Raw genomic sequence first — 64,546 nt, 5'->3', positions numbered from 1 at the left:
TTCCTGTAAAGGAATCTCTCAGGTTTTGACCTGCCATTTGAGTTCTGTTATACTCACAGACACCATTCAAACAGTTTTAGAAAATTTAGGGTGTTTTCTATCCATATGTAATAAGTATATGCATATTCTAGTTACTGAGTAGGAGTGGTAACCAGATTAAATCGGGTATGTTTTTTATCCAGCCGTGTCAATGCTGCCCCCTAGCCCTAACAGGCTAGAGAGGTTAAGCATCTCCAATCCAAAATGTATTCTAGAATCGGCTTCCTATTTTTCATCAAAGCATCCTTCACTCATGCTGCCAAACACACCATCATAAAACTGACTAGCCTACCGATCCTTGACTTCGGCGATGTCATTTACAAAATAGCCTCCAACACTCTACTCCGCAAATTGGATGTAGTCTATCACTGTGCCATCTGTTTTGTCACCAAACCCTAATATACTACCCACTACTGCGACCTGTATGCTCTTGTTGGCTGGCCCTCGCTACATATTCGTCGCCAAACCCACTGGCTCCAGGTCATCTATAAGTCTTTGCTAGGTAAAGCCCCGCCTTATCTCAGCTCACTGGTCACCATAGCAGCACCCACCCGTAGGACACGCTCCAGCAGGTATATTTCACTGGTCACCCCCAAAGCCAATTCCTTCTTTGGCCGCCTTTCCTTCCAGTTCTCTGCTGCCAATGACTGTAACGAATTGCAAAAATCACTGAAGCTGGAGTCTTACATCTCCCTCACTAACTTTAAGCATCGGAGCAGCTTACTGATCATTGCACCTGTACACAGCCCATCTGTAAATAGCCAACCCAACTACCTCATCCCCATATTGTTATTTATTTTTTTGCTCCTTTGAACCCCAGCATCTCTACTTGAACATTCATCTTCTACACATCTATCACTTCAGTGTTTAATTGCTAAATTGTAATTATTTCTCCACTATGGCCTATTATTTGCCTTACTTCCCTAATCTTACTACATTTGCACACACTGTAGATATACTTTTCTATTGTGTTATTGATTGTACGTTTGCTTATTCCATGTGTAACTCTGCGTTGTTGTTTATGTCGCACTGCTTTGCTTTATCTTGGCCAGGTCGCAGATGTAAATGAGAACTTGTTCTCAACTGGACTACCTGGTTAACCTCTATGGGCTAGGCGGGACGAATTCGTCCCACCTACGTAACAGCCACTTGAAGCCTGTGGCGCGATTTTCAAAACCTTAAAAATCGAGTACCAAGCCAGAAATAAACAGACACCCATTTTTCAAGCTAGCATATAATGTCACATAAACCCAGAAGACAGCTAAATGCAGTACTAACCTTTGATGATCTTCATCAGATGACAACCCTAGGACATTATGTTATACAATACATGCATGTTTTGTTCAATCAAGTTCATATTTATATCAAAAACCAGCTTTTTACATTAGCATGTGACGTTCAGAACTTGCATACCCCCCACAAACTTCCGGAGGAATTCGCTAACATTTTACTAAATTACTCACGATAAACGTTCACAAAAAGCATAACAATTATTTTAAGAATTATAGATACAGACCTCCTCTATGCACTCGATATGTCCGATTTTAAAATAGCTTTTTGGTGAAAGCACATTTTGCAATATTCTAAGTACATAGCCCAGGCATCACGGGCTAGCTATTTAGACACCCGGCAAGTTTAGCACTCACCATAATCATATTTACTATTATAAAAGTTTGATTACCTTTTGTTGTCTTCGTCAGAATGCACTCCCAGGACTGCTACTTCAATAACAAATGTTGGTTTGGTCCAAAATAATCCATCGTTATATCCGAATAGCGGCGTTTTGTTCGTGCGTCCCAGACACTATCTGAAATGGTAAATCAGGGTCGCGCGCATGGCGCAATTCGTGACAAAAAAAATCTAAATATTCCATTACCGTACTTCGAGGCATGTCAACCGCTGTTTAAAATCAATTTTTATGCCATTTTTCTCGTAAAAAAGCGATAATATTCCGACCGGGAATGTCCATTTAGCTAAACTGAGGAAAGTAAACAAAGCTTTCGGTCGACGCGGGCACGCGCCTGAGTCTCACAGTACTGTAACCAGCCACTACCCAAACGCGCTACTTTGTTTCAGCCAGAGCCTGCAAAGCCACGATTCAGCTTTTTGCCGCCTTCTGAGACCCTATGGCAGCCGTAGGAAGTGTCACGGGACAGCTAAGATCCTCACTCTTCAATAAACAGAGACAAGAAAAACGACACCTTGTCAGACAGGCCACTTCCTGCCTGAAACCTTGTCAGGTTTTTGCCTGCCAAATGAGTTCTGTTATACTCACAGACACCATTCAAACAGTTTTAGAAACTTTAGGGTGTTTTCTATCCATATGTAATAAGTATATGCATATTCTAGTTACTGGGTAGGAGTGGTAACCAGATTAAATCGGGTACGTTTTTTATCCAGCCGTGTCAATACTGCCCCCTATCCTAAACAGGTTAATTAAATAACCTGGTGAAAAATTTATAAATTAATACAAATTACACATTTTGTTGTGTTACAGCCTGCATTTAAAATGGATTGAATTGTGATTTTTGCCACTGGCCTACACACAATACCCCATAATGTCAAAGTGGACTTTTGTTTTTAGACATTTTTACAAATGAATGACAAGCTGAAATGTCTTGAGTCAATAACTATTCAACCTCTTTTGTTATGGCAAGCCTAAATAAGTTCAGGACTTCAAATGTACTTAACAAGTCACATAATAAGTTGCATGGACTCACTGTGTGCAACAATAGTGTTTAACATGATTTTTGAATGACTACCTCACAGAGTTGTGGACTCGAGTCACATGAATGAACCCCAATGACTCGGTGGCGCGTGATGTGTACAAGGAAAGCAGGTACGAGGTCCGCAAATCCATTAGGGACGCAAAAAGACAATACAGACTCAAACTTGAATTGATGTTTGACAACTCAGACATGCATGTGATAACGACTACAGACTATCACAGACAACAAAGGAAAATCCAGCTGTGCGGTGCCCACCGAAGCCTCCCTCCCACACAAGCGTAACACATTCTATGCTTGCGTCAAGGCAGAAAATACTGAGCCATCCTGGAACACTGTCGCTGCTCTGGATGACCAGGTGCTTTTGCTCTCTGAGGCTGACATGAGAAATCTCAAGAGTGAATACTCCCAAAGCCGCTGTCCCAGATTACATCCCTGGCGCGTGCTCAGAGTGTGTTGACCAGCTGGCGGGCATCTTCTCAGACATCTTCAACCTGTCCCTCTCCCAGGCTGTAGCCCCCACCTGCTTTAAGGAGACCACCATCGTTCCAGTACCCAAGAAAAACAAGGTGACATGCCCAAATGACTATCGCCACGTCGCACTCAACTCAATCATCACGAAGTGCTTCGAGAAGCTGGTTTTAGCTCACATCAAGGCCAGCATGCCAGGCACACTGGGCCCATTCAAATTTCCCTAAAGCTCCAACAGATCCATGGAAGATGCCATTTCCATTGCTATTCACACGACCGTAACACATCTGGACAAGAGGAACACCTATGTGAGAATGTTGTTAACTGGCTACAGTTCAGCGTTCAACACTATTATTCCCTCCAAAATCGACACTAAGCTCAGAGCCCTGGGTCTGCACACCAACCTCTGCAACTGGATCCTGGACTTCCTGACGGGCAGACCACATGCTGTGAGAATTGGCAACAATTCCTCATCCACACTGACTCTTAACACAGGGCCCCCCTTGGGGTGTTTCCTCAGTCCTCTGCTGTACTCCCTGTTCACCCACGACTGCGTGTCAGTTTCTGTGTTATTTGATTGTTGTTTCCTTAGGTTACCACTTCGAACTGCAGGCATCAACGTTTCCCACCGAGGGTTCCAGAGTGGCATACGCTATCTCCTTGCTCTCAGGACAGTCTCTGGCCTGGGCCACGGTCATATGGGAGCAGCAATCAGAACGGACTCAGTGAGGTTCTCAAGGATGAACTGGCTTCCCCTGACACTCTGGATGAGTTTATCGTTCTGGCCATCCGGATTGACAACCGGCTTCGGGAACGCTGTCGCGAGAGGACGGAGGGGTTCTGAGTTATTTCCAGTGTTTTGCGTTCCGCTGAGGGAGTCGACTCTTTGTTTGTTCCACTGCCTTAAGCTGTGTCTGCTTGTCCTGTACCCCGTCAGAATTCTCCTTCAGAGGAGCCGATGCAATTGGGACGCACAAGACTTTCCGCTCTGGAGAGAAGGTGCAGGATTAACAAGCAACGTTGTCTTTACTGTGGACAGTCTGGACATTTCCGTGCCTCCTGTCCTGAGCTGATCAGAAACAGGATGACTCGTCAGTAGACGGGAGAATACTTGCGAGTCAGATACAGTCTCCAGCTGCCGACACGGTACGCACCTTGCTTCTGGCCAACCTGCAGTGGGACAATGGGCAGATGAACATTCCTGCTTTCATAGAATCTGGGGCTACCGGCTGTTTTCTGGATCGTTTTCTGGATACATTAGCTCGGCAACAGGGGCTGCCTCTCACTAAGCTGAACAATCCGTTGTCGGTCACTGTGCTGGATGGTCAACCCCTAAGGTCTGGGAAGGTGAAGCAACTCACCATGCCTATTCAGCTACAAGTTCTGGATTATCATGTGGAGTTTATCCAGTTATATTTGGTCTCCTGAGCTTCCCCTGGTTCTTGGACATCCGTGACTTTCTATGCATAATCCTGAAATTGACTGGCCCTCGGGAAGAGTTCTGGGATGGAATCCTTCATGCCAGTCCACCCACCAGCAACTCTCTCCACACCATTCCGGCCCTGCTTGTCTGGAGGCTTCCGATTCTCCTGTTCCCCCGGCTGGGGGTGACAAGCCTGATCTTTCCCACATACCTTGGGAGTACTGGGATCTGGGTCAGGTCTTTAGCAAAGAAGGGCCAGCGAACTGCCTCCTTAGAGATCCTACGATTGTTCCATCAACATCCTGCCCGGCACCACCTCTCAGAGAGGAGGGCTGTATTTTCTCTCAGGTCCAGAGACTGCAGCCATGAACAGTTACAGTTGAAGTCAGAAGTTTACATACACTTAGGTTGGAGTCATTAAAACTTGTTTTTCAACCACTCCACAAATTTCTTGTTAACAAACTATAGTTTTGGCAAGTTGGTTAGGACATCTACTTTGTGCATGACACAAGTAATTTTCCCAACAATTGTTTACAGACAGATTATTTCACTTAAAATTCACTGTATCACAATTCCAGTGGGTCAGAAGTTGACTGTGCCTTTAAATAGCTTGGAAAATTCCAGAAAATTATGTCATGGCTTTAGAAGCTTCTAATAGGTTAATTGACATCATTTGAGTCAATTGGAGGTGTACGTGTGGATGCATTTCAAGGTCTACCTTCAAACCCAGTGCCTCTTTGCTTGACATCACGGGAAAATCAAAAGAAATCAGCCAAGATCTCAGAAAAAAATGGTAGACCTCCACACGTCTGGTTCATCCTTGGGAGCAATTTCCATACGCCTGAAGGTACCATGTTTATCTGTACAAACAATAGTATGCAAGTATAAACACCATGGGACCACGCAGCCGTCCTACCGCTCAGGAAGGAGACGCGTTCTGTCTCCTAGAGATGAACGTACTTTGGTGCGAAATGTGCAAATCAATCCCAGAACAACAGCAAAGGACCTTGTGAAGATGCTGGAGGAAACAGGTACAAAAGTATCTATATCGACAGTAAAACGAGTCCTATATTGACTTAACCTGAAATGCCGCTCAGCAAGGAAGAAGACACTGCTCCAAAACCACCATAAAAAAAGCCAGACTATTGTTTGCAACTGCACATGGGGACAAAGATCGTACTTTTTGGAGAAATGTCCTCTGGTCTGATGAAACAAAAATAGAACTGTTTGGCCATAATGACCATCGCTATGTTTGGAGGAAAAAGAGGGAGGCTTGCAAGCCAAAGAACACCATCCCAACCATGAAGCACAGGGGTGGCAGCATCTTGTTGTGGGGGTGCATTGCTGCAGGAGAGACTGGTGCACTTCACAAAATAAATGGCATCATGAGGCAGGAAAATATGTGGATATATTGAAGCAACATCTCAAGACATCAGTCAGGAAGTTAAAGCTTGGTCGCAAATGGGTCTTCCAAATGGACAATGACCCCAGGCATACTTCCAAAGTTGTGGAAAACAAAGACAAGGTATTGGAGTGGACATCACAAAGCCCTGACCTCAATCCTATAGAACATTTGAGAGCAGAACTGAAAAAGTGTGTGCGAGCAAGGAGGCCTACAAACCTGACTCAGTTACACCAGCTCTGTCAGGATGAATGGGCCAAAATTCACCCAACTTATTGTGGGAAGCTTGTGGAGGGCTACCCGAAACATTAGACCCAAGTTAAACAATTTAAAGGCAATGCTAACAAATAGTAATTGAGTGTATTTAAACTTCTGACCCACTGGAAATGTGATAAACGAAATAAAAGCTGAAATAAAAAATTCTCTACTATTATTCTGACATTTCACATTCTTAAAATAAAGTGGTGATCCTAACTGACCTAAAACAGGGAATTTTTACTAGGATTAAATGTCAGGAATTTTGAAAACTGAGTTTAAATGTATTTGGCTAAGTTGTATGTAAACTTCCAACTTCAACTGATTATTCGGTCGTCCACTTAAACCGCAGGAGCAGGTTTTTTCTTTGTTGGAAAGAGGCATGGGGGATTACATCCCTGTATCGATTACCTGGGTTTAAATAACATTACCATCAAGAACCATTACCGTCTTCCTCTTATGTTGTCAGCCTTTGAGAGACTCCAGGGAGCTACGGTTTTCTCAAAATTGGATTTACGGAACGTGTACAATCTGGTGCACATCAGACAGGGAGACAAGTGGAAGATAGCATTCAACACGCCAAATGGACATTATGAGTACCGTGTCGACTTACAACCGCTCCAGCCGTTTTCCAGGCCCTTGTTAATGATGTGCTGCGTGACTTCCTTAACCAGTTCGTGTTTGTGTACCTTGATGACATCCTCATCTTCTCCAGGTCCATGGTTGAACACATCCAACATGTTCGCCAGGTTCTACAAAGACTCCTCTCTCACCAATTGTTCGTGAAGGCCGAAAAGTGTGAGTTTCACGTTCCACATATCTCCTTCCTTGGGTACATCGTGTCTCAGGGCTGTGTATGGATGGACTCCTAAAAGGTAGAAGTGGTGGTCAACTGGCCGCAACCCAGCACAATCAAGCAAGTCCAGCGTTTTAGGGTTTTTGCTCATTTCTACCGGAGATTTGTGAGAGACTTTACTTTGGTGGCTGCGTCATTGACAGCGCTCACCAAGGGCAACGCTGGGCATGTAAGCTGGACCCCTGCTGCTGAGAAGGCGTTCCAGAACCTGAAACGTTGGTTTTCTTCTGCACCCATTCTAGTTCATGCGGGTCCTTCTCTTCCCTGTGTGTTAGAGGTGGATGCCTCTGCCGTTGGCGTGGTTGCAGTTCTGTCTCAGTGCTCGGCTAAAGACCAAAAGCTTCATTCCTGTGCCTTCTTCTCCAGGCGTCTCACTCCAGCAGAGAGGAACTATTATGTCAGCAATCGGGAGCTGTTTGCAATCAAAATGGCTTTGGAGGAGTGGCGGCACTGGTTGGAGGGTTTGGAACATCCATTCATGGTTTGGACTGACCACAAGAACCTGGCCTACATCCAGGAGGCTAAATGCCTCAGACCCCGACAGGCTCGTTGGGCTCTTTTCTTCACTTGGTTCAGATTCACATTATCTTAATGTCCAGGGTCTAAGAACGTGAAGCCGGATGCCCTTTCTCGCCAGTTCTCCAGCTCCAGTGAGGATTGGCAGCTTGGATCCATCATCCCCAGGTCGCTCATCCTAGCACCAGTGTCCTTGGGTATAGAGACTGTAGTCTAGCACCAGTGTCCCGGGGTATAGAGACTGTAGTGAGGGAGGCGCAGGGTAGGGAGGCAGTTCCTGACGGCTGTCCATCTAACAAACTTTTCTTCCTCTTGAGGCACAGTCCAAGGTACTTCAGTGGGCTAACTCTGTTTCTGAGTTTCTGAGGAGGAGGTTTTGGTGGACCTCTGAGGAGGCGGAAACCCGGACCTTTGTGGCTGCCTGCCCGACATGCATCCGGAACAAGACTTCTCGTCAGCAGCCTCTGGGGCTTCTTCATCTGCTGACAACACCTCCTCAACCCTTCATCACAGGTTTTCCATCCTCAGAGGGCCACACTGTCATCCTGGTCATTGTGGACCACTTTTCCAAGGGGGCACATTTCATTCCACTGCCTAAGCTTCCATCTGCCCATGAGACTGATCAGCTACTTATTCAGCATGTTTTCCGCCTTCACATACTTCCTCTGGACATCGTCTCCGACCGGGGCCCCCAGTTTGCCTCCAGATTCTGTAAGGCGTTCTGTACTCTTCTGTACCCTCAGTCCAACGGTCAAACGGAGTGGGTGAACCAGGATCTGGAGACCGCCTTACGGTGCAGTGTGTCTGCCAACCCTGCCACTTGGAGTCAGCATATTCCCTGGGTGGAGTATGCACACAACACTCTCCAGTGTTCCTCCACCGGCCTGTCACCATTCCAGGTTTTGTTACGGATACCAGCCTTCTCCGTTTCCAGATCAGGAGAATAAGTGCCGGTTCCATCCGCTCAACGTCTCATCTCTCGTTGCCGCCGGACCTGGTAGTGGCTAACCATATGATGGATTGCGGTCTCTCCTTTTCCATAAGAAACAAACATGTAAATATGTAATTCATTTGGGTGAACTATGCTATCCCTTTAAAATAGGACCATAGAAAATTCTGCCTCGAGGTAGCTCTCCAAGAGGGTTGGCTACCACTGATCTATGTTTACAAATACTGGGTGTTTCTACAAATTACTCCACATTTATGATAAGTCTAATGAATATCAATCTTCAGGTGGTTGAGACTGATTTGTAAAACATTTCCATCATCTTACTCTAGGCACTGGGCTATATTATATTGTCATATGCTGTCAAAAGGATGCATTCTGTGACTAATTAATTTGTTGACAATTATGTGTACAAAACAGAGCTACAAGTTGCCTAACTACTCTTTTGACAGTTGAGTTCATCAACTTAGTTCAGAAGATAACAAACATGCCTGTCCAGTCTGCCAGTGGCTGTCTGCTTGACTCTATTCATGAGGGGTCTTTCACTACATTTATAAACTGCGTGGTTTGAGCCCTGAATGCTGATTGGCTGACAGCCGTGGAATATCAGACCATATACCATGGGTATGACAAAACATGTATTTTTACTGCTCTGATTATATTGGTAACCAGTTTATAATAGCAATAAGGCACCTTGGAGGTTTGTGGTATATGGCCAATATACCACGGCTAAGGGCTGTGTCCAGGCATAGCCTGTGTCATGCCTAAGAACAGCCCTTAGCCGTGGTATATTGGCCATATACCACACCCCCTCATGCCTTATTACTTAAACGCGCACCTACTAAACCAAATCACAAGCTTCAATCTGCCGCTTTTCACAGTGCAGTGGCAGGAAAATGAATAAGAAAATAGAAGCAGTACTTTTTTCAATGCCTGAGAAATAAGAGGTGTGGTGCGTGAAGAGGGTCAAATGAGTGAGAGTTGGCAGCACTGAATCAATATTTCAGTTGTATGAAGGCTTAAAAATCCTTCTTAAGCCTATCTCCTCCCCATTATCTAAATTGATTGAAGTGGAAGTAAATGACATCAATAAGGGATCATTGCATTCATCTGGATTCACCTGGTTAGTCTGCCATGGAAAGAGCAGGTGTTCCTAATGTTTTGTACACTGTGTAGTAGACGATCCATGATTCAGAACGTGAGTGGATTACCGTGAAAACAACAGGCGAGCGAACATCTTGGAAGCAGTCTTATTACCTCAGTGAACTGAACACACGAATCTTCTGGAAATTACCCATCGTCGTGACGTAAACGCACGCAGTGCATTGTGGGATTCAAAATGGAGTTTGTTATCAAGATGTCAGCTGAAACGTCCCGTCTCGGACTTATTTAACGCATTTTATTTAAATGTCAAGTTGCTGTTTTTCGCACACGTACCAAACAATGCACTGTATGGGATTGGTTTGTTTCGCTAGGGCCGCGGTTGGTCCAAACTCTTTACTTCGACTCTACTCACGCAATTTCAATGCTAGAAAATGTTCCGATCGCCGGTACCAGTGGACAGGTGCTTGGTGCCCAGCAGGATGGACCAACATCAATAATTACAGTCAGGAAGCACGTAAGAATGTATTGGGACAGTATGTTTGCTATCATCTTCCACACAGGACCTTACTGAAAGTTCAAGGGCACGATACAAGATCGTTTCTTCAAGGTATTGTAACCAATGACATGGAGCTCTTTGCAAAAGAGGAACAGAACGTTTTGTATGCGCACATGCTGAACGTTCAAGGAAGAACACTGTATGACATTATCATATACAGGTAATGCCTTATTGTAACAGCTACATCTTGTTTACAGTCAGGCTAGCCATAACCTCCATTGTGGGCGTGGCTTGCTTATCTAACTACTAAGTTTCACATGGAAGTTACTGTGCAGCAGTTAAGACTGTTTCAATTAGTTACTAGAAACCCAGGCATGGTATACATTTGAAGCACTCCCACATGATGGCTGACATGTTCTTTCTTTTATTGTTATTTAGGTTGAAAGAAGCAGAAGCGGGTTGTGGTGTTCTGGTCGAGTGTGACACCACCATAAAGGACGTCATTTTGAAACATTTGAAGGTGTACAAAATCCGCCGGCAGGTGAAGATCAGCACCTGTCCAGAGCTTTCTCTATGGGCTGTGTTGCCTCAGGGAACAGCCCCAGGCCACGAGAGGCCTAAGCCAGATCTCACTGCCCCAGAAAAAGCTCTGATGTGGGAGGAAGATCCGAGAACTGAAGCCATGGGCTGGAGGTTGGTGGTGGACAACAAAGTCGATCCTCTGGAAATGATTCCATGGTGTCAGCAAGGCGACTCAGAAGAGTACCACAGGCACCGCTATGCAATAGGTAGGATCAGCCAACTAGAGGTTTAAGTGGTGGAAGTGGTTTGCTTGCCTCATCTAATACTATGTGGTGTAGCCAACTCTATGGTTGTATATTGTCAACTACTGGGTTGTTTGTCATGCCATATACAATAGAACAGTTGGTTGCAGCATACGGTATGGGGTGGCAGGTAGCCTAGTGGTTAGAGCGTTGGACTAGTAACCGAAAGGTTGCAAGATCAACTCCCAGAGCTGACAAAGAAAACATCTGTCGTTCTGCCGCTGAACAAGGCAGTTAACCCACTGTTCCTAGGCCGTCATTGAAAATAAGAATTTGTTCTTAACTGACTTGCCTAGTTAAATAAAGGTAAAAAAATAAATAAATGGCTAGCAGGGCTGTTGGATTGAAATGATTCCTGTAATCACCCTATATTTCTCTTAGGACTTCCTGAGGGGGTGAAGGACCTTCCTCCCGGGGTGGCTCTTCCTCTGGAGTCCAACCTGGTCTACATGCAGGGCATCAGCTTCAGTAAGGGCTGTTACATTGGCCAGGAGTTGACCGCCAGGACTCATCACACCGGGGTGGTGCGCAAGCGTCTGATGCCTGTACGCATGTCAGCACCAGCCGAAGGCCTGGAGGAAGGAGTATCGCTACAGACCCAGTCTGGCAAGCCAGCCGGGAAGCACAGAGCTGGGGTTGGAGAGCTGGGCCTGAGCCTGATCCGCCTGGCTCACGCTAAAGAGCCACTGACACTCAAGGCGTCAGAGGACACCACAGTGACTCTAGAGGCCTCCGTGCCAGACTGGTGGCCCAAAGACACTAAAGCAAAATGAGGATAGAGGTATTTATTGACCCCCAACAATATGAAACATACATATGTTCAAAAGAGCCATAGAATTTCAACATGGATAGGGTCCATAGTTACATCTTCTCATTCCAAATCTATCGAATACAGTATTTCACTGGTACCACTAGCAACCATGTCTGACATAGCTTTACTTTGTTTGCAGTATTGAAATTGCTTTAGACTTCCTGAAATTATAATTTGCGTATCTTCCTTGACACTATGCTGTTTGTCAGTTGTGCACCACCATTTACTATCTATTGTCAGAAATATTACTATGCATCTCTGGTGTAATAAACATACAAGGACACAAACTATGGATGTTTCTCATTTTCTCAACATCTTTCACACAAAACATCCATAAACGTATGTATTTCAAGACATCAGGCAAGTCATTTGGGCTACCTATCTCTGAAACCAAAGCCTTATCAACCAAATGTATTGATAAAGATGCTCAGAAAGGGATACAGTGGCCTACTCCTGGTAAAGGGAGTGCTGCCCCCTAGTGGAGTGTATGGTTTCTTTAATCTGCAGCAGTAAACTTTCAGGTTTCTTATTTTTTTATTTCACCTTTATTTAACCAGGTAGGCTAGTTGAGAACAAGTTCTCATTTACAACTGCGACCTGGCCAAGATAAAGCAAAGCAGTTCGACACATACAACAACAGAGTTACACATCGAATTAACAAACATACAGTCAATAATACAGTAGAAAAGTCTATATACAGTGTGTGTGCAAATGAGGTAGGATAAGGGAGGTAAGGCAATAAATAGGCCATGGTGGCAAAGTAATTACAATATAGCAATTAAACACTGGAATGGTAGATGTGCAGAAGATGAATGTGCAAGTAGAGATACTGGGGTGCAAAGGAGCAAGATAAATAAATACAGTATCGGGATGGGCTAATTACAGATGGGCTATGTACAGGTGCAGTGATCTGTGAGCTGCTCTGACAGCTGGTGCTTAAAGCTAGTGAGGGAGATATGAGTCTCCAGCTTCAGTGATTTTTGCAGTTCGTTCCACTCATTGGCAGCAGAGAACTGGAAGGAAAGGCGGCCAAAGGAAGAATTGGCTTTGGGGGTGACCAGTGAGATATACCTGCTGGAGCGCGTGCTACGGGTGGGTGTTGTGTGAGCTCAGAGTTGAATGGTCCAGTTTCTTAAAGTCTTTGCAGAGCATGCATTCTAGAATGTGAGCCACCCTCTGCAGGTCACAGGCAGCGTGGTGAGGTCCTAACGTGGTCAGGGTATCTGAAAGATGCAGGGGGTAATTTGAGGTGGCGTTTCCAGAGCAAGAGCTCAAGAAAGACATGCGGTTGTCAGTGATGATCTTTAGGAAAGAGGCAAACTCCCTGTAGTCAATCCCAGAGCAAGACTTCATGATGACCTGGAAAACAAAAACACTTTAGTTACTACAGACCACACAGCTTTTTAAAAATAAATCTGCTTTTGACATACAGTATCTCCAAGTGTTCCTCCACTCCTCTATCTCCCTCTGGACAGCAGACAGCTCGTTCTGAAGAAACTGCCACATAATGTACACATTGCAGCCATTCAATCAGTTATGGTTGATAGAGATGGTGTCTTCCTGCAGGATTATGAGACAAAAATGGGGTTATTACAGTTCAAAATTAGCCAGATGAGCTTATATGTGCTTAACTGGCAATGATTTGTAAATAAGCTCTTGCACCACATCCAAACAGCAGCACTTAGCAAATTATAAACCTGATGGTGCCAACCACAGAGCACAAGAATGATCTCCCCCGCTTCCTGAATGATCTCTAGTGGCTGGCAGGCCTCAGAGTGTGGGAACTGCCCCTTGTCTTGAAGCATGGGGGTAGTGATGTCATAAGCAAGGTTGCCATGGCTGTCTCGTAGAAACTCTTGGCCGGGGAATATAGGAGACATTTTTTCCTGCCACAGATATTCACTGACCAGCTGTAGGAGCGAAATGCATCAGTGTGGAATGGCATCCTATAGTGATGAGAGAAACAAGCACATGATGTTAAGGGAGAGTGAGATAAGAGGATATCCATATTAGGGTCTATAATGAAATATGTTTTGTTATACCATGAGTCTTTGGGTCCCATGTAGACGAAGCGGTAGTCGTCCACCTCCAAGGTATTCCAATACTCATTCAGCCAGTCAGAAGAAAAGAAGACTGGGGTGGTGTAAACATGTTCAGGAAAATCCCTGTGGCAGACAGGAGGATACAGTTGAGCAATGTCTAAATCAAATCAAATTTCACATCAAATCAAATTTTATTGGTCACATACACATGGTTAGCAGATGTTAATGCGAGTGTAGCGAAATGCTTGTGCTTCTAGTTCTGACCATGCAGTCATATCTAACAAGTAATCTAACAGTTTCACAACAACGACCTTATACACACAAGTGTAAAGGAATGAATAAGAATATGTACATATAAATATATGGATGAGCGATGGTCGAACGGCATAGGCAAGATGCAGTAGATGGTATAGAGTACAGTATATACATATGAGATGAGTAATGTAGGGTATGTAAACATTATATAAAGTGGCATTGTTTAAAGTGGCTAGTGATACATTTATTACATCCAATTTTTTCTAGTGGCTAGAGATTTGAGTCAGTATATTGGCAGCAGCCACTCAATGTTAGTGATGGCTGTTTAACAGTCTGACGGCCTTGAGATAGAAGCTGTTTTTCTAGTCTCTCGGTCCCAGCTTTGATGCACCTGTACTGACATCGCCTTCTGGATGATAGCGGGGTGAACAGGCAGTGGCTCGGGTGGTTGTTGTCCTTGATGATCTTTTTGGCCTTCCTGTGACATCGGGTGGTGTAGGTGCCCCCAGTGATGCGTTGTGCAGACCTCACTACCCTCTGGAGAGCCTTGCAGTTGTGGGTGGAGCAGTAGCCGTACCAGGCGGTGATACAGCCCGACAGAATGCTCTCGATTGTGCGTCTGTAAAAGTTTGTGATTGTTTTTGCTGACAAGCCAAATTTCTTCAGCCTCCTGAGGTTGAAGAGGAGCTGTTGCGCCTTCTTCACCAAGCTGTCTGTGTGGGTGGCCCATTTCAGTTTGTCCATAATGTGTATGCCGAGGAACTTAAAACTTTCCACCTTCTCCACTACTGTCCTGTCGATGTGGATGGGGGGATGCTCCTTCTGCTGTTTCCTGAAGTCCACGATCCTCTCCTTGGTTTTGTTGACGTTGAGTGTGAGGTTATTTTCCTGACACCACACACCGAGGGCCCACACCTCCTCCCTGTAGGCCATCTCATCGTTGTTGGTAATCAAGCCTACCACTGTAGTGCCATCTGCAAACTTGATGATTGAGTTGGAGGCGTGCATGGCCACGCAGTCGTGGGTGAACAGGGAGTACAGGAGAGGGCTGAGAACGCACCCTTGTGGGGCCCCAGTGTTGAGGATCAGCAGGGTGGAGATGTTGTTTCCTACCCTCACCACTTGGGGGCGTCCCGTCAGAATGTCCAGGACCCAGTTGCACAGGGCGGGGTCGAGACCCAGGGTCTCGAGCTTAATGATGAGTTTGGAGGGTACTATGGTGTTAAATGCTGAGCTGTAGTCGATAAAGAGCATTCTTAAATAGGTATTCCTCTTGTCCAGATGGGTTAGGGTAGTGTGCAGTGTAGAGGTTAACCGATTAATCGGAATGGTCGATTAATTAGGGCCGATTTCAAGTTTTCCTAACAATTGGAAATCGGTATTTTTGGATGCCGATTTGGCCGTTTTTTAGTTTTTTTACACCTTTATTTAACTAGGCAAGTCAGTTAAGAACACAATGACAATTACAACAATACTGAATGAACACTTATTTTAACTTAATATAATACATCAATAAAATCAGTTTAGCCTCAAATAAATAATGAAACGTTCAATTTGGTTTAAATAATGCAAAACAAAGTGTTGGAGAAGAAAGTAAAAGTGCAATATGTGCCATGTAAGAAAGCTAATGTTTAAGTTCCTTGCTCAGAACATGGGAACATATGAAAGCTGGTGGTTCCTTTTAACATGAGTCTTCAATATTCCCAGGTAAGAAGTTTTAGGTTGTAGTTATTATAGGAATTATAGGACTATTTCTCTCTATACGATTTGTATTTCATATACCTTTGACTATTGGATGTTCTTATAGGCACTTTAGTATTGCCAGTGTAACAGTATAGCTTCCGTCCCTCTCCTCGCTCCTACCTGGGCTCAAAACAGGAACACATCAACAACAGCCACCCTCGAAGCAGCGTTACCCATGCAGAGGAAGGGGAACAACTACTCTAAGTCTCAGAGCGAGTGACGTTTGAAACGGTATTAGCGTGCACCCGGCTAACTAGCTAGCCATTTCACATCGGTTACACCAGCCTAATCTTGGGAGTTGACAGGCTTGAAGGGGTGGGTGTAATTTGTGGAACGTTCCAACAGGAATTTGTTCCTAAAAACGTAAAGTAAAAGGTTGCCAACCAACAACGCATACAAAGTAGCAACGCATACAAACCTAGCTAACTAGCTGCCGAATAGGCATCAACTCACCACGTAGCTTATTCTTAATGTTTGTCCATAGGTAAACAGACATGTGAGGAGAGACATTTTTCAGAATAAACGTGATGAGTGAAAAACGCTATGAAATAGACCACTCCCTACCCGGTATCTTTTTCTGCCGCTATACAACTTTGTATGCGTTGTTTTTTGGAAACCTTGTTATTTACGAAGTTTTTGGAATAGATTCCTGTTGGAACATTCCACAAATTATACCCACCCAGGTTGAAGTCATAAACAGCGCAATGCCTGAAGCACAGCGAAGGGCTGTTTGAATGAATGCTTACGAGCCTGCTGTTGCTTACCACCGCTCAGTCAGACTGCTCTATCAAATCATAGACTTAATTATAATATAATAAACACACAGAAATACGAGCCTTAGGTCATTAATATGGTCAAATCCGGAAACTATCATCTCGAAAACAAAAGTTTTTTTCTTTCAGTGACATACGGAACCGTTCCGTATTTTATCTAACGGGTGGCTAAGTCTAAATATTCCTGTTAGGCATTGATGTATATGGTTAGGTACATTGGTGCAACGATAGTACTTTTTTTCGCAAATGCGCTTGTTAAATCAACACCCGTTTGTCGAAGTAGGCTGTGATTCAATGAAAATTAACAGGCACCGCATCGATTATATGCAACGCAGGACACGTTAGATAAACTAGTAATATCATCAACCATGTGTAGTTAACTAGTGATTATGTTAAGATTATAAGTCTAATGCTAGCTAGCAACTTACCTTTGCTTCTTGCTGCCCTCGCGTAACAAGTAGTCAGCCTGTTAATCCTTGTGGAGTGCAATGTAAGGCAGGTGGTTAGAGCGTTGGACTGGTAACCGAAGGTTGCAAAAACGAATCCCCCCTGAACAAGGCAGTTAACCCCCGTTTCTAGGCCGTCATTGTAAATAAGAATGTGTTCTTAATCTGACTTGCCTAGTTAAATAAAGGTGTAAAAAATAAATAAAAATCTGCAAATCGGTGGCCAAAAATACCGATTACCGATTGTTATGAAAACTTGAAATCGGCCCTAATTAAACGGCCATTCCGATTAATCGGTCGACCTCTAGTGTGGAGTTGCTGACTAACGGCGAATAAAGTATAAACTATCAAAATAAAGAAAGTCGCACACTCCATGTATAATCTCCCGGCAATTTAATGGGTATTTACCAACGTTTCGGCATCACTGTGCCTTCCTCAGGGTGATGCCGAAACATTGGTAAATACCCATTAAATTGCTGGGAGATTATACATGGAGTGTGCAAGTTTCTTTATTTTGATAGTTTATAATCCTTCAGATAGAGACATCCTTTTGGTGACGAGTGTCCATTCTGGATGTATTCTTTCCAGTAGTGAATAAATTCCTTGAATGGAATAATTTGCTTGGGGTTTGCATTGTATTCTTTCGCATTACTGTTTGCAACAGGAACCAGAGTCTCATCTGCAAGGGTAAAAAATAGAAAAACCTTATGTGAAAACAACTTATAAATGGGTTATTTGTTCATCATAACTGCAGCACGAATTATATCAGATAATTCCACAGACAATGAGATATGGCTGTCAAATCACAGATCAGAACAGCCCATGCATAGGCTAATCAAACTCATTCATTTCACACCAACATTATGAATAGAAAGTTACTGGGCATTGTAATTGATCTGTAACAACATTTATTTACCAAATTGCTGCAGCAGTTTCTGGAAGGTTGGTTTCCCCTCTTCAGTGACCCACTGTTTTCTGCACGTCCAGTCTAGTGAATTTCCTCAAGAACATGCATGGGTGGTTGGGAAGTTAAGTACTTTTTAAAGAATCTGGAATAGCTCAACTCCTTCTCTATGTAATCCACAAAGTGCGAAGACCAGAATTGTTCATAGGATTGCCTTGGTATTTTGACAAGGCTGCAGCAGTTATGGTAAGACTCACTGTCCATGATATTCAATAATGTAAACAAATCCTGGATATAGCTAACTAGTTAGCAAGCAATTAAAACTGGCGACGTACCTACGATATAACCACATAATGACATGGTATGTCACGTGAATCCCACTTCCACCATTTTGGGATTTGCATTACAAAGATACATCGAAAATTTGGAGGGTCTGGTTCGTTTATTCGAACCTAAAAATAGCTTTCTATTTGACATGCTATGATATTCAGTTTGCATTGCAGGGAACACATTTATCGATGCACAAGCCCAATATTAATTACAAAGCTACATTTGTTTTATTTTTTTGCACCTTATTGTTTCCGTACATCTTGGACATTGTCTGCTAATTCAACGTTGTCTTAAAAATACAATGTATGTAGTACATATAAGCAACGAAATTAGACAATCATGTTAATCTACACATTTAAGGTAGCAGGATCATTGTTTCTAGACGGACTGTAAACATGTCTGTACTGAGAACCTGCCGTTGTTCCACTTCCTAAACAAATCAGTCGCCTGCAAACAGCTCTTTTTATTTAATTTTACGAATTATTAAACTGACAGATTCAAATATATATATTCACAGAAGAACTGTACTCGAATAAAAATAACTTTTGCACAATCGATAATATTATCGCCTTGCCCAACATTGCAGAATTGTTGCCATTGATTTCCTGGTATAGTCATAACCCTGCAGGAGTTCACGTGCCAGGTTTCTAAAAAGTAAACAAAAACATGAACGTTGAATGGTCGCTAGCTATTTTGTTTGGTTTCAGCTATCCTTTAGTTTGCACACGAATGTAATTCAATGCTAAATACATTTTCTTTTATTTTAGAGGTAAGCTTATGAAGAGGACTGCTGGCTGGATAACTAGCTAACGTTAGATAGCTTCCTGGTGTATTATGATTGTGCATGTTTTTCTAGACAGCTAGCAAGCTGAGCATATACATAGTGGCCCTAGCAAAGTAACGTTAACTAGTACACGGTAACGTATGTTTCTAGCTGTAACGTTACTGCCCTACAGTAGCTCTAAATAGCTAGTCCAAAATTAATTGATTACCATGATGACATCTAGGTAGCTACTTGAAATACCTAGCTAGTAGTTCCAAAGGTTTAGGGTCTAATCTTTAATCTCGATTAACATCTTGACCTTGATTCAAATACTCTGTTATTTCTAATATGACATCTGAACTTATGTTCACCCCTCTTTACCTAAGTGAGCATCTGAAGCCAAGTCAAGATGACAAGCCCAAACCGAGACATCCCCATCCACAGCTGGCCAGGCTCCTACTACATCAACAGCGAGAAGCGCTGGGAGGCTGGGACCCTTTCCCTGACCCGCACCATGCTGCGCTTCACCTCAGACCAGAGCAAAAAGAACCTGGTTGGCTTCCGCCTCACTAGGATCATGGAGATCAAGATGGAGTCGTCCAGCGTCATATTCAGCACTCTAACTGTGTTGGAGCAGGGGAATCTCAAGCACTGGTTTGGCTCACTGAAGCCCAACCGGTTGGTGGTCTACAATGTCCTGGAGCATTTCTGGAGGGAGAGGTTGTTGTCCCCTGCTACTGAAGTCCAGGGGGCAGAGGCACAGCCCACCAAGGGGAGGGAGCTGATTAACCTGGTGGCGGGGGCTCAAAGACGGCTAGAGGACACAGGGAATGTCCTCCACCACCAAGGAGAGCAGTTTGATAACGTCATGCATGGCCTGGACAAGATCGACTCTGATCTGGGCGTGGCAGACAAGTAAGGAGGATTTTGATATTGTATTCTACCTCTGGGCCTTGTCATGTAACTGTTTTATTATTTTTTTGTTTTCAAATATTGTAACTTTCCATGGATATTGTCTGACGTTTTGATGCCTTTCTATTTACATGTAATTGGTTAATCTATAGTAGTGAAGAATTGAGATTGGATAGCGATAATCCAGAAGATGTTTACCTTTCTTGATTTGTGTGATCCGTCACTGAATTGGATGGATTCCTCTAACTTCTGTTACCACTCCGCAGGCTACTGTCTGAACTGCAGTCTCCCCCTTGGTGGCCTTTTGGCAAATTACCCTGGAAGAGTCAGCAGGATGCCAATGCTGAGCATGCTGACAGAGAGGCCACTTGTAAGGGAACAGCAACAGGCAAGCACAGAGTGATCACCAGCATACCAGCCATCGTTTCCAGAGGTGGAGACTCGGACCTGAAGCCTGGCTGCTTGATGGTGATGGTCTCCTCTTTAGAAGTCCGAGACACAAACTATGTGCTCCTCCACCGCTTTGAGAGGGATGAGGTGGATGACATCCGGGTGCACAACCCTTATGAGATCAGTGTGAGGCAGAGGTTCATCGGGAAGCCAGACATATGCTTCAGACTCCTGTCGGCTAAAATGCCGGAGGCCATGTCTGTGCTAGAGATGCAGTATAAGAAGAAGGTAGAGTACACAAGTGAGTACTCTGCCTTTAAGACGACCCCAGCCACAACCCCAGGTGACAAGGATCAAGGTTCAATATGGAATGCAGGTAAGAACTGTAGATTTCACTTCTGAAGTCACAGGCAGGTGTTCTTCTTTGTTTATTTTGTATTGTACATTGGTTTGTATTTGACCACCAAGTGGCAGTAAAGGTCTGTGTATTTTAGCATTAGTTCAATATACATCTTTGAAATTGCTTTAGGCTCTCTTGAGGCTCAAATGTCATGATACACTCTAGATCAGGGTTCCCGAGTAGGCGGCTCGTGGGCCAAATTCGACCTGCGGTTGATTTTATTTGGCACCCCAAGTTTTCTGATTAAAAACATATATAATTTTTGTTGTTTGACATAAGACTGTAAAATCCCCAGGATATCAGCTCAAAGTGTATTTTAATTTAGGAAATCTGTTCCCAAGTGCTCCCACACATAACTAGAGAGGCATTGGTGGTCGTATTCCAATGTAATCAAGGTTTTAAAGGATTCTGTTTGTCAAATACTGTATCTGTTTGGGATTCTTGCGGTCAATTTTGCTGTATACAAATTATTTATATCTATGTTGACCCCTGCTCTAGATTATTGATTTATTACACAATTCTGCCTTTTATGTTATGAGCTTTCCCCCATACATTATCATGGGGATACTGTTACGCTCATAGGATGATCATTTGTTTGTTTGAGTTGCCTTCTCACTGTATCTCTGTCCCCCTTCCGTGGCAGTAGGCTTACAGCAGTACCAGGAGACAGAGGTCCCCAGGACGGTCCCAGCAGGAGAGCTTTCCCAGGTGCATTTACATGTCCTTAAGCCAGAGGTTACTCAGGCTGAGGTTCAGGAGCTCCGACAGGTGAGAGATCTCTCCTTCTGTATACTAAAGCATGTGATCTATGGAAGCCTAACCCTATAACAGTCTAAAGTTATACTGCCCTTACATTGTCTCTCTTTCTGCTTAATACCTGTTCTGTAGACACCTGTTTTGTATGTAGAGGAAATGCATAATTGAGTAACCATGTTACGATTCAGTAAAGGTATTCCATTTCAATAGCAGGTTTTAAAGAACAAGTATAACTTTGCCTATGGAAATCATGGGAAGATAAATGCTCTATTTCTATTCCAAACAGAGATTCACTGTAATGATTTAGATTTGTCAAATTATATTTTATGTGTAAGTCGGTGAGACCACAAACCAAACTCCAATGGGTTTAAGAGAGAGAGAGGAGAGAGGGAAAGATACATGGCCAGTTATTTGGTTGACTTTTCTGGTCAGACAGTGTATAAAGTATTTCCATTCAAAGCCATAATGTTGAACAGGGTGAGCTCCATACATGGTCTATGGTCGCGAGACATAAACAGTGACGCAAATGTAGTCAATTATTTTTTATTTAACACATTATTATAAGTTGCTCAGAATGCTGTATTCCATATTAAACCTCTTCAAAACACAACATTTTGTATATATCTAAGACCACATATGTAATTGGTTGGTGAACCGTTACAGGTATGTTGTCATTTTCATAATCCTCCTGAAACATAGGCTACAGTCTCTCCAGACATGGATGTTTCTTACTGTCCCATAAGCAATTCTATAAAGCTGAATGAAGCTAAGATAGAATGAGCCTTTTGTGGAAACTGCGTTTACAACGGAATAGTTAGTTAGGTATTACAAGTTAAGTATTGACCACTTCAGAATGGTCTCAATACGATTGTATCTCAATATAGTTTTATATATAATCATTTTACAAACAAATCGATCATGTAAGTGACGTTTTTCTCATTTAGTCTGTGTACAATTCAGGGATGTGTAATCTTTCTCTATCAATGGATTATTATGTTGTGCTGATAAGTCTTAATGGTTCTTTTGAACTACAAAGCCTGCCACTTTCTCAAGTGATACAATAGTACACTTTTTGACACACCCAACCCTTCTCTTGAAGTCATTCATATTATGATTAGAACCTATAGTGAGAGCCCCTCGTTGAGAGCCACTTTCAACCTTATTTCCTACCCAAGTATATAGCAAATAGACCCTTTTGTCAAAAGATATTTGATACAGATTATCAATAGGTTTATTGTTCAAATCAGTTAAATATTTACAGTTCTTTATGTCCTAAACAAATTCCTACGAGTCACCTCACCTCACCTTTCATCAGTTTACTGAGGTTATTAGCCTGCTTTTTAAACTTGTGTGTATTTTACTAACATATCTGGCTAAGTTAATACACCCAAACAAACCTAATTTTCAAGCAATGGTGTGATGATATTAAACTTGAGCAGTAGGACTGAGTTAAAGGTCCTGTGCACATTGTTTCTGTGTCACTTACTGGCAGTTGAAAACGCACATAATGTCAATGGGTGTGTGTGTGAGCATGTGTAGGATAACATAATATTAGTTCAGAAACCACGGTGGTGGGGTTTGGAGTGAATGTTTATTAGGTTTTGCTTGGCACAACGCTGTTTATTTTAGATGTTCCATTGACCATTACATACACAGTTGTTGGAGCTTGGAGATGGAGTTGCAGAATTCCCTGAACACACGGAAAGTTGAAATAACATTTAATTTGACTTGTTTGTTATCGATGACCAGAGGAGCACCTCTGTCAAACCACCATGTGCTTGAGTATCATATACTAGTCACATGAATATTGTTTCACATGGAGATTGTGTCTTGAACTAGCGATGTAAATTCAGTTATTATAGATAGTTTTTTTCTGTCTCCTTGGCCCCGGCAGGCAGTGGAAGAAGAATTATGACTGAGAAGAAAGTGTTATTCCTCCTCTCTGCTCATCTCCCCCGTCTTTTCCACTCACTGACTCACTTCCTCTCCTCTCAGGACATAACGCCTAGACAAGACACTTTTTCCCCCACAACAAGAAACAAAATGACTCCCACAGACCTAGGTCAAATACATATGTCAAGTACTTGAGCTGCACTTGATTTACTTTGCCCTGTAAAATGAAACAGAAGAAATGGATCCAAACGTGCGAACCACACGCTAAATCAAGTGTGTGTGTGTGCCTATATGTTTCTCTCCCTGTTCTCGCAGATGCTAATGCAGCTGAAAAGTCTTGCTCTGGATGCTGAGACTGAGCTGGAGAGGCAAGACGAGGCCCTGGATGTTCTGACCACCTCTACGGACCAGGCCACCATGCACATAGACAAACACACCTGCCGCATGAAAAGGCTGCTGTAACTAACTGACTTACAACACAATGCAGAAATGTACTGTGTGTTGCTGTTGCCTTACGACAAATATATTCTGTTAGAAAGTTGTTGTACTGTACCTCTATATTTGAGGTTCCATAACCATTGAAACCAGATTTTACCATCTGCTTCGTTGCAACACATCAAGTTATGTCTTAGCCTCAGGTGTAGTCATACACCCTTACCTCATTGTAACGTGTAAAATATAGAAATCAATGTTCCTCTCAATGTGGTAATTACTGACCAGTCCACTAGATGTCATTTACACCAAGGTGAGGAAGCGTTCACTCTCATCAGCACTTTGTGGAGATATCGTCCTCTTAGCACTGACAAACCATGAATAGATCCAAACTTGGTTGTTGTTGACGGGAGGTTGGACAGACAGAATGGTCTCTGTCACACATGTATACCATGGTTCCGGATGTTGTACTTAAATCACAATGAGGAACAATTGTCACACGTGTTTTTTCCTTCTTCTTTTTCAGTTGCAGGTGTCAGTAAAGCCATCCCCCTCCCTCCATGCACATGGTTTCCCTCCAGGTCCAAGTGTTGCATGTTTCTGCTGAGTAAAGCGATGCATCGAGTGGAATCTGTAGAACTGTAAGGTTTGCAGTGGGTATGTAACATGTAGCAAACTCCGTTGAAACTGTGTCCCTTGAAATACACAGAATACTGTACAGAGCCCCTACTCTAAGTCAATTCCTATTCCATAATGTTCCGTACTAGAGAAAGCAGGGAATAACTCACAATAAGTTGTCTCTCTAACATTGTCACTGGATTTAGGAATATCTGTATAATCTTATATGAATAACTTGCATATTTCTATCCTGTACTGTACTCGATGTTGTACTGAAATTGAATTATTGTCTCGCTATCATATGTGAACTTGCGCTAAACTGTTATTTAAACTCAATATATCTGGTAAATATCTGGTAAATAATGCTTTTCTCCGTACAAATAATGCCCAAGGCTCCCCTTGCTACTGTACTGTAGAGAGCAGAGGAAGTATTTGAGTGGCGTGTAATTATCCAATAAAACACATTTACATAAAATACAGACAAATGGCTTTAAGTACTACAGTACAACCCGCCCAGTTCATAAAAGGCAAATGACACTGAAACAAAATATAAATGCAACATGTTAACGGTTGGTTTCATGAGTTGAAATAAAAGATCCCAGAAATATTCCATGCACGCAAAAAGCTTATTTCTCTCAAATTTTGTTCACAAATTAGTTTACATCCCTCTTAATGAGCATTTCTCCTTTTCTAAGATAATCCATCCACCTGGCAGGTGTGTTATATCAAGAAGCTGATTAAACAGCGTGATCATTACACAGGTGCACTTTGTGCTGGGGACAATAAAAGGTCACTATAAAATGTGCAGTTTTGTCACACAACACAATGCCACAGATGTCTCAAGGTTTGAGGGGGCGTGCAATTGGTATGCTGACTACAGGAATGTCCACCATAGCTGTTGCCAGAGAATTTAATGTTCATTTCTCTACCATAAGCTGCCTCCAACATCGTTTTAGAGAATTTGGCAGTATGTCTAACTGGCCTTACAACCGCAGACCAGGTGTAATCACACCAGCCCAGGATCTCCACATCCGTCTTTTTCACCTGCGGTATTGTCTGAGAGAAGCCACCGGGGACAGCTGATGAAACTGTGGGTTTGCACAACAAAGAATTTCTGCACAAACTGTCAGAAACTGTCTTGGGAAGGACATCTGCGCGCTCATTATCCTCACCAGGGTCTTGACCTGACTGCAGTTCGTCTAACTGACTTCAGTGGGCAAATGCTCACCACTGGCACGCTGGAGAAGTGTGCTTTTCACGGATGAATCACGGTTTCAACAGTACCGGGCAGATGGCAGTCAGCGTGTATGATGTCGTGTGGGCGAGCGGTTTGCTGATGTCAATGTTGTGAACAGAGTGCCCCATGGTGGGGATATGGTATGGGCAAGCAAAAGCTACAGACAATGAGCACAATTGCATTTTATCAATGGCAATTTGAATGCACAGAGATACCGCGACAAGATCCTGAGGCCCATTGTCATGCCATTCGTCCGCCGCCATCACCTCATGTTTCAGCATGATAATGCACAGCCCCATGTCGCAAGGATCTGTACACAATTTCTGGAAGCTGAAAATGTCCCAGTTCTTCCATGGTTTGCATACTCACCAGACATGTCACCCATTGAACATGTTTGGGATGCTCTATCTACGTGTAAAACAGCGTGTTCCTGTTCCCGCGAATATCCAGCAACTTCGCACAGCCATTGAAGAGGAGTGGGACAACATTCCACAGGCCACAATCAACAGCCTGATCAACTCTATGTGAAGGATATGTCTATGCGATTGAAATGTGTCGCACTGCACGAGGCAAATTAAGGTTACACCAGATACTGACTGGCTTTCTGATCCACGCCCCTACTTTAAAAAAAACCCTAGTTAGTTAACAAGAAATTTGTGGAGTGGTTGAAAAATGAGTTTTAATGACTCCAACCTAAGTGTATGTAAACTTCCGAGTTCAACTGTAGGTTGGAGTCATTAAAACTCTTTTTTTCAACCACTCCACAAATTTCTTGTTAACTAACTTGTTTTGGCAAGTCGGTTACGACATCTACTTTGTGCATGACACAAGTCATTTTTCCAACAATTGTTTACAGACAGATTATTTAAATTCACTGTATCACAACTCCAGTGGGTCAGAAGTTTACATACACTAAGTTGACTGTGCCTTAAAACAGCTTGGAAAATTCCAGAAAATTATGCCATGGCTTCAGAAGCTTCTGATAGGCTTATTGACATACTTTTAGTCAATTGGAGGTGTACCTGTGGATGTATTTATTTTAAGGCCTACCTTCAAACTCAGTGCCTCTTTGCTTGACATCATGGGAAAATCCTAAGAAATCAGCCAAGACCTCAGAAGAAATATTGTAGACCTCCACACGTCTGGTTCATCCTTGGGAGCAATTTCCAAACGCTTGAAGGTACCACGTTTATCTGTACAAACAATAGTACGCAAGTATAAACACCATGGGACCACGCAGCCGTCATACCGCTCAGGAAGGAGACGTGTTCTGTCTCCTAGAGATGAACGTACTTTGGTGTGAAAAGTGCACATCAATCCCAGAACAACAGCAAAGGACCTTGTGAAGATTCTGGAGGAAACAGGTACAAAAGTATCTATATCCACAGTAAAACGAGTCCTATATCGACATCACCTGAAAGGCCGCTCAGCAAGGAAGAAGCCACTGCTCCAAAACCGCCATTAAAAAAAGCCAGACTACGGTTTGCAAATGCACATGGGGACAAAGATCGTACTTTTTGGAGAAATGTCCTCTGGTCTGATGAAACAAAAATAGAACTGTTTGGCCATAATGACCATCATTATGTTTGGAGGAAAAAGGGGGATGCTTGCAAGCCTTCCCTGTAGCTCAGTTGGTAGAGCATGGTGTGTGCAACGCCAGGGTTGTGGGTTCGATTCCCACGGGGGGCCAGCACAAAAAAAAAAAGAAATGTATGCATTCACTACTGTAAGTCGCTCTGGATAAGAGCGTCTGCTAAATGACTAAAATGTAAATGTAAAATGTAACACCATCCCAACCGTGAATCACATGGGTGTAAGCATCATGTTGTGGTGGTGCTTTGCTGCAGGATGGACTGGTGCACTTCACAAAATAGATGGCATCATGAGGTAGGAAAATTATGTGGCTATATTGAAGCAACATCTCAAGACATCAGTCAGGAAGTTAAAGTTTGGTCGCAAATGTACAATGACCCCAAGCATACTTCCAGAGTTCTGGCAAAATGGCTTAAGGACAACAAAGTCAAGGTTTTGGAGTGGCCGTCACAAAGCCCTGACCTCAATCCTATAGAAAATTTGTGGGCAGAACTGAAAAAGGCGTGTGTGAGCAAGGACGCCTACAAACCTGACTCAGCTACACCAGCTCTGTCAGGAGGAATGGGCCAAAATTCACCCAACTTATTGTGGGAAGCTTGTGGAAGGCTACTCGAAACGTTTGACCCAAGTTAAACAATTTAAAGGGAATGCTACCATATACTAATTGAGTGTATGTAAACTTCTGACCCACTGGGAATGTGATGAAAGAAATTAAAGCTGAAATAAATCATTCTCTCTACTATTATTCTGACATTTCACATTTCTAAAATAAAGTGGTGATCCTAGCTGACCTAAGACAGGGAATCTTTACTAGGATTAAATGTCAGGAATTGTAAAAAATAAAAAAAAATTAAAAAAAAAGAGTTTAAATGTATTTGGCTAAGGTTTATGTAAACTTCTGACTTCAACTGTAAATATCTGTATTCCCAGTCATGTGAAATTCATAGATTAGGGCCTAATGAATTGATTTAAGTTGACTGATTTACTGATATGAACTATAACTAAGTAAAATCTTTGAAATTGCTGCATGTAGCGTTTATTTTGATTCAGTGTAGTTACCTTTATTAATTTAAGAATGATAATGAATAGAAAACAAAATGGGCAACAAAACAACACTCGGAGAAAGGCAAAGCAAGGCAACACCCAATAATAACAAGGTTCACATGTGACAAATTGGCATGGAGATTGTCAAAACTATGGCAAACGAGATGGAAGTGGAAGCTATTTACTATTGAAAGTGCTCCATGCGTGTCGGTCCCTGGCCTGTTGAATGAAAGTGAGTGCAGAGTAAACAGGCCTGTTGTTATTACATCCTGTTGGCACCAGGAGTTGGTTTGGTATCTGCTCACCGCCCCTGTTGGGGCCGGAGCTCTCTCTCACGCACACCACCCAAGTTGTGGCCACGGGTAGGGGCCGCTAGCTTTCACGAGAGAGGGGACCACCAGGAGCCAAATGTCCAGATTAACCAGATTTGGTAGCAGGCGATGGGGTGGCGGTTTGTAAAGAAGACTGGCGACCTCTCAAATGTCTCAGCCCGGGTCCATCACTGGGATGTGATCCTACACTAAAGATGTAATAAATTGAGAATGAACACTTGTCATGAGTTACAGTGCATTCGGAAAGGATTCAGACCCCTTGACTTTTTCCACATTTTGGTACGGTACAGCCTTATTCTAAAATGTATTTTAAAAATTAAAATGATCATCAGTCCACACACAATACCCCATAATGACAAAGCAAAAACAGGATTTTAGAAATGTTTGCTAATTTATTAAAAATAAAAAATGAAATACCACATTTACATAAGTATTCAGACCCTTTACTCAGTACTTTGTTCAAGCACCTTTGGCAGCGATTATAGCCTCAAGACTTCTTGGGTATGACGCTACAAGCTTGGCGCAACTGTATTTGGCGAGAGTTTTTCCAATTCTTCCTGTTTTCAGATCTCTCCAGAGGTGTTCGATCGGGTTCAAGTCCGGGCTCTGGCTTCAGAGACTTGTCCCGAAGCCACTCCTGCGTTGTCTTGGATGTATGCTTAGGGTCGTTTTCCTGTTGGAAGGTGAACCTTCACCCCAGTCTGAGGTCCTGAGCGGTCTGGAACAGGTTTTCATCAAGGATCTCACTGTACTTTTCTCCATTCATCTTTGACTCGATCCTGACTAGTCTTCCAGTCCCTGCCGCTGAAAAACATCCCACAGCATGATGTTGCCACCACCATGCTTCACCGTAGAAATGGTGCCAGGTTTCCTCCAGACGGGACACTTGGCATTCAGGCCAAAGAGTTCAATCTTGGTTTCATCAGACCAGAAAATCTTGTTTCTCATGGTCTGAGAGTCTTTAGGTGCTTTTTGGCAAACTCCAAGCGGGCTGTCATGTGCCTTTTACTGAGGATTGACTTCCGTCTTGCCTCTCTACCATAAAGGCCTGATTGGTGGAGTGCTGCAGATAGGATTGTCCTTCTGGAAGGTTCTCTCAATTTCCACAGAGTAACTCTGGAGCTCTGTCAGAGTGATCATCGGGTTCTTGGTCACCTCCCTGACCAAGGCCCTTGTCCTCCGATTGCTCAGTTTGGTCGGGCAGCCAGCTCTACGAAGAGTCTTGCTGGTTCCAAACTTCTTCCATTTAAGAATGATGGAGACCGCTGTGTTCTTGGGGACCTTCAATGCTGCAGAAATGTTTTGGTACCCTTCCCCAGATCTGTGCCTCGACATAATCCTGTACGGACAATTCCTTCGACTTCATAGCTTGGTTTTTGCTCTGACATGCACTGTCAACTGTGGGACCTTATATAGACAGGTGTGTGCCTTTCCAAATCATTGTCCAATTAATTGAATTTACCACAGGTGGACTCCAATGAAGTTGTAGAAACATCTCAAGGATGATCAATGGAAACAGGATGCACCTAAGCTCAATTTTGACTCTCATAGCAAAGGGTCTGAATACTTATGTAATTCAGGTATGTTTTTTATTTTTAATACATTTGCCACATTTAAAAAAATAAATGTTTTTGCTTCGTCATTATGGGGTATTGTGTGTAGATTGCTGAGGATTTTTTATTTTTATTTAATAAATTTTAGAATAAGGCTGTAACATAACAAAATGTGTGAAAAGTCAAGGGGTCTGAATACTTTCCAAAGGCACTGTATTTGACAAGAAAATTGTTGCCAGAGAAAAGGGGGTTATACCAAACACTTCTTCTAGTCTGATCAAAGATGGTAAACTGGAGAGCGTTTCTTCCGTTGTTGATTTGAGCGTTAAACAGTTCCATTCATTTGGGAGACCTGGTGTCCCGAACTCCAGAAGCATACCACATGGTTATGTGCATTCTTAGCCTCTAAAAAAAGGCGAGGAAGGGAGAGAGTGAACACATACTGCCGTGGTTTCGAAGCAGCCCTGCTATAGAAGGAAGTGGTGTCGGTCTGGTCTGACCACAGATGCATGAGATCCGGCGTTGCCTTCCTAGCGGATGGTATGGAGACACCATGCAGGCCTGGACTTCCAAGTCTGTTTACTAGATTGTCCCTGTGGTAAGGTCGTTCTTTCCAACAAGGAGCGTGTCTCAATTGAAAGCCAATCAATCAAGTTCTGCTTGGAAAGAGCTTCACAAAGGCTGTGGGATTCTGTCAGGGCACATGTGGGTTGCTCTCTACTCTCGAAAATAAGGAGCCATGTGATTGTTATACCAAGTCAGAGTTGTCATTTCCAAGGGCTTTGAGGTGGATGTTGTTATTGCTTTCTGTAAAAATAGTGCTCAAGACATCTCTCATGACATCCTTTGTTATTTATTTACCATGGTTCTGTCTTTAGGTTACCTTGGCAATATTACCACAGATTGCATCAGTAAAATAATACATGTTTTCAGTGTTGGTAAATGTAAAATATTTAACTGACAATTTTTCTGTTTATCATGCAAATTAAACTCTCTCAATGTTGGTATGGATTTTGATGTTTATATTCATCAATGTGATTCATTTTGAGAATGGATTCCAAGGTCTCTAATTGGAAATGAGAGAAATACACAATATTATTTTATTCCTGTGTAGCTCTATACTATTAGAGTATGTCTGTGTGTTTGTAATGGTTGGACTCTTGACTCACGTCCTGGCTGGTCTCCTACTGGTGCAGGTGTTGCTGCTGCTGTGTTCGTTTCACCACGCAGAGGGAGGCTCCAGTTTCAGGAAATTAGGCCTGTTGGTTAATGCTAGAACTGGGAGGAAAAGTTCCTGGAAGGTGGTTGAGTCAAACCGGGGGGGCTGAATTGGTTCCCTTTCTATTAGAGAAAAGATATCACACCCACTTCTTATAGAAGGCTTTGATTGAAAGTCAATTGACGTATACACATTTTACAATACGTTTGCTGTAAACTTACAGTACATGAATTGCATTTTATGTGTTTTCAATCCATTTTTATAACATTCCTCCATAGCCCAGTTGACTTCAATGATTGATGTGATAAAAGTAGTGGTAAGAGTTTGGGTTCTGTTTGTGTACCTGTTGTTGTAGATGAGGATTTGGCTTCAAATTAATTTAACTTCCCATTGCAATCCCATCAGAAGATGCCCTATGTTTTACTATTAATGTGGTACTTTCCCAGATGCTGAGAGACAGAATGATATCATATACCTCTTGCACTTGTTATTGCTATCTTTTCTTTGGTCTTCAGACGGAGGTGCACTTTGTTGGATTTCCGTTTCTCTTTATTCAGAGAGTGACTCTCATCTCTGCTAGAGGGAGTTAACTGCGAGTCGCCCTGGCCAAAGTAAATTCCAACCATGGTCGGGTCTTTCTGAAGCAACTCTAATGAAGGTCTGCTACTCCATAAGCATGGGTGTGTGAACAGCACCAGCCTACTGTATTGAACAGCTGAAATAATTGTGTGATCACTATTTTTGACATATTTCAACTTAAATTGACTTGTAGGGACTTGTATGTAGTGACAGGTAGGTTTTAGCTGAAGAAGTAAACCAATGTGGGATTGTTACCCATTATCTAATATTTACACAGTAAACATCTTAAAATATACAAGATTCTAATTCTAATTGTTCTCAAGCTGTGCCACTGTTCATGATTAAATATAGGGAAATGTAATCATTGTTGTTGAAGGACTGATAATGGGTGAATTTCCTTTGAGATCGTATCCTAATGAGTGGTGTCTCAGTTATGTATGATCATGACACTTGTTGGCTGTAGATTCAGAAGAGGGCAGCAGTGAGTTGCTTATTCAAGGGAATGTTGGGCTGCAGTTAATTGAGACAATTATTAGACCTCCTGAAGTTTCAGTACTTGGGTCTGGTGTCTTATTTCTATTGAAGCTGTATGTAAAGTTTTCACTATTTTGTTGTGATCGATTTGTGTTAGTTTACATTCCAGATATGTTAACCGATGCTTCACTCTGAACTAGATTTGTCAATGGGCTTCTTATTGAGCAACCCTCATATTGTAAGCTAAAAAAAAAAAAATCAACCCTCAATGTGACAGTCAATGTTCTTTCTCTATTTCATTCCAATTTTTGGTTCCTTATTTTCCTCTTCGTAATGATATAAAATACAAATCTGCCCCATCCTCATTTCTACTCTTTCATATTATGGAACAGTTACAGGGAATTGGAAACCATTTCCCAAATAAACATCTTCTTGTTTTCTTTCTGAAACTTACCCTAAAAACGCCTCACACTTCTCTTGTGTCTGCCGAATGAAAACACAATGGTCAGGAGTGTAGCCTACCTTTGGCAAAGAGTTAGGAGCTAGGGATGGGGTCTTTTTGTGATGACTGGATTATGTATTCATTAAAATCACATCTATACTGCTCCCCAAACAGGTTGTCAGGCTGGGAGCCAGCTCACACCGCATCAGTACTTTTACGAGTGGGCCCCCCAGAAACCTTCAGCGAGACTGTTTTTAGTGGCTCTTGCTGCAAATGGAAACACTTAGCTCCCACAATAAATTACCCTGCAGCCAGAGATGGTGATGCCACACTGCACAGACCCCCAGCCCTGCCACTCTGCCCGGTCAGAGAGATACTTGCACACGTAGCAGCAGAAGTGTTTGGATTGAGCAAAAGTAGCAGTTATGGATAGTGGAATGATGATGGCAGACAGTGAACGGACATAAACAAGAAAAAGGAGTGGGGTTGTTATACTAGGGTGTAGTGTCCTCTGGTGAAGAGTGATAAAGGCAGGAGATATCATAGTCGTCGCCCCCCCCCGAGATTGAGATTGGGTTCGTGTCAGGATAGAGTTGAGTGTCTGGCTCTTCATTTTTTTGGAGGGAAATAGATAAACAACCATTAGTGTTGTTGGAGTTCAGTGCTCTCCAGGGTAATACCCCCATCTCACCAAAGAACTACTATTCAATATAGCTACTATTATTCTGAATATGCTTTGTATGATTAACAGATACATTATAAAAGCTCTATAGGCTATTGTCAAATCAAGTAGCACTTTCTCGGCCAATCAATGACATACTCTCTTTCTACCAGACTCAGATGTGGTCAAGTTCAAACATTACAACAACACACTTACAGGTATTTTACTTAAACTGCTGTATTAGAAGTCCAGGTGCATAAGGAAATAATAGTTGCAAAATGGTGTGTTGCCTTTGCCTAAGAATACCTACCCAAATAAATAATCCAAATTATTATGCCTGCTGGTTCTAACTTGTGTTTGACCGCCTAATGATGTAATTGCAGCTGACCAAACTGATTGTTGTTGAAATATTGCCCCGCTGTTATAGCTATGTTGTGACAATGTTGTGTGTTCACCGAGAGGGCCAACGGCACAACCATAACAAACACAGCTGAATGTGGAGTTTCCATTTCAATTGCATGACGGGGCACGCAGCGTCTGGATGGGACTTCGGAAAAGGGAGCTCAGTCATCTGCTGTGCTCTGCTCTGTTTGGCTACTGGCCAGCATGGTAAGCAGAGCCCTGACAGTACAACCGACCTGTGAAGTCATTGTCCAGATGCACTTAAACATTTCCAAATGCAAATGATACATAAACAGACGGACAAAATCAGTTACAGGTTGTGCACAACAGAATGAATGCAGGGACTGCAGGAGCATGTTTGACAAAGTAAAGCTGTGCCAGATTAAAGGGTTGCGCCTTTAATGAGGGTGTGGACCAAGAAGGTCAGGTCAGAGAGACTGTGACGTAGGCTGAGGTTCAAATTGTATTAGTTTTCATTCAAACACTCCCAGTGTGATCGAATCTGCCTGGAGCGCCTGATGGGCAGGATTTTGCACTCATGAGACTATTCCATTGATTCCATTGCGCTACGCAAACTCAATTAAGCAACATAAAATTGATCAGAAATACAGTGTAGACATTGTTAATGTTGTAAATGACTATTGTTGCTGGAAACGGCAAATTCTTTAGGGAATATCTACATAGGCGTACAGAGGCCCAGTAGCAGCAACCGTCACTCCTGTGTTCCAATGGCACGTTGTGTTAGCTAATCCAAGTTTATAATTTTAAAAGGCTAATTGATCATTAGAAAACGTACTTTGGTGTGAAAAGTGCAAATCAATCCCAGAACAACAGCAAGGGACATTGTGAAGATACTGGAGGAAAAGGGTACAAAAGTATCTATATCCACGGTAAAACGAGTCCTATATTGACATAACCTGAAAGGCCGCTCAGCAAGGAAGAAGCCACTACTCCAAAACCGCCAGAAAAAAGCCAGAAAAAAAGATCGTACTTTTTGGAGAAATGTCCTCTGGTCTGATGAAACAAAAATAGAACTGTTTGGCCATAATGACCATCGTTATGTTTGGAGGAAAAAGGAAGACGCTTGCAAGGCGAAGAACACCATCCCAACCGTGAAGCCCCGGAGTGGCAGCATCATGTTGTGGATGTGCTTTGCTGCAGGAGGGACTGCTGCACATCACAAAATAGATGGCATCCTAAGGAAGGAAAACGATGTGGATATATTGAAGCAACATGTCAGGAATTTAAAGCTTAGTCGCAAATGGGTCTTCCAAATGGACAATGACCCGAGCATTCTTCCAAAGTTGTGGTAAAATGTGTTAAGGACAACAAAGTCAAGGTATTGGAGTGGCCATCACAAAGCTTTGACCTCAATCCTATAGAACATTTGTGTGCAGAACTCAAAAGGCGTGTGTGAGCAAGGAGGCCTACAAACTTGACTCAGTTACACCAGCTCTGTCAGGAGGAATGGGCCAAAATTCACCCAACTTATTGTGGGAAGCTTGCGGAAGGCTACCCGAAATGTTTGACCCAAGTTAAACTGTTTAAAGGCAATGCTACCAAATACTAATTGAGTGAATGTAAACTTCTGACCCACTGGGAATGTGATGAACAAAAAAATAAAAGCTGAAATAAATAATTCTCTCTACTATTATTCTGACATTTCACTTTCTTAAAATAAAGTGGTGATCCTAACTGACCTAAGACAGTGAATTGTTACTAGGATTAAATGTCAGGAATTGTGAAAAACTGTATTTGGCTAAGGTGTATGTAAACTTCCGACTTCAACTGTAGCCACCATCCAATGACCCACCCGCCGCGCTAAATGTCATTATAGCCGTATAATTTGTATTTATTTTCTTTTAGCTGAGGGATAGGCTCTATAGCCTAACCTAGGCCTACTAAACTTTCAGCCTACTTTTATTTATTATTTGTAGTTATCATGTTCACATAAGCCCACACCATTTATAGGCTGTCGATTACGACACATTTACAGACCTAACGAAAGGGTCAATGTGTCATTTCTATACCTATGGCCTTATCCTGTTGATATTTCGTTTTAATAAAAAATTAACAACTTATCCTGTAGATCCCTCTTAAGGATCTGCCCCAACATGTATGTTTTATTTGGTCCAAACGATTAGCCCTATGTCTTTTGGGTGAGGTATTTTTAGGCTGGGCTATTGATTTTATTTTTTTACTGTGGTCTGGACAGGGGCTACATTGTCATTTACTTAATGCGTGGCGGAGAGGATGAGGCATTTCTTTGGGGGGGATGTTGTGTGTTGCTAACTGCTCCCGTTTTTTTTGGGATCACAGAATTGAGACTCAGCGTGGGGTTAAATAGATCCAACGGGATATGTCGAGTTGTTTGGGAACTCGGCTGGGATGTTCAGAGATTTTTTTATATACACCATTTATTTTTATTTTATGTGATCACAGCTGTAACTATTATCCACCTGTACCCAGAGATGACTTGCACTAGAGTTCGATTACTGTTCAATGACGTTGACTAGTACCTTTAATCTACTGACATGGAACTGCCATGGTCCAGGTCATGCAATAAAACTGAAAAAGATACTATGTGCTCTTAAAAAGGAAAAAGCAGACATTGCGCTATTACAAGAGACACACCTCTGTGATGCCGAACATGCCAAACTCCGCAGAGCTTGGATGGGACAGGTGTATTTCTCATCTATCAAATTAAACAGTAGAGGCACAGCCATACTTATCCAGAAGCATGTTCCATTCATAATTGACAAAAACATATCTGATCCGGAGGGGAGATTTATTCTGATAACTGGATCACTGTGTGGGCAACCAATTATTATCTTAAACATATACGCCCAAAACACAGATACTCCTGCTTTCATGTCAATGAGCATTGTGTTTCCTTTGAAGTGCTGGCTGGAGATTTTAATTGTACCCCTCAATCCAACCCTGGACAAATCATCTCAAATCCCCACCACAAACCCTAGATCTGCAAAGATGTTGAAATCTCTTACTAAAGAGATGGGACTGATAGATATCTGGAGAGAGACTAATAACCCATCTATGGACTATACATAATGTCCATAATATCTACTCCCGTATAGATTACATTTTTTCCCCCAAAGATTTTCATAAATTCAGCCACGTGTACAATCGGACCCATAGCACTTTCAAATCCTGCCTTTGTCCACCTCCGCTTTGACCTCTGCAAAAACATCCCGAGGTCGAAGAGCTGGAAATTCAACACCATGTTATCAAAGGAAGCGTTCCATACCTTGGTTACTACATGGATAGACAACTACACACAAGACAACAAAGACTCTCCTGTTTCTCCGGCCACAATGCTGGACGCTGCCAAAGCCACACTAAGAGGTCATCTAATTGTATATGCTTCCTCTAAGAAAAAAGCACTGGAAGCACACAGGTTAGATCTTGAGAGGGAGCTCGAACGCTGTGAAAAAGTACATGAACAATCCCCAGACAGCACCTCTTGGAGTCAGCAGCCAAAGCCAAACTGAACTTGGACTATACTTGGACTCGGGAGATAAAAAAATATGTTTTCTTTACTAAACAGAAATACCATGAGTATAGCAATAGGCCTAGTAGATTGTTTGCTTACCAATTAAAACAAGAGCAGTCAGAGCGTACAATCATGGCCATCCGAACAGCAGAGGACGAGGTCACATGTGGTCACACCCAAATAAGATACATTTTACTTTTCATGATTTGTACTGCAAACTATATACTTCTGAGAGAAGACATACACATGCAGAACTCTATTCCTTCCTAGAGGGAATCTCGCTAATCACTCTTCTTCCCAAAATAATAAAAGCGGACCAAACTGGATTTATTAGAGACAGGTACTCTTCTGATAACATTGGCCGTCTTTTTGATATTATTGATCAAGTAAACTCACAGAAGACCCCTGTCCTGCTGGCTTCACTGGATGCTGAGAAGGAGTTCAACAGGATGGAGTGGAGCTTTCTGTTCTGTCTTAGAAAAGTTCAATATGGGCCCAAACTTTGTTAAATGGATAATGTCCCTATATTCTCATCCAAATGCCATGGTGACTACTAACGGTCTGAACTCTGACAGACTCCCTTTGGGACGTGGCACAAGACAAGGGTGCTCGCTGTCCCCCCTGCTCTACTTGTTGGGGACGGCGCCTTTGGCAGAGTTGATAAGGAGCAATCCAAGTATTATGGGTGTTTTCTGCAGGCGGCCTGCAGCACAAGATTTCGCTCTACGGGGAGGATGTCTTGCTCTACATATCCAACCCTGAGAAATCCCTCCCATTTTAGACACAATTGCTCAGTATGACAAGTTTTCAGGATATAAGATACATTTGAACAAATCCACTGTTTGCCCTCTCAAGCTTACACTTACACTTTATGAAGACAATCTGTCCGTTCCAATGGAAGACATAGGGGTTTCAATACCTTGGGATCTTTGTAACACCAGATCTGAATTGCCTTTTCAATGAATATTATCTCCCACTCCTGGATCAAATCAAGAACGATCTCCAAACCTGGATCTCCCTCCCAATTAGCTTAGTCAGAAGAATCAATGTTATCCGTATTTACATTTACATTTTAGGCATTTAGCAGATGCTCTTATCCAGAGCGACTTACAGTAGTGAATACATACATTTCATACATTTTTTTCCGCATACTGGTCCCCCGTGGGAATCGAACCCACAACCCTGGCGTTGCAAACACCATGCTCTACCAACTGAGCCACACGGGACGTATGAGCATCCTCCCTAGATTGAACTATTTATTTCAGATGCTCCCATGCTATCTCCCAGTTTTCTTTTTCAAAACAACTAACCAAAGCATCACCAAATGTATATGGGACAATAAAAACCTAGGATGAAGTTCTCCACTCTATCGAAACCTGAATCTAAGGGTGGACTTGCCCTTCCCTTCCTTCAATTGTACTACTGGTCTGCCCAAATCCGCAACATGCTAACATGGATCACAAACAGACTTGACTCAATGTGGATTCAGATAGAAGCCCAATCCTGTGGTTCATTGCCCCTAAGCACAATTATATTAATTAATAACTTTAGTGAAGTTGGCCACATAGCCAAAACCTTTGTGATTTACAGCACCCGAATAACATGGAGGGACTGTAAGAAATACCTTGGCATTTCCTCCCAAATATATTCTCACTCGCCTATAGTATGCAACCCAGACTTGAAAAAGCCTTGAGTGATGCCAACTTTAATCTTTGGCATACTCTAGGAATCAGGACCTTTTCAGACCTGTTTCATCAGTAAACCACTACACTGAAATCTTTTCAAGAGCTCTGCAGTGAATTCAATGTGCCAAGATCAAATTATTTTTTATATCTTCAAATTAGACACATCATTTCCTCATTTACTTCCAAGAGGAGGTTTAGAGCTCAGCTGAATGAAGTTGAGACCCTTCTTGATACAGCACAATCCATCAAAGGCAAAATCTCCTATATCTATAGACTCCTTTCTGAGAAAGGGGGCTCCTCCTTTACTCTTTTGAAAATAATCTGGGAAAAGGAACTTTGTCTGATTATCAGTGATGAGTTATGGGCGGATGTTTGTGACAGGGTATACTCTACTAATGTAAAAGTGAAAGAAACTAATTACACATTTTTGTGGACATTTTGTTACGCCCCAGTGAGACTCCATAGAATGAGTGCAGACATTTCTCTTAACTGTAAAATATGTAACTCTGAAAGTTGTCACGTCCTGACCATAGTAAGATGTTATTTTCTATGGTAGAGTAGGTCAGGGCGTGACAGGGGGTGTTTTGTGTTTTTCTATGTTTTGTATTTCTATGTTTAAGTTCTAGTTTTTCTATTTCTATGTTTTTTTTTTGTTGATCTCCAATTGGAGGCAGCTGGTCCTCGTTGTCTCTAATTGGAGATCATATTTAAGTAGGGGTTTTTCTTCCTGGGTTTGGTGGGGGATTGTTTGTGAGTAGTGTTTGTTCTCCTCTGCGTCACGTTTTTTTTTTTTTTTGTCTATTCAGTTATTTTTATGTATTGCATGAGTTTCACAGAGTAAATAAAATGTGGAACTATCAACACGCTGCGCTTTGGTCCCCTATCTACGACAGTCATGACAAAAGTGGAATTTATATGCATGTATTTTGGAGTTGTAGAGAGATTACCAGATTTTGGCAATCTATACATACTGCTGCACAGAAAATACTAGATGTACAGTTTGATATGACCCCGTGTATCTATCTTCTTAATGCCCAGTTTGTTTGTTTTGTTTTTATATTATATTTTATTATATTATTTATGTCTGTCACATCTGTTAATGCGGAATGTGTTTTGTTAGTTGATTGAAAAACAAGAAAACTTAATAAAACTTTAAATCGAGAAAAGAAATCCCCCCAAAAATCTGCCGTTTCCAGCTACAACAGTCATTTACAACATTAACAATGTCTACACTGTATTTCTGATAAATTTGATGTTATTTTAATGGACAAAAAAAAATTGCTTTTCTTTCAAAAACATGGACATGTCTAGGTGACCCCAAACTTTTGAACGGTCGCATATGTGTTTTCCAGATGTTGAAATCAGGCTAATTTTTGGTTCTGATGAAAGTTGAAAATAAGTCATTTATAGACATCTCTGTTTGGGACAAATCAAGACTGGTCCAGATTGGTTCACATTTGGTCTGGACCAAAAACCACTGTCCGTGAATGTGGAAATCAAAATAAAGACATCCAAAAGGCGTCGGCGTCGGTCCGTGCTTACTGAGGTGTAGCCTACAGGGTTGCCTGAAATTGAATTTTATGAATGCCCATATATGTGGTAAGCCTACCGTTTGTAAAACACAGAAAAAAGGACATCTTGACAGGACCAAAGAAATTACGTCCAAAAGACGTCTGCTCGTGCTTACTGGGGTGTAGCCTATCATATCGGCCAGCACTGGAATTTTATCAAATCAAATTTTATTTGTCACATACACATGGTTAGCAGATGTTAATGCGAGTGTAGCGAAATGCTTGTGCTTCTACTTCCGACCATGCAGTCATATCTAACAAGTAATCTAACCTAACAATTTCACAACTACCACAACTACACACAAGTGTAAAGGAATGAATGAGAATATGTACATAAAAATATATGAATGAGCGATGGCCGAACGGCATAGGCAAGATGCAGTAGATGGTATAGAGTACAGTATATACATATGAGATGAGTAATGGAGGGTATGTAAACATTATATAAAGTGGCATTGTTTAAAGTGGCTAGTGATACATTTATTACATCCAATTTTTTCATTATTAAAGTGGCTAGAGATGAGTCAGTATGTTGGCAGCAGCCACTCAATGTTAGTGATGGCTGTTTAACAGTCTGATGGCCTTGAGATAGAAGCTGTTTTCCAGTCTCTCGGTTCCCGCTTTGATGCACCTGTACTGACCTCGCCTTCTGGATGATAGCGGGGTGAACAGGCAGTGGCTCGGGTGGTTGTTATCCTTGATGATCTTTTTGGCCTTCCTGTGACATCGGATACAAACTTGAAACAACTGATCATGACAATGAGGTGAAACTCCTGGACAACAGTTATGATTGTCCATTCCATATTGTCCATTTTACTTTGACCTGTCCTTTTTTTTAGGATATGTTGTTTGTTAACCTCTTACATCTAGACGTTCCGCTAGCGGAACACCTGCTCCAATATCCAATGATGGGCGTGGCGCGAAATACAAACTCCTCTAAAATCCGAAAACTTCAATTTTTCAAACATATGACTATTTTACAGCATTTTAAAGACAAGACTCTCGTTAATCTAACCACACTGTCCGATTTCAAAAAGGCTTTACAGCGAAAGCAAAACATTAGATTATGTCAGCAGAGTACCCAGCCATAAATAATCAGACACCCATTTTTCAAGCTAGCATATAATGTCACAAAAAACAAAACCACAGCTAAATGCAGCACTAACCTTTGATGATCTTCATCAGATGACAACCCTAGGACATTATGTTATACAATGCATGCATGTTTTGTTCAATCAAGTTCATATTTATATCAAAAAACAGCTTTTTTACATTAACATGTGACGTTGAGAACTAGCATACCCCCCGCAAACATCCGGTGAATTTACTAAATTACTCACGATAAACGTTCACAAAAAAACAACAATTATTTTAAGAATTATAGATACAGAACTCCTCTATGCAGAACCCCGATTTACTATTACAAAAGTTTGATTACCTTTGTTGTCTTCGTCAGAATGCACTCCCAGGACTGCTACTTCAATAACAAATGTTGGTTTGGTCCAAAATAATCCATCGTTACATCCAAATAGCGGCGTTTTGTTCATGCGTTCAAGACACTATCCGAAGTTTAAATAAGGGTCACGAGCATGGCGCAATTCGTGACAAAAGATTTCTAAATATTCCATTACCGTACTTCAAAGCATGTCAACCGCTGTTTAAAATCCATTTTTATGCAATTTTTCTCGTAAAAAAGCGATAATATTCCGACCGGGAATCTGCGTTTAGGTAAACAGACGAAAGAAAACAAAGCATTCTGTCGACGCGGGCACGCGCCTGAGTCTCACAGTACTGTAACCAGCCACTACCCAAACGCACTACTTTGTTTCAACCAGAGCCTGCAAAGCCACGATTCAGCTTTTTGCCGCCTTCTGAGAGCCCATGGGAGCCGTAGGAAGTGTCACGTAACAGCAGAGATCCTCTGTAATGGATAGAGATAATGAAGAAGGGCAAGAAATTGTCAGACAGGCCAGTTCCTGCATGGAATCTTCTTAGGTTTTGGCCTGCCAAATGAGTTCTGTTATACTCACAGACACCATTCAAACAGTTTTAGAAACTTTGGAGTGTTTTCTATCCAAAGCTAATAATTATATGCATATTCTAGTTTCTGGGCAGGAGTAATAATCAGATTAAATCGGGTACGTTCTTTATCTGGCTGTGAAAATACTGCCCCCTAGCCCTAACAGGTTAACATGACAGCACATTTTTTATTTGATTGAGCACCATTTAGGTTAGGCTATTTGAGTTAAGCTGTTTGATCTGAGAAACCTGCATGATCATTACACTGTCATACATTTTATCTCCAGTCTGTAGGCTACAGAAAACACCACTTACTCTTTATTCCATTTCCTATATCGGCTACATGATTTACGTTAGATCATTTTTTTGATGTAATGTTGGTGGTGCACTGCAGAGATGCGTCTCTCAAACAGCACCCTGGAGAGGCGCGCTGGGAATGGACAAGCAAAATATTTTACTCCTCTGACAAAGTGGGCACTGTTTATCTAAGGGCGGCATCAGCGCTCACCTAAAAAGCCCATATGCCACTGGTTGAGAGAAATTGGCATTGTTTTTGTACATAATTATGTGAGGTTTTATGTGTTGTTGTTGGAGGTGCGTCTTGGTCAGTTTAGCTCAGAAAATGCCACCTTCGTCAGTCTGCCACCATAGGCGGCCACCTAATCCTGCTTAATGAGTGGGCCGGCCGTGGGCATTCTCATTTTCGTTTGTCAGATTTTTACAAATGCAATTCTTGTAAGGTTTTGACCTTATTCCGCTCTTCTTGAGTGTTTCTTGCCATGGTTTTCACTGTTTTCTTAGAAGCACAGATGATTAGAATATTCCTATCACTGTAATTTTGCATTTATTTGTAAACATCTTTCAAGCTTTAACACATTGTGACAGAGGACACAGTAAGGTAAAGGAGAAAGCAAAACACATGGTAGACAGATTGATTCCATTTAAATGATAAGATTTCTTTTTTTTTTCTTTCTACAAAATACAAACTTATACATACGAACAACAACGTACAGATGTCCACAAACAATGACTAGATCTCATCTGCCCAGACCCGCAAGCAGGCACATCTCTAGTGCCTGCATTTTTACAATAAATCAGAAAATGTCCAAGATTTTCTATTCATGTACCATGCAGGTCTTTCTCTGTCTCTCTTTCTCTCTCTCTACCATCCGTCTCTCTCCATCATCTTCTCTTTCTGTGGGTTTATTTCCATAACCGCAAGGAAATTTTGGACAACACCTATTTTGTGGAAACCCCTTCCACAATCCCAAATGGTTTGTCCACGTAACCTCAGAGGAACAGCCAGCAACTATGTAACTTGAGAAGATTGAGTACACACACACACACACACACACACACACTAGACTGTAGCCTGGTGAGCCTATTGAGAAGCTAAAACAAAGATTACCAGATGCTTACCCAGTCCAGTCCTACCATATGTGAGTGAGGTGGAGGATACTGTGCAAATGTGGTAGAGGGAGAGAGAGAGAAGAGGGGTGTGAACCTTTGACCTGCAGTGTTCATTACAGATTGAAAAAAATAAAAAACCCTGAATGTCTATTGACCATAAAGCTAATGGAAAACAATGACGTGCTATGTCATCTGTCAGTTGGTTGGTTTTCCTCCTGAGGAAATGTAGTTTTCCTCTCAGGATATCAGTCAGGAATCCCCTTCTTCACTGATGAAAACCATGGAGCAGTCAAAACAGTTGCTCTGTAATTCCGCATGCGGCCTGGTTTCAATTAAAGCTTTGAATATCAAAGACAATCACTCCCATTTTAATGTGCCTTTTTTATGTGTACCCAGTATATTTTGATGGAACATTTGTGGGTGGAGCACTTGCTAATTGGTATGGAAAACTTGCACCTGTGGTAGACCAATGTTTTGAGAGTCAGAAAAATTTAATATTTGCGTTCTTTTGGTCTCTTTTGAGGAGGAGTTCGAGTTTATCCCAAAACATTTTCAGACCACAATCGCATCTGACCATATTAGGCAGTCAGGCAGTGAACAATAGACATATTTGGTGCTTCTGCTCCAGCTCAGTTATAACTGTCAAGTAACCTACCAAAACCTCAGCTGGCCCTAATGATATACATTTGCCTTGCACCAAGTTCGGGAACAAAACATGAAAATAAACAGAAAACTTTGGGAATCGGGGACGAGGGCCACTTGCCAATAAGAGACAACTGTGCTGCCAGACTCCCAGGACTGCCCCTGTGGCTAAGCCCTGTGCCACCACCTCATTAGTGGTAATCATGAATGAACGAAAATGCCAAGTTCCTTTTGATCAGATCATCTTGTGTCAGAGTTGTGTACTAGCAGGTTGAGGGAGTATATTATGTCACTGTTTTCACGGCTCAAAACACAACCTTCTGGGATATTTATTGTGACGCTTTCTGTATTATGTCATTATATGACCCACTCTTACACAGCAATGTCACAGATGACAGCGATGTTGAATGAATACTACTCTATGGGTTTATACATCATTCTAGTATGTTAATTTTGAACAATAACCAACTGTACCAACCCATTAGAATAGTCTAATATTCGGGACCCTGTGTTGTGCAAAATTAATTGACAATAGGCCTACTTGTATTTTGACCAGCACATAAAATGAAACCAAAATCCCCTATTCTACATTTTTCTGATGAGGTTGTCACAGTGAGTGAGTTGTTTTTGTTTTCTTCCTCTGCATGCGTTCGGCAGGGGAGGATCCATCAAGACATTCTTTCCATTCTGGAGGAAGGAGAGGTGGAATCACTCCGTCTATATATATGACGATGTGCGTCATTCTCCTCCCTCCTCTCCTGCCCTGTGGTTTTCTGGACCGGGGATATCTATATTCTATTATGTTAAAGTTACTGTGGTGATCTCTCATTTGTGGTGGAACCCTAATCCCTAAATTAGAGGGGCAATATCATCAAATATTCCTTACATCTGCAAACCGAATGAGAGAGAAGTTTCCCTTCTAGATAGAAGGCTGGTAGAGGGTTCATATGCCCCACTGGGTCAGGTACACTGTAGACCACATATTTACTGTACATAATGGCTGCAGTGGTGAAGCCTTTGTGGTTTATGAGTTATGATGCAGGGGGAGATGCTCTCTTAAGAGATTTACCACAAGGATTTACAGTGCAGATGCAGAAAACATATTATCTTAGGTAAGAGATATACTGAAATACTGTAAGAGAAGGATTTGCATCTCTTCTTGGATTGTTATAGTCAGCTGATGCATCAGTCATCAACTTGAGTTGACCATCATTTAAAAAAAGTCTTAAAGCATATGCATATTGGCCATGTCAGGTGCGCAATGGGGATATAATGTGCTTGGATATTTTACTGCAAGACTCAACCACGACATTTCTAGTCCTGACCTTTTCACGATGCTTGAAAAGAGATCTGGCTGTTACATTGTAATAACATATTCATCTTTTCTGCATACCAAACATGATTTTAATGATAAAATAACACTTAGTTAAGCCCACCATATCCCTTGTTCAACAAAACCCTTCCTTGAGTGAAACGTGATTTATTTGAGTATGAATTTAATGGCATTAAAACAATTCTAGTTGTGTGCCATCAACTGTTCCTTCAAGGAATCCCGTTACATTGAAAATACAGCCTGGAAAAATGTAAATCAATTGTATAAGCATAGTATTCTGACAGATACATTAGAGCACTGCTCTGCTCAGCACACTACAATAATGGGTGCTGGCTGTGGCCTAGGAATAGCGCCACCTGTTGGAGGACAACATATTACTGTAACAGTACTATTAGTAGGGTTGCAAAATTACAAGACCTCAGAAAAAAAATGTAGACCTCCACAAGTCTGGTTCATCCTTGGGAGCAATTTCCAAACGCCTGAAGATACCACGCTCATCTGTACAAACAATAGTACACAAGTATAATCACCATGGGACCATGCAGCCGTCATACCGCTCAGGAAGGAGATGCGTTCTGTCTCCTCGAGATGAACGTACTTTGGTGTGAAAAGTGCACATCAATCCCAGAACAACAGCAAAGGACTTTGTGAAGATGCTGGAGGAAACAGGTACAAAAGTATCTTTATCCACAGTAAAACGAGTCCTATATCAACATAACCTGAAAGGCCGCTCAGCAAGGAAGAAGCCACTGCTCCAAAACCGCCATTAAAAAAGACAGACTACGGTTTGCAAATGCACATGGGGACAAAGATTGCACTTTTTGGAGAAATGTCCTCTGCTCTGATGAAACAAAAATAGAACTGTTTGGCCATAATGACCTTCGTTATGTTTGGAGGAAAAAGGTCGGACGCTTGCAAGCCGAAGAACACCATCCCAACCGTGAATCACATGGGTGTAAGCATCATGTTGCGGTGGTGCTTTGCTGCAGGAGGGACTGGTACACTTCACAAAATAGATGGCATCATGAGGAGGGAAAATCATGTGGCTATATTGAAGCAACATCTCAAGACATCAGTGAGGAAGTTAAAGCTTGGTCGCAAATGGGTCTTCCAAATGGACAATGACCCCAAGCATACTTCTAAAGTTGTGGCAAAAAAAACAACAAAGTCAAGGTATTGGAGTGGCCATCACAGAGCCCTGACTTCATCCCATAGAAAATTTGTGTGCAGAACTGAAAAAGCATGTGCGAGCAAGGAGGCCTACCAACCTGACTCAGTTACACCAGCTCTGTCAGGAGGAATAGGCCAAAATTCACCCAACTTATTGTGGGAAGCTTGTGGACGGCTACCCAAAACATTTGACCTAAGTTAAACAATTTGAAGGCAATGCTACCATATACTAATTGAGTGTATGTAAACTTCTGACCCACTGGGAATGTGATGAAATAAATAAAATAAATCATTCTCTCTACTATTATTCTGACATTTCACGTTCTTAAAATAAAGTGGTGATCCTAACTGACCTAAGACAGTGAATTTTTACTAGGATTAAATGTCAGGAATTGTGAAAAACTGAGTTTAAATGTATTTGGCTAAGGTGTATGTAAACTTCCGACTTCAACTGTATTAACATAAATAAGTGTGTAAACAAATATATATATTTCATGCTGAAACCCTCATCAAACACCAATGGTATTCACTAAGTTGATGGTTTATATTTAGGTTAATGTTTTACAGCTTGTCATTCAAATGTTTTTATTTTTTTATATGTTTTACATGTGATAAGGCCACACAGAGGGACAGAAATAATTACAGACACTTGTGATAATCTGAAGTACCCAAAAAGGCCACTAGATGTCATGTAATAAAATCCCCCCAAAAATGGAAAGTTACCAGATTCTGGTAGTTTACTGGTAAACTTTGAAAGTTACCAGTAATATACCCTTTCTTTGCAACCCTAACAATTAGCAATAGGACAAATGATCTCAATCCTCATTCAAATGGCAATGGTGTTGAACACTGATGCATTTCTTGAGTATTAGATGAAGATCTGCTTCAATTTTGCCACACAAATGAGTCAATTCATTCACATGTGAATAGGAGGGCTTGAACTTGCAGCTGGGTGATGACATTGATATCCACAAAGTATGTCATTCTATGTCATCAAAACAATAGGTTATGACACAGCGTTGTAATATTCCATCTGGAACAGAGATCTGAGTAAAAAAAAAGAATCTTATTGTGAAAAACATAGGAACCTTATTTTGAGCACATTGCCTGGTATCTAAAACACTGCTTCAATTTACTCCAACAGAACCCCAACAAGTGAAACCGCAGTCTTTTGTGGGTCACTCCACTCGCTCACACCCATTGTCACAAGTCTCTTAATGTGATTTATAGGAGTCTAGCATTTCACAATATAAAAACTAGAATTTATTAGTTTGGTCCTCGTCAATTTGTTTTCCGCCAGAGACGCAGCTGACCTTTTGTGAGAATATGAAAAATAAATTTTGGGCTCGTTTAGATTAGTTACAGAACCATTAAGCCGCTTCCTCCCATAGGTTCCACAAAGTCCTAAGAGCACACAAACACGTTGCTCAATGATCCCATTAGAGCATTACTATATACTGACCCAATCCACCACCTAGTAATAATTAGCCCTAGGTCATCATGTCTCGGGTACAACTGGGCCAAGAGATATGTTGTAAGCAATTTTGTGTAAGCATGCTCTTGATTATCATGTAGAAAATATCTCCTTTGGTTCTCTAGTCCAGACATCTAAAGGAACCTGAACCTGTTGGGAGTTCCTTTCCATAATATTTCTCTTACACTCTCCTTGGGTAATTTTTTTGTTTCATATACCCACTGTGCTGTATTATGATAATTTATTGTGTTCCAGGTGTTGAATGAAGTTATTTAATCTCCTCAGTTTTTATGCAAAGTCATATTGCTGGGATTTAGGAATGGTTTTCATAATGTGGGCACACCAGCCACCATGCATCGTCTGACTCGGTCTTTGATTAGGCAATAACGACTGTTGATATTATGGGAATTCATGGGAAGGACGCATACAGATGTAGGATCTTAATTTGAGCCAGTTTGCTACGGAAAGGAAATAATCCTGCAGCAACAGGAAATGTGAATTATTATGTGGATTATAATTCTTTGACATTTTTGTAGGGGTTGATACTTGATTTTCTCTTATGAAAAATGTATGACATTTCAAAGTGGAAATTACAAACTTCAGAGGCGTTTTTAAACCTCAAATACACTACATGTTTTTAATTTCCTTGATTGCAGGAAAGTTCTCCTGCAACATGGTGACAAATTAAGATTTTACACTAGATTACCTGGACCCCACCCAATGTAATTATCTTGCCTATTTTGAAAGGAGAGAAACACTTATTCATATATCTCTGAGTGCCAGGCATTAGTTTAGTGTCTTTCTCTTAATACGAGCCAATGATCTCATTCATTCCAATAAAATACATTTTCCACAGTACCATTAGTTACCCTGAGAACTGGGAGGATTTTTGTGGAGTAACTTCCTTCTCATTGACTCCTCAAACTAAATGCACATATGGGGCTGTTTCTCTGCAGTGAGCATCAGCCCAGGACTGTAATTTAAGACTTGTGACTGACTGTTGGGGATGGTGACCTCCTGTGTGTGTGAGTAAGCCTGTGCAGGCTGCTAGCGCGAGGCGGGCCAGGGCCAGAGAGAGGGGGACAGGACAGGGGTTTTACTAGGCCCACCCGCTAGGAGAATGCAACAATTTCCTCTTCATAAATCAAAATGGACACAGTCTGTCTGGGGGCCTTCAATAGAAACAGACTAGAGAATGTCCAGTTTCCTTTATAGGGTCTGAAATTAACTTCCTTGTTTGGAGGATTGCCAGCCATTGAATACGTTTTTCACTTTGGACCAAAATGTACACATCTCACACTCAGATAAATAGTCCTAAAACCTACCAAATCTTCCCAATTATCTTCAGCCTTTTTGAATAATCTACGGAATCCTGAGCAAACCGTTATCGTAAAAAGAATGTGCTAGGGCATCAAAGCTGCATCACAAACTAAACCGAGTCATTTAAAACGAATTAGATTCATCTCACTGTTATTGATGATGCTTGATTTTGTAAAGTTGCGAGAGGAATTCCTATGAAAGTGTAACTGTCTTGGTTAACGTCACGTCTGCTCCACCAGTCCCTCCCATTGGTTGTGTTTGGTCATTAATATTACTTTACACGAGTAAAGATAGTCATTTTCAACATTTACGGGCTCCTAACCAACTGTGCTATTTTGTTTGTTTTTTCGCATTGTTTTCAACTCATTTTGTACATAATGTTGCTGCTACCGTGTCTTATGACTGAAATTAGCTTCTGGACATCAGAACAGCGATTACTCACCTCGAACTGGACGAAGATTTTTGAGTTAATGAGTCCGACGCGAAGGATTTACTACTTTGTCAAGCAAGGCCAAAATCCCCGTCATCAGTGTGAAGAAAAGACAGAGAAAAAAGGGGAGGAGGGTGGGGCGCCTTGTAAGAATTCTCCGACGAGTAGGTAAACCTCCACTTCCCTCCGTATTATTGGCCAACGTGCAATCATTAGAAAACAAACTGGACGATCTACGATTAAGACTAACCTACCAACGGGACATTAAAACTGTAATATCTTATGTTTCACTGAGACGTGATTGAACGACGACACGGATAATATAGAGCTGGCTGGCTTCTCCACGCATCGGCAGGACTGAGCAGCTACGTCTTGTAAGATGAGGTATCGGGGGTGTTTGTCTATTTGTCAATAACTGCTGGTGCGCGATGTCTAATATTAAAGAAGTCTCAAGGTATTGCTCACCTGAGTTAGAATACCTCATGATAAGCTGTAGACCATACTATCTACCAAGAGAATTCTCATCTATATTATTCATAGCTGTCTATTTACCGATGCTGGCACTAAGACCACACTCAACGAGCTGTATAAGGCTTCTGGACATTAAACAAGAAAATGCTAATCCAGAAGCGTCTCTCCTAGTGGCCGGGGACTTTAATGCAGGCAAACTTAAATCCAGAGGGAAAAAAACTCTAGACCACCTTTACTCCACACACCAAGACTCATACAAAGCTCTCCCTCACCCCTCATTCGGCAAATCTGATTATTATTCTATCCTCCTGATTCCTGCATACAAGGAAAAACTAAAGCAGAAATTCCAGTGACTCGCTCAATACGTAAGTGGTCAGATGACACAGATGCTACGCTACAGGACTGTTTGGCTAGCACAGACTGGAGTATGTTCCAAGGATTCATCCAATAGCATTGAGGAGTATATCACCTCAGTCACCAGCTTCATCAATAAGTGTGTCAACGACGTCATCCCCACAGTGACCGTATGTACATTTCCCAACCAAAAGCCATGGATTACAGGCAACATCTATACCGAGGCTAGTGCTGCCACTTTCAAGGAGCGGGATACTAACCTGGACGCTTATAAGAAATCCCGCTATGCCCTCAGACGAACCATCAAACAGGCAAAGCGTCAATACAGAACTAAGATTGTATCCTACTACACCGGCTCTGATGCTCGTCGGATGTGGCTGGGCTTGAAAAATATTATGGACGACAAAGGAAAACCCAGCCACGAGCTGCCCAGTGACGCGAGCCTACCAGACGAGCTAAATGCCTTTTATGCTTGCTTCGAGTCAAGCAACACTGAAGCATGCATGAGAGTACCAGCTGTTCTGGACGATTACACTCTCCGTAGCCAATGTAAGCAAGACCCTTAAACAGGTTAACCTGTTTGGGATGGGGGCAGTATTTTCACGGCCGGATAAAAAATGTACCCGATTTAATCTGGTTACTACTCCTGCCCAGAAACTTGAATATGCATATAATTAGTAGATTTGGATAGAAAACACTCTAAAGTTTCTAAAACTGTTTGAATGGTGTCTGAGTATAATAGAACTCATATGGCAGGCAAAAACCTGAGAAAAATCTAAGCAGGAAGTGAGAATTCTGGTGCTTGTAGTCCTTTCAAGTCATTGCCAATCGAACACACGGTGAGTTAGGGTTCATTTTGCACTTCCTAAGGCTTCCACTAGATGTCAACAGTCTTTAGGAAGTGGTTTGAAGCGTCTACGATGAACAGAGACCGAATGAGAAGGCATGGAAGTTGGTGAGGCAGGGAATGACATCACTTCATTGGGGCGCGTTCACGAGAAAGGATGTTCTGTTCAAAAACCTTTTTCAAGACACAGGAACCGTCCGGTTGAAATATTACTGAATCTTCACGTTCTAAAGGCCCTAAAGGTTGATGTTTTACAACGTTTGACATGTTTGAACGAACGTAAATAAAAATATTTTTGGGAGTAGCTGAACTGAACGCACAAACAACAATAAGCTATTTGCACATAAATTATGGATTTTATCGAACAAAACAACATTTGTTGAGTACCTGGGATTCCTGGAAGTGCCTTCTGATGAAGATCATCAAAGGTAAGTGAATATTTCTAAAACTATTTATTAATTTAGATGACTCCAACATGGCGGCTATCTGTATCGCCTAGTGTTTTTTTCTGAGCACAGTACTCAGATTATTGCAAAGTGTGATTTCCCAGTAAAGTTATTTTGAAATCTGGCAATGCGGTTGCATTCAGGAGATGTTCATCTATAATTCTTTGAATGACAGTTTAATTTTGTATCAACGTTTATGACAAGTATTTTTGTAAATTGTGGTGCAAATTCACAGGCAGTATTGGAGGCAAAATATTTTCTGAACGTCATGCGCCAATGTAAACTGCTGTTTTTATATATAAATATGAACTTTATCGAACAAAAAAATGCATGTATTGTATAACATAATGTCCTAGGAGTGTCATCTGATGAAAATCGTCAAAGGTTAGTGCTTCATTTAGCTGTGTTTTGGGTATTTGTGATGCATGCTAGTTGCTTAGAAAATGGCTGTGTGGTTATTGTGTCGATGTACTCTCCTAACATAATCTAATGTTTTTCTTTCGCTGTAAAGCCTTTTGGAAATCGGACAACGTGGTTCGATTCAGGAGAAGTGTATCTATAAAATGGTGTAAAATAGTCCTATGTTTGAGAACTTTGAATTATGACATTTTGTGGTTTTAAATCTGGTGCTCTGATTTTTCACTGGCTGTTGAATAGTGTGGGACGATTTCATCCCACCTCCCCTAGAGAGGTTAACCTGTTAGGGCTAGGGGGCAGCATTTGCACGCCTGGATAAAAAAAATGTACCCGATTTAATCTGGTTACTAATCCTACCCAGTAACTAGAATATGCATATACTTATTAGATATGGATAGAAAACACTAAAGTTTCTAAAACTGTTTGAATGGTGTCTGTGAGTATAACAGAACTCATTTGGCAGGCAAAACCCTGAGACATTTTCTGACAGGAAGTGGATACCTGATGTGTTGTATTGACTTTAAACCTATCCCATTGAAAAACACAGGGGCTGAGGAATATTTTGGCACTTCCTATTGCTTCCACTAGATGTCACCAGCCTTTACAAAGTGTTTTGAGTCTTCTGGAGGGAGATCTGACCGAACAAGAGCCATGGAACGATGATGTCCCATTAGACACCTGGCGCGCGAGTTCATGTTGGGTACCCTCGTTCCAATACGTTATAAAAGAGTATGCATTCGTCCACCTTAAATATTATTCATGTTCTGGTTAAAAAAGGCCCTAATGATTTATGCTATACAACGTTTGACATGTTTGAACGAACGGAAATATATTTTTTCCCCTCGTTCATGACGAGAAGTCCGGCTGGCTTAGATCATGTGCTAACAAGACGGAGATTTTTGGACATAAATGATGAGCTTTTTTGAACAAAACTACATTCGTTATGGACCTGTGATACCTGGAAGTGACATCTGATGAAGAGAATCAAAGGTAATGGATTATTTACATAGTATTTTCGATCTCCCCAACATGACGTCTAGTCTGTATCGCAACGCGTATTTTTCTGGGCGCAGTGCTCAGATTATTGCAAAGTGTGATTTCCCAGTAAGGTTATTTTTAAATCTGGCAAGTTGATTGCGTTCAAGAGATGTAAATCTATAATTCTTTAAATGACAATATAATATTTTACCAATGTTTCCTAATTTTAATTATTTAATTTGTGACGCTGACTTGACTGCCGGTTATTGGAGGGAAACGATTTCCTCAACATCAATGCCATAGTAAAACGCTGTTTTTGGATATAAATATGAACTTGATAGAACTAAAAATGCATGCATTGTCTAACATAATGTCCTAGGAGTGTCATCTGATGGAGATTGTAAAAGGTTAGTGCATCATTTTAGCTGGTTTTATGGTTTTGGTGACCCTGTCTTTGAATTGACAAAACATTACACACAACTCTTGTAAATGTACTGTCCTAACATACTCTAAATTTATGCTTTCTCCGTAAAACCTTTTTGAAATCGTAAAACGTGGTTAGATTAAGGAGATGTTTATCTTTCAAAGGGTGTAAAATAGTTGTATGTTTGAAAAATTAGAATTTTGACATTTATTTGGATTCAAATTTGCCGCTCTTGAAATGCACCTGCTGTTGATGGAGTGCACCACGGGTGGCACGCTAGCGTCCCACCTAGCCCATAGAGGTTAACATTCACAAAGCAATGGGGCCAGACGGATTACCAGGACGTGTACTCAAAGCATTTTCAACCTTTCCCTGACCGAGTCGATAATACCTACATGTTTCAAACAGGCCACCGTAGTCCCTGTACCAAAGAAAGCGAAGGTAACCTGCCTAAATGATTACAGACCCGTAGCACTCACGTTGGTAGCCATGAAGTGCTTAGAAAGGCTGGTCATGGCTCACATCAACACCATCATGTCGGAAACTCTACACCCACTCCAATTAGCATACCGCCCCAACAGATCCCCAGATGACGCAATCTCAATCGCACTCCACACTGCCCTTTCCTACCTTAACAAAAGGAACACCTATGTGAGAATACTGTTGATTGACTACAGCTCAGCGTTCAACACCATAGTGCCCACAAAGCTCATCACTAAGCTAATAACCCTGGGACTAAACACCTCCCTCTGCAACTGGATCCTGGACTTCCTGACAGGCCGCCCCTAGGTGGTAAGGGTAGGCAGCAACCAATCTGTCACGCTGATCCTCAACACAGGGGCCCCTCAGGGATGTGTGCTTAGTCCCCTCCTGTACTCCCTGTTCACTCATGACTGCGTGGCCAAACACGACTGCAACACCATCATTAAGTTTGCTGATGACACAACAGTGGTAGGCCTCATCACCAACAACGATGAGACAGCCTATAGGGAGGTCAGACACCTGGCAGTGTGGTGCCATGACAACAACCTCTCCCTCAACATGAGCAAGACAAAGGAGCTGATCGTGGACTATAGGAAAAGGAGGGCCGAACAGGCCCCCATTAACATCGACAGGGCTGAAGTGGAGCGGGTCTAGAGTTTCAAGTTCCTTGGTGTCCACATCACTAACAAACTATCATGGTCCAAACACACCAAGACAGTTGTGAAGAGAGCACGACAACACCTTTTCCCTCTCACGCACACGCACACACACACCTTGGTGGAGTGACTCATGCCTTTCCAGCTGATTCCACAGAGTGATTGAGTTAGTGTGTAGGGGCTGGGTTACAGTGGGAGCATTGTGTGAAGATCCTCAAAAGGTTCTACAGCTGCACCATGGAGAGCATCCTGACCGGTTGCATCACCGCCTGGTATGGCAACTGCTCGGCATCTGACCATAAGGCGCTACAGAGGGTAGTGCGTATGGCCTAGTACATCACTGGGACCAAGCTTCCTGCCATCCAGGACCTATATACTAGGCATTGTCAGAGGAAGGCCCAAAAAATTGTCAAAGATTCTACTCCCCCAAGTCATAGATTGTTCTCTCTGCTACCGCACGGCAAGTGGTACCGGAACGCAAAGTCTAGGACCAATAGGCTCCTACTCCCCAAGTCATAAGACTGCTAAACAATTAATCAAATGGCCACCCGGACTATTTACATTGCCCACCCCACCTTTGTTTTTACACTGCTGCTACTCGCTGTTTATTATCTATGCATAGTCTATTTACAAATGACCTTGACTAACCTGTACCCCTGCACATTGACTCGGTACCGGTGCCCCCTGTATATAGCCTCATTATTGTTATGTAATTTTCTTGTAAAAAATTTTCCTTTTAAAAATAAATGTTTTACATTAGTTTATTTAGTAAATATTTTCTTAACTGTATTTCTTGAACTGCATTGTTAGTTAAGGGCTTGTAAGTAACACATGTTGTATTCGGTGCATGTGACAAATAAAATGTGATTTGATATGTCTGTGACGACGTATCTAGATGTCTACTCCCATCACAAAAACAGAGCCATTTTCCCTGTAATCAGATTCTCTACGGGGATGAGAGGATATGGAACACACGTACGGAGCATTTATATGAGTCACTCCACCAAGGTGTGTGCGTGTGTTTGTGAGTGTGAGAGAGAGAGAGAGATAGAGAAAGAGAGAGAGAGAGAGAGAGATAGAGAGAGATGTCAATGACACTGTGTCTTTAGCCATTAAAAGCATTCACAATCCACAAAGAATCCAGACAGTCGTTAGTCATCCCACATCTCCTAAGAGATAAGAAATTAGCTTGAATGTTTTGGCTTCTCATTGAAATGTACTGTCTAGGCTGTGTATTCAAGAATTTATTAGTAATGAATTATGCAATGATTATTCATCTTGGCAAATGTGCAGTGTACTTTTAGAACCTGTAGTAACACATGCTATAATTAAGGAATAAGGCCAGAGGAGATGTGGTATATGGCCAATGTATCACGGCTAAGGGCTGATCTTAAACACGACACACAGCCCTTAGCCGTGGTATATTGGCCATATACAGTGGGGGGAAAAAGTATTTAGTCAGCCACCAATTGTGCAAGTTCTCCCACTTAAAAAGATGAGAGGCCTGTAATTTTCATCATAGGTACACGTCAACTATGACAGACAAAATGAGAAAAAAATATCCAGAAAATCACATTGTACGATTTTTTATGAATTTATTTGCAAATTATGGTGGAAAATAAGTATTTGGTCACCTACAAACAAGCAAGATTTCTGGCTCTCACAGACCTGTAACTTCTTCTTTAAGAGGCTCCTCTGTCCTCCACTCGTTACCTGTATTAATGGCACCTGTTTGAACTTGTCATCAGTATAAAAGACACCTGTCCACAACCTCAAACAGTCACACTCCAAACTCCACTATGGCCAAGACCAAAGAGCTGTCAAAGGACACCAGAAACAAAATTGTAGACCTGCACCAGGCTGGGAAGACTGAATCTGCAATAGGTAAGCAGCTTGGTTTGAAGAAATCAACTGTGGGAGCAATTATTAGGAAATGGAAGACATACAAGACCACTGATAATCTCCCTCGATCTGAGGCTCCACGCAAGATCTCACCCCGTGGGGTCAAAATTATCACAAGAACGGTGAGCAAAAATCCCAGAACCACACGGGGAGACCTAGTGAATGACCTGCAGAGAGCTGGGACCAAAGTAACAAAGCCTACCATCAGTAACACACTACGCCGCCAGGGACTCAAATCCTGCAGTGCCAGACGTGTCCCCCTGCTTAAGCCAGTACATGTCCAGGCCCGTCTGAAGTTTGCTAAAGAGCATTTGGATGATCCAGAAGAGGATTGGGAGAATGTCATATGGTCAGATGAAACCAAAATTAAACTTTTTGGTAAAAACTCAACTCGTCGTGTTTGGAGGACAAAGAATGCTGAGTTGCATCCAAAGAACACCATACCTACTGTGAAGCATGGGAGTGGAAACATCATGCTTTGTGGCTGTTTTTCTGCAAAGAGACTGATCCGTGTAAAGGAAAGAATGAATGGGGCCATGTATCGTAAGATTTTGAGTGAAAACCTCCTTCCATCAGCTAGGGCATTGAAGATGAAACATGGCTGGGTCTTTCAGCATGACAATGATCCCAAACACACCGCCCAGGCAACAAAGGAGTGGCTTCGTAAGAAGCATTTCAAGGTCCTGGAGTGGCCTAGCCAGTCTCCAGATCTCAACGCCATAGAAAATCTTTGGAGGGAGTTGAAAGTCAGTGTTGCCCAGCGACAGCCCCAAAACATCACTGCTCTAGAGGAGATCTGCATGGCGGAATGGGCCAAAATACCAGCAACAGTGTGTGAAAACCTTGTGAAGACTTACAGAAAACATTTGACCTGTGTCATTGCCAACAAAGGGTATATAACAAAGTATTGAGATAGACTTTTGTTATTGACCAAATACTTATTTTCCACTATAATTTGCAAATAAATTCATTAAAAATCCTACAATGTAATTTTCTGGATTTTTTGTCATTTTGTCTGTCATAGTTGACGTGTACCTATGATGAAAATTACAGGCCTCTCATCTTTTTAAGTGGGAGAACTTGCACAATTGGTGGCTGACTAAATACTTTTTTCCCCCACTGTATTACAAACCCCCGAGGTGCCTTATTGCTATTATAAACTCGTTATCAACGTAATTAGAGCAGTAAAAATAAATGTTTTGTCATACCCGTGGTATACAATCTGATATACCATGGCTGTCAGCCAATCAGCATTCAGGGATCGAACCACTCAGTTTATAATGTGTCATAAGTCACAATTCAATTCGGACATTGACATTCATTCACATAGGGCTGTTTTTTAAGCTCATATACTGAATATGCCAGTTATAAACCAACGAGTAAATGTCATAGCACAAAATGAAAACAAAAGTATGGGAAAGACTCCAAAGGTTTAACTTGGAGATAGAGCCGCTAAATTGGCATGTGCAAAATCAATCTCGAACATCTGCCCCACCTTTTCTCCTTGTCTTCTTTTTCTAAATATTGGTGGTAAGATGAAAAAATGTCAGTCCTTGGCAGCCCATATTTCCAATGTAAACCCACAGGAAGGATGTACTGGAACAATTCACCCTGCAAGGCGTCTGGCTGAGAATCTGCAGGGCTGTGTATGTGCGTGCGTAATTGGTCCAGCAGCAGAGCAATGACCTTAAGTTTAGTTTCAGGCAGTTGGGAGACCTTGGAGACAGACGGCATCAATCCCAGAGCCTGGGAGATTCAGGTTTCCACTAGTTTCTATAGCGACAAAGTCAGATTTCACAGCCACAAAGGCAGATTTCACAGACAAAGTAAATTGTCTACAATTTTTTTTATCTTATTTTAAGGTTAGGGTCAGGCATAAGGTTAGCAGTGTCATTAGATTTAAAATAACATTTTAAGAAGAGAAATTGTAGAAATGGGCAGGGCTTATGGCTTTGTGGGTATAAAAGCTGGTGACGACCCAGAGGCTGTCCCTCAGATCCCTCGCACTCTCTCATTCTGAGGGTCAAGTAGAGTAGTAATACTATGCCGCTGAGGAAAACGCATGCACACATAATAAGGCTGCCTGGAGTGCCTGCACAATTCTGACATTATTATATATTGTAAAAATGTGTTTAATGAAATCTCTACGATAATATGGAGTGTCTGTAATAGTTATATCAATGTAATGACATATTTGTCTGTTTTTACAGAAACAGGCATTGAGGTTACATGGAAATGGAATAAATTCATGTATGTTTATGAAGTAGACAGTCAAGTGGGCTGTGTTAGCTTGTGTGTATTTACAGTGGGAGGAGGGCAGGGAAAGGAGAGATATCCATTACCACTGAAAGAGATGGTTAGCAAGTAGCGCCCCAGCCCAGCGAATATGTCGGAAATGAGAAAACTATGTCTCTAGCCCGACCTTGGGTGTGATGCCCTCATGCACACACACGCCACTTGCACCAGATCCAAGTTCGTGCAAGACATCTGGCTGGTACTCACTCAGGATGTAAGGAGGGTTGTCGAAGTAGAAAACCTGACCCCCACCCTCCTCAACACATACACACACACCCCATTTTTATTTGTACAACATTACTAGTAGTCGTTATGGAACTGGTGAATAGGGGAACTCCCCACTGATCGTGAGAGGAGCGGAGCTGGTCCGGGGAGGGATCCAAGCAGCTGGGGCATTAAGCTAGCTGGAGCTGGGGAAGCCTCCGTGCTCTCCAGCGTGAACTGAGGTAATGCTTTAGACATCTGCAGCATTTTCTAATTATGCCAGACGTTCGACGCTGTGCAACTACTTTGTGTGTCTGCTGGCTGCACTTCGCCAACTGGAGGAGCCAAGGCAAGCCATTTTAACTCTGTTGAATGGGTGAGGCAGACAAAGGGATGTCCTTGTGTCCTCATTATGCATCATGGTCTTGTTTGGCCAATGGCACATGCAGCATTTACTATCTCGCCTCAGATAGATTGTTAGATTATGTAGATATTAAATCACAATAAACAACTTCTGTGATTTCAGACATTCGTCACCAGACATTTGTCTATTAAAGTGCATCATTACAGAAGCCCTGAAACCGAAGGCAAAAAAATAATAATATCCAAAAGCTTAACTTAAGCATTCGGAATTCATGAATGATTATGCTGAGCAGGAGGGGAGGAGCAAGCCAGGGTGTCAAAAACACAGAAATTTGAGCTTTAGAGAAACTTCTAAATTTGACATTTGGAAATACGTGGATAAATGTCAGAATCTGAAGTTAAATTGGTAAAACCGTGAGATCTCGTTGGCCCACTTACTTGCTCTGGCATTCAAAAGCAGCCCTATCAAAGACCTGTCGATGAATAATCATATCAATGGATGGAATCAGTGAATGAATGGCTGCAAGAACAACCTGACAAGCACAACTGGTGCTGCATAACAAATTAGGTCTAATTAGACAACAGAACTTAAGTAATTCAAATGACTTAGTATCTCGTTCAAACGACTTAGTATCTTATTCGTTTGAACAACTCCTTTTCTTAGTTGTTCAAACAAAATACTAAGTCGTTCAAACGAGATACTAAGTCGTTCGAACAAGGTACTAAGTTGTTTGGATCTAGGAGTGTAATGGATTTATTTTTTATTGCCTTAGCATTAAGATACATGTAGGGTTGTTTAAATTATCCTGCATATTACTCCAGAATTAGCAAAAAGGAGAATGGTGGCATACTGGGCCACCTTTATTTGTATTCTTTACAACAAAAAATTAAGTGTTATTTAAAGTGAAATGAAATGCAGAAGAAAGGAACAAATCTCATAATAACCTGTGACAGTGGCCATTGCCACAACTCAAGGTGGTGCTACTGTATCTTAAGTACAGTCCTGTTGCTGCATAGAGGCCAGGACACCTCCTGGGGAAAGGACGTGTTTAAGGTCAATGTTTTATGACCACACTAACGATGCTGACGTCCTGTTAGGTGGGTAGCCTACAGCAGTGGTTTCCAAACTGATGGTCGGCAGGGGGGCGCGCCGTTTTATTTATTTATATATATATATATATATATATATTTTTTTTTTTTTTTGAGAGTCAATATACACTGCTCAAAAAAATAAAGGGAACACTTAAACAACACAATGTAACTCCAAGTCAATCACACTTCTGTGAAATCAAACTGTCCACTTAGAAAGCAACACTGATTGACAATACATTTCACATGCTGTTGTGCAAATGGAATAGACAACAGGTGGAAATTATAGGCAATTAGCAAGACACCCCCAATAAAGGAGTGGTTCTGCAGGTGGGGACCACAGACCACTTCTCAGTTCCTATGCTTCCTGGCTGATGTTTTGGTCACTTTTGAATGCTGGCGGTGCTTTCACTCTAGTGGTAGCATGAGACGGAGTCTACAACCCACACAAGTGGCTCAGGTAGTGCAGCTCATCCAGGATGGCACATCAATGCGAGCTGTGGCAAGAAGGTTTGCTGTGTCTGTCAGCGTAGTGTCCAGAGCATGGAGGCGCTACCTGGAGACAGGCCAGTACATCAGGAGACGTGGAGGAGGCCGTAGGAGGGCAACAATCCAGCAGCAGGACTGCTACCTCCGCCTTTGTGCAAGGAGGAGCACGAGGAGCACTGCCAGAGCCCTGCAAAATGACCTCCAGCAGGCCACAAATGTGCATGTGTCTGCTCAAACGGTCAGAAACAGACTCCATGAGGGTGGTATGAGGGCCCGACGTCCACAGGTGGGGGTTGTGCTTACAGCCCAACACCGTGCAGGACGTTTGGCATTTGCCAGAGAACACCAAGAGTGGCAAATTCGCCACTGGCGTCCTGTGCTCTTCACAGATGAAAGCAGGTTCACACTGAGCACATGTGACAGACGTGACAGAGTCTGGAGACGCCGTGGAGAACGTTCTGCTACGTGCAACATCCTCCAGCATGACCGGTTTGGCGGTGGGTCAGTCATGGTGTGGGGTGGCATTTCTTTGGGGGGGGGTCGCACAGCCCTCCATGTGCTCGCCAGAGGTAGCCTGACTGCCATTAGGTACCGAGATGAGATCCTCAGACACCTTGTGAGACCATATGCTGGTGCGGTTGGCCCTGGGTTCCTCCTAATGCAAGACAATGCTAGACCTCATGTGGCTGGAGTGTGTCAGCAGTTCCTGCAAGAGGAAGGCATTGATGCTATGGACTGGCCCGCCCATTCCCCAGACCTGAATCCAATTGAGCACATCTGGGACATCATGTCTCGCTCCATCCACCAACGCCACGTTGCACCACAGACTGTCCAGGAGTTGGCGGATGCTTTAGTCCAGGTCTGGGAGGAGATCCCTCAGGAGACCATCCGCCACCTCATCAGGAGCATGCCCAGGCGTTGTAGGGAGGTCATACAGGCACGTGGAGGCCACACACACTACTGAGCCTCATTTTGACTTGTTTTAAGGACATTACATCAAAGTTGGATCAGCCTGTAGTGTGGTTTTCCACTTTAATTTTGAGTGTGACTCCAAATCCAGACCTCCATGGGTTGATAAATTGGATTTCCATTGATTATTTTTGTGTGATTTTGTTGTCAGCACATTCAATTATGTAAAGAAAAAAGTATTTAATAAGATTATTTCATTCAGATCTAGGATGTGTTATTTTAGTGTTCCCTTTATATTTTTGCGCAGTATATATATATATATATATACACATATACATATACACATATATACATATATACATACATATATACATACATACACACACAGTTGAAGTAGGAAGTTTACATAGACTTAGGTTGGACTCATTAAAACGCGTTTTTCAACACCTCCACAAATTTCTTGTTAACAAACTATAGTTTTGGCAATTCGGTTAGGACATCTACTATGTGCATGACACAAGTACATTTTCCAACAATTGTTTACAGACAGATTATTTGTCACGGTTGTCTAGGACCGGTGGAGGTGTGGAATCAGGAGCAGGAGACAGAGGGCCGGAGCAACAGTGTTTTAATGATAAATGCAAAACGCAATAGCCGTAGGGCACAGGGCGCGTGACGAAGTCCGCCAGGGGAAAACACATTCCCCCAAAAAATAACACTCTGGAAAAAGCGCACGGGCAATACAATGGACAATAACCAGCGAAAAAAGAACAGCTACACTCGCACTGTCTAGAGTAGACAATAAACAATCCCGCACGAGAATCCCAACTGAAAATACACACTAAATAACCCCCCACTAATTACAGACACAAAACAGGTGCGGGATAGACAGACAAAACCAAAAGACACAGAAACAACGATCGGTGGCAGCTAATAGGCCGGCGACGACGACCGCCGGGCGCCGCCCGACAGAGGAGGGGCGCCACCTTCGTTAGATACTGTGACATTATTTCACTTACTATTCACTGTATCACAATTCCAGTGGGTCAGAAGTTTACATACACTAAGTTGACTGTGCCTTTAAACAGCTTGGAAAATTCCAGAAAATGATGTCATGGCTTTAGAAGCTTCTGATAGTCTAATTGACATCATTTGAGTCAATTGGAGGTGTACCTGTGGATGTATTTCAAGGCCTACCTTCAAACTCAGTGCCTCTTTGCTTGACATCATGGGGGAAAAAAAACAAAAAAAATCACCCAAGACCTCAGAAGAAAAATTGTAGACCTCCACAAGTCTGGTTCATCATTGGGAGCAATTTCCAAACGCCTGAAGGTACCACGTTCATCTGTACAAACAATAGTACGCAAGTAGAAACACAATGCAGCCGTCATACCGCTCAGTTGGTAGAGCATGGTGTTTGCAACGCCAGGGTTGTGGGTTCGATTCCCACGGGGGGCCAAGTATGAAGAAAAAAAAAAAATGTATGAAATGAAAATGAAATGTATGCATTCACTACTGTAAGTCGCTCTGGATAAGAGCGTCTGCTAAAAAAAAAAAGGAGACACGTTCTGTCTTCTAGAGATTAATGTACT

General features: G+C 42.1%; 2 protein-coding genes and 1 pseudogene across 6 annotated transcripts; 2 read left to right on the top strand and 1 right to left on the bottom strand.

Moving 5' to 3' along the window:
* Nucleotides 1-9,925: 9,925 nt before the first annotated feature.
* iba57 (iron-sulfur cluster assembly factor IBA57) lies at nt 9,926-12,156 on the top strand. 2 transcript variants are annotated; one of them, XM_045694216.1, is made up of 3 exons: nt 9,926-10,345; nt 10,673-11,022; nt 11,440-12,156. In XM_045694216.1, exons 2-3 carry the CDS (start codon nt 10,887-10,889, stop codon nt 11,829-11,831), a joined length of 528 nt encoding a protein of 175 aa, XP_045550172.1. In that variant the 5' UTR covers nt 9,926-10,345; nt 10,673-10,886; the 3' UTR covers nt 11,832-12,156. The 2 variants fall into 2 exon arrangements, with proteins under 2 accessions (XP_045550172.1, XP_013996060.1); XM_014140585.2 differs by having other exon boundaries at nt 9,932-10,454.
* A 769-nt stretch (nt 12,157-12,925) lies between these two features.
* LOC106569339 (2-oxoglutarate and iron-dependent oxygenase JMJD4-like) lies at nt 12,926-14,619 on the bottom strand (annotated as a pseudogene).
* A 3,476-nt stretch (nt 14,620-18,095) lies between these two features.
* LOC106569337 (synaptosomal-associated protein 47) lies at nt 18,096-25,150 on the top strand. 4 transcript variants are annotated; one of them, XM_014140582.2, is made up of 5 exons: nt 18,096-18,278; nt 19,512-20,040; nt 20,304-20,803; nt 21,471-21,595; nt 23,792-25,150. In XM_014140582.2, the coding sequence occupies exons 2-5, from the start codon at nt 19,535-19,537 to the stop codon at nt 23,936-23,938; spliced, it is 1,278 nt and encodes a 425-aa protein (XP_013996057.1). In that variant the 5' UTR covers nt 18,096-18,278; nt 19,512-19,534; the 3' UTR covers nt 23,939-25,150. The 4 variants fall into 4 exon arrangements, with proteins under 4 accessions (XP_013996057.1, XP_013996058.1, XP_013996059.1 ...); XM_014140583.2 differs by lacking the exon at nt 18,096-18,278 and adding an exon at nt 18,409-19,016; XM_014140584.2 differs by lacking the exon at nt 18,096-18,278 and adding an exon at nt 18,409-19,131 and having other exon boundaries at nt 21,474-21,595.
* The last annotated feature ends 39,396 nt before the right edge of the window (nt 25,151-64,546 follow it).

This window comes from Salmo salar, chromosome ssa14 (genome assembly GCF_905237065.1).
Source record: "Salmo salar chromosome ssa14, Ssal_v3.1, whole genome shotgun sequence".
In the NCBI taxonomy this organism is placed as follows: domain Eukaryota; kingdom Metazoa; phylum Chordata; class Actinopteri; order Salmoniformes; family Salmonidae; genus Salmo; species Salmo salar.
Note: the sequence above shows the minus strand (reverse complement) of the source record. Positions and strands in the feature narration are given on the sequence as shown.

What these genes read in the sequence shown, in the direction of transcription:
- iba57 (XM_014140585.2), top strand. Translation starts at nt 10,042, where the DNA reads ATGTCAAGTTGCTGTTTTTCGCACACGTACCAAACAATGCACTGTATG. An exon ending in TATGACATTATCATATACAG is followed by an intron (nt 10,455 to 10,672) that starts GTAATGCCTTAT and finishes ATTGTTATTTAG; the next exon opens with GTTGAAAGAAGCAGAAGCGG. An exon ending in CAGGCACCGCTATGCAATAG is followed by an intron (nt 11,023 to 11,439) that starts GTAGGATCAGCC and finishes TATTTCTCTTAG; the next exon opens with GACTTCCTGAGGGGGTGAAG.
- LOC106569337 (XM_014140582.2), top strand. Translation starts at nt 19,535, where the DNA reads ATGACAAGCCCAAACCGAGACATCCCCATCCACAGCTGGCCAGGCTCC. An exon ending in GATCTGGGCGTGGCAGACAA is followed by an intron (nt 20,041 to 20,303) that starts GTAAGGAGGATT and finishes ACCACTCCGCAG; the next exon opens with GCTACTGTCTGAACTGCAGT. An exon ending in AGGTTCAGGAGCTCCGACAG is followed by an intron (nt 21,596 to 23,791) that starts GTGAGAGATCTC and finishes CTGTTCTCGCAG; the next exon opens with ATGCTAATGCAGCTGAAAAG.